The following is a 66,592-nucleotide window of genomic DNA, read 5'->3' on the forward strand; positions in this document are numbered from 1 at the left end:
ACATTAGGCTATAATATTGTCGCTTTCTTAAAATACTGGCCTAAATCATTTTTTGCCAAAAGTGATTGTTTTAATAGACACTTTTAGCCAAAAGCTAAAAATGGCCAAAAGGTTTTTCTTTTTGCTAAAAGCTAAACATGTTCTTCCTATTATTTTAGGAAAGTGATATATTTTGCATTGTTTTAACATAGATTTAACCCTCCAAAGGTCTTAAGGGATGTGGTCATTTAGACCCCACAAGCTTTTTACTTTGTGTGCTTTTACAAAGTTTTTCTTTTTTTGTGTGTGGTTTCAGGAATTGACGATCTGATTGGACAATCCCCTCGTTTCCCTGACCGTGACTTCCGCTGTGCTCTTCCTAAGCGTCACACTAAGACCACGGAGGATTAAAAAATATTTTTGTTCTGAAGGTGTTCTGTCATGTATCAATGCACCACATTCAATTCCGTGTAGAGGAATCCCTGGAAAGTATGTAGCTGCTGTGCAACTATCGCCTGATCGTTAGAGAGCACACAAAAAACCCAAACCATTTGATTGCTAACAAATGTAAATGTAACTACTTCCTGCCAGTGGATTTGTCTTGTGTCCGGCCTGAAGTGTCTCCATGTGTGCTGAGCTACCCATCTCCAGTCCAAACTCACCAGAAGCATGAGTGAAATGGACATTCACAGCTTGAGTAGTTCTGCAAATGAAATGCCTTTGGCTGTTGTCCGGCTGAGTAGAGTGATTGACTACAGACTTAATGGCAAATGTAGTTCAGGGGTTGGGGGGTAGACTCCAATGACCAGTGGCAGTTGGGCTAATGTCGGTGGCAGTCTGATAAATAATCCACACTGACAGTAAAACAGTCACTTTAGATGTGGCCTCCGGCGTCATATCTTTGAAAGCTGTGGCGGAAGGCAACTTTTATGTCATCAGAGCCTAACATGTAAAGACGTGCCCAAAAATTATAGTACATTTAATATAATAATTTGTGAGGGAAATGCTTAAATAGGATAATTTTTCCTTATGTACATATTGCAGAGTTTGATTCCAGAACCGATGACATGGTTTAGGGTTTTTGTGTCATTTTCGGTGCCATCAACAAGCTTCTGGCTAAATATCCGTCCACTCTTATTGGCAACATTGGTCAAGTTTATATCAACTGTTGGCACTTGAGATATGATTGTAGGAAAAACATTTTCAAAACTCAAGGTTGCAATAATTTATTAATTCTTAAAGAAAATGTCCTGCTTGCCCAATAAAATGTTTTAGTTTAATAATACACTATTCATATTTATATAAAATTCAAAGAGAAGAGAAAGTAATCTGTGTCTTTTATGATTTCATGAACTGTATTCACACATCATACAAGACAGTAGTTTTTTATTTTAAAGATTTTGTTGCCTTTTATCTGACAGTTGTGAGACAGAAAAGTGGGGTGAGAGAGAGGGAAGGCATGTGGCGAAGGTAACCAGGATGGGACTTGAACCTGTGACGGCCGCATCATGGACTAACTGAGAAAAAGTGTTTTTTCATCATTAGTGGAATATCAACTTGCGTTGATGTGTAATGGAAACGCAGCTGTTGTTCAGCTTGTGTCATGTAGTGATAGAACACTGTGGTTTAACTGCTAGCACTGCAATGGGTCAGTTGAAGTAACTGTGATGTTGATGAGTGAACTGTAGATACAAAGCATATTTGTAGGAAAGAACAGAGGAAGAAGTTGATATTTTTCAAAATAAAAGACTTTTCAAAATATAATACTCTACAAACTGCAGAGAAAAGTCACATGAGTGTGTGAGCTACTCCATTTTCTGACTTTTTCTGCTTTACCCATTACGCCACGCAATGGCACTAACTGAACTGAACTGAATTACTTTGATGCTGGATCCTGTCTTGATTTCATAAACTGCCACACAGTTCGGATTCTGTCATCTTTTTGCTGAGCAAATCTGCTCTGGCATATTTAGGCAACCAGTTTCTGTATACGGTAAGCCTAAAATGCCATGATAGAACATGTTGGAGGTGTGGGGGGGGGGAGAAAGAACAAAAGAGCAGTCTTGACAGTAAAATGCAGGATTCGATAGCTTTGACATCTAAAAACTAAACTATTCTATCTGTGAAATGTGGCACAAAGGAGCAGGCACTCTTTAGGAGCCGAGCGCATGCAGTGGCAGAGAGAGACTTCCTCTCTTTTGTGTTCATTTAGTTACAATTCACAGAGAAGATTTTATTCATTATGACTAAATGGTCTAATTTGTTCAGACACAACTCTCCACGCCTCTGCTTGTTGAAAACCTCATGCTTGTTTGTGTTCTCCTTTTGTAGATTGCTTTGAAACGATCTCGTCCGCTGACCAGACGTTAGCAGAACTCTTGGAGAGCAGCCGCCTCCATCTGCGCTGCTTCTGAACTGTGCGCTCACACCAACATGCTCAGCTCAGTTAGTCGGGCACCAGGTGTCCTTTTTAACGAGTCAGCGGAGGACACCAGAGCAAGATGATCAGAGCGGGTCCTGCCAATCACAACGCATCACAATATTGGGTCGCTAATCGGTCTGCAGACGGCTTGTCTTTTATCTCTGGTCCAACCAGCTGCCCCTCAACATTTCACCCACTGATTAAACGCTAATACAAGCAGGGGCCAAGGAAAATGCCACTTTGTTTCTCATTTTACTCACTAAATGAATATTCCTAAGAACGTTGGATGCTAGCTGAATTAGTCACATGCACAGCAATTTTGACCTCAATTGTCATTTGCAACAGTGATAAATTAAACTGGAATTTACAGCTGCATTGAGGCTTTATTAAACAAAAATATTTTTACATCATTAAAGAAACAGTAAAAAATACATAAATAAAAGTTTCTTTTATGCCTATTTGCTGTTTTTTTCTCCCCCCACAAAGCATATCTAAAACATTCTAAACAAAAATGCATCTTGGAAAGCTGAAATATTGAGTTGCACTGTTACTTGACAGGATATTGGCTGACATTTAAGGTTGAGGTTAGCGGGGCACCACGGCAGAGACTGGAAGACATTTATCTGTTTTAGGAGCAAATTGGTCATTTTTAACGATTAACAGGCTTCATACATTTTTATCTAAACATGTTTCTTTACTATAATTATGATTTTTCATTAGAGGTAGAGTACCAAGTTGCTCAGCCTCCCGTGGTAACTTGGTACCCTGCCCCCCAATGGCAGAAATAGAAAAAACTAGATGCTAGCTTCTATTGTTTCCTCTCTGAGTATTAATGCAAAATAAGGTAATATTTAGTTTTTAACTATTAAAATAGACAGATGCAAGAACTCTTAGAGAGGATCTTAAGTATTTGTAGATTTTAGATATAATAGCTAAAATCAATCTATAGTGATTTTAGCTATAGGAATTTTAGTAACAGCTATAGCTATAGTTATAAGTAGCTATAGTTATTTTAGTTATAGCTATAGTTATAGCTATTGTCATGGTGTGGTGGTTTGAGAGGTGGTGAGGATGAACGCCGAGACCCAGGTTGTGAAGAAAAATGATGAATTAAATGATGAAAAGCTCAACAGTCCGAATACAGGCGGCACCGCAGAGAAAATAGCACACAGCTAAATACCGGTAGGAACTGACGGATGACTCATCAAGGAGCAAGCTAACCAGGACTTAAACAGTTCTACTGGAGAGCCGACAGAGACGACAACTGACATAAGACACTGACAAAAACGAGGACCCGACAACAGACAACAGGTGGGTTTAAATACACTGGGAGGGTAATCAGGAAACGAGACACACCTTGGAAACAATTAGGGAGCAGACAGGACTCACAGGGAAACAGGACAAAACACAGAAAATCTCAAAATAACTACACAGAGAAACACAGATCACAACAGCTATAGCTATTTTAGCTATACAGTAACTGACTATAGCTACAGCCAGCTATAGCCATTTTAGCAATAACTATTTTAGCTATAGCTGGCTGTAGCTGTAACTAACTATAGTTACACAAACTATATAAAGATTTATAAACCTTTATTCTGTGTCTGCCAACTCATTTTTACCAGCCTAAATATTATAAATAGCTCACCCTGTTCTTGTGAACCCAATATCATGCATTGTCTCTTCTCATAATGCTGAATGCATCATTAGACTGTTATTTTAGAGGGAGTCTGACATGCTAATGTAGCTTCCATGTTCCTAGCCTAAACTTCTGTGTTTTACATCCAATGCAAGATTAAAAAAAAGGGGGGAAAAAAGCATTTACAGTGGAACTACGATGCAGTATTGATGACCCCTCCAGGTGGCACATGCTTTTCAACTCTGAGCATCTAATGCAGCTGATATGAACACACATCAGTGGTCGTCCCTGTGGTGCCAGCAAAGAGACCATGCTGCCCGAGGCTTCTGTCAACACACCTTCTGAGCAGCCTGGAGAGGCTTGGCTGACACAGAGCGCACTGACCAAAGTCTATTCTGCTAACAAACACACATAGGTTTGACTCCAGAGTTGTACTTGACTACCAAGTAATGTTTAATTATCCAAGAGAAAGTTTAACTGTGGCTGTGTTAGGAACTCTAGCCATAAGCCCACTTCGGAGTGATTGCAGTATGAGTTGTGTGTTTCTTTACTGCTGCAGTCTGGGCTCCTGCTGCTACTGCTCAGCGCCCAGAGAGTCAGATGAGACAGTGCGCTTCTCTCTGTGTGCTTAAGCTACAGTTCGTCTGTGTGCGGCCAAGCGTGCCTGATCCGTGTTAGCTGTCCTCCCTGGTTAAAGCGGGCCGGCTCGGAACCCGCTGGCAGCCTGATGTCTGACATGGAACAATGCATATTCATGCGTCACGGACAAACAGAGACTCCCTGCTGCTCTGCTGCCACCGCACCGTATGGACAATTAGTCAAGGCCACAACCTCCACCTTTAAAAGTGCTCCTCTGACTTTTCTTTGCCTTCTTTTGAAACTTTCTTTGCCTCCTTCCCTTTTTGCGTCCAATTTTCTGTCAGTCTTCTTCCTTTTAGTTTCAACTTATCCGTGGTAGTTTTTTTTTTGTTCCCCTCAGCAAGCCTCCCCTTCTCCTCTGTCAGAGTACAATATAGTTATTCAGTTATTTCATTTACTTGTCTATCCCTTAGTAGTCTTTGAGATTTTAGGTTTTTGTTGTTTACGTTCTGCTTGAACAAGGTTGGTTTTTTTCTGAATTGTTCTCTAGAGCTCTCTTTGTCCATTTAAGCAAAATTTACAACAAAAGGTTGAAATATGTTTCTTGTTCTGAGTCAAGAAGTCTCTATAGCTCTTTAAAAATGACTGAAATACTTCACTAGTAGACTTAGCCATCTGTAAATCCTTCAATACATGTTTAAATACAGCATTCAAGGAGTTGCTTTCTGTTTTTCTTCGGAGGTATACTTTTGCCTCATCTTATAGATAGAAATTTCCAGGATTAACCCTTTTAAAGTCTTTTTCAAAAAAAGGCTCTTTTTCTTCATTTAATAATTTGCCTTATGAAGATATACTTTCAACAGTAAGAAAACTCCCAGCCCAGTGCTTGCTTCATCAAGCATTGATTCATGGGTGTCAGTGGTTCAAGTGGGCGGTGCAGAGCTGTCAAGGAAATTCTATCAGAGGACACAAGAGCCACAAAGACTAGCAAGGAAGCTCGACCCAAACTGGAGAGGACACTTTGACAAAGACGTTTTAGACGTTTTCCAAAAGACTAGACACTGTGTGAATGACACTCAGTCCGTATGTGTTGAAATAGATCTGGTGAACAACCCAGAAGCAGCAGGGACTAAAAAAACGTCAACTGGAAGAGAGCTTGGAGACTTCAAAGTTTGCTGAAGGACTTACTTAAAGGACTTACTTGACCTCTAAGATATCCTTAGAGGTCAAAGGTACCCTTAGAGGTCAAAGAACCATCAAATAATTTATGAAGGGTGTTTCAAACACTGCAGGAACCGTAAATTATTTCACTGGGTCTTCCATTGGTCCTTCTTTCACTGGGTCTTCAAAAAGTTGCAGCACACCGTCGCTCGAGGTCTTGATTTGAGGACCCCTGGACTTGAGTATCTGCCTGGTTTCTTTAACCAACCTCCAGACTTAATTGGTTTGTTCATGTTGAGGCCATGGCAAAAAAAGTCAAGAAGGGCGGCCCAGGGGTTGCAGATATTGGAGAAGGAGGTATGAAAGGAAACCAAAATGAGTCAACCAGTAAACAAAACCAAGTCTGTTCAGGTGGAAGGTCAGGAATTATAGAAGGTGGAGAATCAGGCAGGTGATCACTGACACACTTGTTCAAATCAGAAACTGTAGTAATGTAGCCATCTTCTGCTCTGTCTTGAGTCTTGCTAACATGAAGATTTTGATTTTGAATCCTCTTCCTTGTTTCTCCAGTCTCATGTTTTTCCATGATGTCATAGAGCCAAGAAAACAAATATAAACATATTGAACATGAGGTTTTGCTCTAGCCTTTTAGCTGAGTTTTAAATTTGATATGTTTTTTTAAGTTCTTCTCTATGCTGTACAGTTCTCGGATGAATGAACTCCAGCTCTCCATTTGACAGTTTGTGACATACATTTCCTTTTTCATCACTACAAAAAACCAAGTATATTATTTTACATAACCTTCTGAGAAAATATATATGAAATATGTACCTTGACATTTGGTTGGAGAGTTTGAACTTAATTTGCCTACAGGGGATTTTCCACCACCACAGGTTTCTCAGCACTGTGTCTCTGATGAACTTTGACCTTACTGACAGAGTGATAACTACCACTGAGAGAAATTTGACTTTTCTGTGACATCTCCCCATTATTTCTGTTCTGTTCTGCCAGTGCTGGAACCTGGCTGACCCCACACAAGGAGAATGGAGAATTTCTACTTTGGACCGACACATAAATATGTCAAAACATTGTTTAGAAACTGGAAGATCTGTGCTTTCCATATACACTATAAAAAATAGCTCACTAAAATAGAAGAGGTACTTGTTTCCTTTTGTCTTAGCTGATTCTCTTCAGTCCTTCAGAGTTTTATCCTCTCTCTCTAGCTGTCCTTCATTTTATTCCACTCCTTCATTATTACTTTTCTCTTGACGTCACTAGCACCTTCTTTTTCATCGCTTTGCTCTGTTTTCTCTCTTTTCTGTTTCAACATTCGTGTCTAGTCAAACAGTCAGACATTATAAATAGATTCAGCATTGTTTTGTCCCCATAATCTGATTCTCAGAAGAAATCAGAATTATTTTTTTAAGTTTATGGCTGTATTTCTAGTCCTAATTTTACCTCCTGTAGGTTCGTATGTCTCTACTCATCCGTAACAGGGATCCATTTAATTTGTTTAACTGAAACATGTCTTCACAGGCAAAAGCAAAGCTTTATTTTGTACAACTGCGTGACAGTGAGTTGTCTGCCAGCTCCGCTTTCATTTCCTGCAGATTTTTCTTTTTGGAAGACAAAGGCCAAATTGCTTAGACTTGCGCATTCCCTGTAAATGCAGGCGTTCCTGTTCACAGCAGCTGAACGACAGCATTGTTAGCTCATCCAAATCCGCCACAACAGTGTTTCCAAAAGCAGATCTTTAATTGTTCAAAGTGTGTTTCTGCTAGACTTGAAGACACAGGAAAATCGGGCAAGTCAGGGAGTCACAGTTTATTTTAAAAACCAGTAAAATGTGAGAAAAGGTACACTGTGTACCCAAATTAGGCCTGAATAAATGCATCACATAGGAGTTTTTTTTTCAGACATTCAGAAACAGCGTTTCTTTTCTTTCTCTTTTTAGACTGAAAAATAAAAACCCAAGTTTAGATTGCCTGGTTTGATTCCAAGCGAGGTGTATGTAAACAGCTTGAAAATAATTAAACATTACTAGCAGATATTGGAGGCTAATGGGTGTAACATTTGGGGTCCATACAAGGTTGAGTGATGCTTTCAGACAATTACCTGATGTTGAATAGATTGTCACTGTAACAATGACACATTGTACAATGAAATTTGGGTGCAATTCTCCAGATAAAAAATAATGTCCCACTAAATAAAAATACCATAAATAATTAATTATATTGCATCTATCCCTTAAAAACTATTGACTGAAAACTAGACAAGGTCAAATTGACCACTGAGTGGCATTCAGCATGGTGATGACTGATGTCTGTTGGTTCTAGTAAAGCGAACATGAACACAACATATCATCCCATAATGTGTCTTACAATACACCTGCGATTATATATTTTTTATGTCCATGAAATGACAATAAAATCCATTGATTGATTGATGTGGGACCACAGCGACTGCTGTACACACCACATGGTCGGTGAGAGCTAACAGTGACCACCGGCTTCAGACTCAATCCTACTCATATTAGATTCCATGAAGTACTGCATTAGCACCAGATCGGGTTCAAATTTAACTGTATCTTCTGGGTGTGTAACTGTATCTCCCCCAATGGGATCAGGCACCCTGCCATCAGTAGGCAATTAGTAGGTAAATGTGCAAAATCATAATAGCCTCAGTGAGTTAAGTTGATGTTATCATGACAATCTTCTTAGATAAATAGTTTGTTTATTCAACAAGCTTTTATTGCCTCCATCTACCTGATGCTCCCGTATAACACGTTCGGTCTTCTGAACCGTCCGTCTTACTTTAATTAATGAACCAGCCGGTAAGTTCAGAGCTGTCAGAGTCAGTGTTTGCCCTAATCGAGTTTCATCTCCTGCTCTCTAGTTTCCCCATGTGGTCTGACTGTAGAGACAATCGCCCCCATCAATATTTAAAAATGCTTTCTGCTCGAACACTGGTTGCACGCTCTTAGCCTGAGATGAGCAAAGGAGTGAAACTAAAGCCCCCTGTTCCTCCCCCTTGTTACCTTCTGTTGCCCCAGTGACAGGGTACCTTGTCATTGGTCTTAAACCTTATAGCAAAAACAATCCGCTGTATAGAAGTGGCAGGATGTCGGTGTGAGGTGTCCGTGTGGTGAAAGATGGCGGGTCTAATGGGAGGTTAAAACATTGATGCCCTCTTTGATCCTCCAAATTAAGGTTCTAGATGAGGAATGGCTGCATGCTGGCTAAATTAACCCGGGACAAAGAATAACAGGGATAGTTTACGCTGCTGCACGATCGTGTTTCTGTGTTGACAGTCAGGGAAATGTCTCCATTATTTGATTGAAAGCAAGACAAGCAGAGGAGAGTCACAACAATGTGTGTGTGTGTATTTCTGAGACACTGAGATGTGGCAGGACATGTTTTTTACCAGGGATCAGCTGGATAGAAGATTACATACAGGCCTAAATATTAATTTTGGGGCCTGATTTTGATGTGTTTGAACCAGTCTTTTTATCTAACCTTTATTTTATCAGGATAAAAACCCATTGAGATTAAAACCCTCATCTTCAAAGGAGTCCTGGCCGAGATTCAGCAACAAATACAACTCAAAACATTACACAGTTAAAAGGTGATGTCAAGCTATAAAAAACAGGTACATGTCATTGAATCGACCTCAAGAACTTTTACTTTTGAATGCAAAAGCACTAAACGAGTTGAGTTCAGTCAGTCTGAAAGGTTTTTGTAGGAAATTCCAAGAAGAGAGAGACAATTCCTAGCCAATTGTCCGAGCAAAACACACAGAAATCAAATTGTGCGAGTGAAAAGTAGAAGAGTCAACATTTCTCAATGCAAATGCAGTACAAACATAGGCTGGCAGGAGTCCAACTAGTGCTTTGTAAATAAAAGTTAACCAATGGGAGTTCCTTTGGGTAGTCAGACCAGGCCATCCCATCCATGAATATAAATCACAGTGATGAGTTGACATGTTGCAGTTTATAATGAGCCTCAGAGAAGAGAAGTAGACGGACTCAGCCATCTTACGACATTGTGAAGAAGAAATCATGTACAAGAGATCTCCATAGTCCATGAATTGATACTAATGTAGTTCACAAGTGTCAATTCATTGGTGAATGAATTGACACTTCATTCATTCACCAATGAATGAAGTGTCATTCATTCACTGACTTACCAGTGATGAAAGATGAAACTGATACATGTTGATTAAGGATTATGCACGGCAACGAAGTCTGAATGAAAACACTTCCTTGCTGATGGTAATTTTGTCAACATCAGCAAGATACATAATTCTCAAAGGATGTTTGATCACTGTTCGTAGCAGAGACAGTAGAGCTAATTTAAGGAATTTTAACAAGATTTACACAAATGTCCAAACAATGATCACATAATGACATCAATTAATATCACACAGACACTTTGTCTGCATTGCTCAAGATTCACTTGTTATATTTCTAACAACTATCTGGCCACTGATTAGCACCTATTTATGCCACGGCAAACTGTTACTTCCTCTGTCCCTAGATTTTCTTTTTATAATATCAAATTAAATTATAATGGTCTGTTGCTATGGTTTTCATTGTACACTGTTTTTGTGTCCTACATCTACATACACAAGCAGACACACCCATTTGTGTGATCTCAGCCTTGCTGGTTTGTGCTGAAAAGACAAACCAGACAAGTTTTTTCAAAACTTCCTTAGTTAACACATACAGGGAGGGGCTTTGAAGGATGGTTACTTCCAAAGCATTTCAGACACACACACATACGTACTAATGAGGGTCTGATTGAAGCACTGGAGTTTCAGGAACGGTGGGCTCTCCAGTTTCAACCCATAAGAGTCTCAGCTCATCAGCAAACCCAATGACAGCTTGATAAGACACGCAGAGATGAAGGAGTGCATACTTTGAAGTGCAGACTCCTGAACACCTAACAGATATGTAAGGGAGGCCCTCCCTGATGATGATGGTGTGTGTGTGTGCGTGTGCGTGTATGACCTGTGCATTGGTGCAAATAAATCCTTAAAAATGCGATCTGCACAAATTTTTGAGGCTTTAATACACATCAGATTTCCAATGAAACATTTTTACATACATGAGATCTGCAAGTGGAACATGTTGACGTGAAACATGTTTCTGTCAGGCATCTCCCTCCCCTCTCCACTGCAGACCTGCTTACATGCACTGTCAAGAGACGATATATGAGTATATTTGCCTGAATCACTGCGGCACAGCAGAGCCTAACCCACCACTAATGGAAGAAGATGACATTGCAAACGGTATCAGAGAGCAGCTGAGACCAGCTGCCTTCACACAGGCCTCCGACTGATTTATCTCCCTGCGAAGAGGCCGATTGCCTGTGAGAACACAACAGCCAAGTGTTTCAGTGGTTTAATAATTGTGCTTCCACCACAGCCGATTGATTCCTTACTTCAGACTCGCCGGCCGTCATTTTTGCTGTTGAATACATGGAGCCTCTTTCAGTGCTCCGTTTGGTCTTAAGGGAATCTTAAAAACATTAATTGGACAGAATGTACAGTGGTAGGCACATTTTGGCTAACTCACTAATAGCAGAACTATTTTTTGATTAACATTTTATCAGTTTTGCTAACATTGAAAACATTTAGCCAACTTAGCTAGCTCCGAAATAATTTTTCCAGATAAATTGTAAAGTATAAAATTACCGGTCTTCTTTGTAAACGTTCAGCTAAATTTAGCTTTAAAAAAAAAAAGACAAGACAAGAAGTTATTAGTCAAAGCAATGGCTAGCTCAAGGGATGCTATTGGCCAAATATAACATTGTATTTCTCTGAGCTCTTTTCAGCTTTAGCTCGCTAGCATTAGCTTATGCTAAACACCATGTTGCTTTAGTGTTTTAGCATTAGCAGAACTAGTGATTATTGTTTTATGGTTAGCAGAATTAACTTTTTAATTTGCAGTGCCCACTACTGCTGTAAATATCTGATAATTGTAGCAAGCATAATTTATTAACCCAACTTATCAAGGAGGGAAATCAGTGCTTATTTTTTTTATATATATGGTAACATTTAGAAGGTAAGTGTACTGACCTGTCTTCAGCAAGAAAATAAACCTTTTATTAGATTAAAATTTTGAAAGTGAGGTTAGAGTTAGAGGAAGTTAATATCTTTCTTCCATATCTTTCTTTATTTAATGTAGATTCAATCCAGAGTCAGTCCCGGAAAATAAACTTTGACAATAATGATGTAATTAGCAGAGTAATGGGGTTGTGTTGGTTTCACTGACAGGTCATTGAAGTGAGTATTAAACATGTTCTCAGCATGAAGTGATTGTCTTTTCTCTGCTGAACTGACCATGGAGAAGAATCAGCTGACTTGCATCTTCCTTACTTACATGATTAAGCAATGTTTTTATATCTTAAAATGTCTAAAAACACCTCCAATTTATAAATTATGTCCTACTTAGAACTAAATGTATTTTTGTCAGCACTGGCCAAAGCAGTAAAAGCAAAATAATACATATCATATTGGTGGGTCCATTTTGAAACCACAAAACAATTTGAGTTTTACAAGGTGTTTTTCTATGAGAATTAAACAGAATGCAAATCATGTTTGATTCTAGGAAAAACAAGGTTTTTTAAAGCCAGTACATAGTTATTTTCAAAAGCCAGTACTTTTTTATTTTTACTTAAGTAAAATGTTAATGTGGAACTTTGACTTTTACTTGAGTACATTTTTGTCTGTGTATTTGTAATTTTACTTAAGTACATTTTTTGAGTACTTTCTCCACCACTGCTCTTAGATGTAATTGTGCTTCAAAACGGTTTGAATTTTTAACTGCTGTTGTCACCCAACACCAGCTTGTAGTTTGGTGTTGTTGTGGACCCGTTTGTGGGGCTTTTCTGGTTTCCATTGTGCATTCAGAAGATGAAACGTTTGAGGAATGATTCATATTCTCCTATCCCACTCCCAAATCCCAGGCAGGTCTTGCTGGATTATTTACCATTTCTAAAGGAGGCATTTTTCAGATATTGTTTACTTGCTTCAGGCTTGTGACTTCGTTCTTCTTCCTCTTGTTCAGATGTCTATACATTTTTAAGGACACCCTGCACACCGTTCGAGGACATGCCAGGGTTTTTTGCAAAAAGTGTGCGATGGGAGTCACCCTGTTGATAACCATTCTTGTTTATCTCCGTCATTCTATGGTATCACTGGATTTGTTTCTGTTGGTGCTCAGTAGCCCATGAAGGTGTTCAAACTCTTTAAAGGTAAAAGTAAAACAAAGAAGAAAAAAAAAAACAACTGACCTGACATGTTCCAGATGTGTGTGACCTGGTTTAAACTCACATTGGGACTGCTCCGATAAAATCAGGGATATTAATTTTGTTGGAGTTTCTTGGCCAGATATGATCACAAATGAGAACATAAGGAAACATTCTGATTTTATATTCTCTCTTCCAGCAAAACTGACCAGCTTTAGATAATAAAGTCAACCTTTGTGTAGTTTATTATCTGTATAAAATTAAATAGTGGTAGTTTCAGAGAGTTGGAAGGTGACTGGAGGTAAATATGAAGCAATTCTGGAAGAAAAAAGAAACCTGTTAGAAAATATGAAAGACTTGATACTGAAGCAGAGAGTCACAGTCCTGACAACCTGGAATGGATCAAAATGTATTTACTGTATTTCCACTACAAATGTGCACAAATCTTTGTCAATATTCTGTCAAGAAATGTTTGCGGTGTTTCCAATAAATAATAATAAAAAAATAAATAAAATCACATGCAAAACGAAATTCAACCATGGCACCCTATCATCCATCAGCTATAGGAGACGTCAGCATCTTTTTCAGGCATTGTGGATTCAATGCGTTTGAATGACACAAAGTTTTATGAACTGTGTGATGCTGTGAGCTCTGCTGCAGCCAGCTCATTGTCCGAAAACCCCCCAAAACAAACCATCATCCTCCTGCCATTCCTGTCGTCGTCTTTGTCGTTCTGCCAGCAGTAACAAAAAGCTGTTGATGACGTGATTCATGTGATGCCAAAAAAGCATTCCCGTTGCAATTTTGCAATGTATATGTCATGAGATGGTTTGTAGATGAGGACTGAGGTGATGATCAGACTCAGGATGAAGTGGAATAGGTGAATTTAATAATGTCTCACAAACAACACAAACCAGGAAGCTCTGGCAGCAACGAGCACTGGACACAGACAACAAGCTATGACAAGGATCCAGCAGGGAAACTAAGACACAGGTGAGTATAAATGCACAGAGGGAAATAATCAAGGAAACAAGAAACAGCTGGGACCAATAAGGGGACAGACAAGATAACAAAGGGACTACATTAACCAATAATCACACACAATAACCCAGATCCTTATAGTGCATGTTTTAAAAAAAACTTTTAAAGACTAAAATGTGAGTTTTTTCCAAATCGGTGTGTTTCCATAAGGCAAATTCATTTAGGTAATTTCAATTTGCACAGTTTTATGATTAATGGAAATGCAGCTAGGGTTATGGTAAAACTAATCGAGACAAAACTCATTCTGACACTTTTCATGAAATCTTCCTCAGCTTGAGTATTTTTCCCCAAAGAGGAGCAGGAACTGGTGGAGACCTACTGTACATCACAGGACTTTCAGCTCACATCACTGTTCTACCCCATGAGTCAGTCAAAGCACTGACTCATGGGGGCCCAATGAGTCATGGGGGTCCAATGAGTCAGTGCCCCTGCCTACTTTCACGTGCAGGGGTGAAAGTAGGCGGTACGGTCGGGTACTCCGTATCCCTTAAAGATTAGTCTCTTGCAGTACCTGCAAGAGATGGGAGCGGCTGTCTGCTGTAAGAAATCAACGGGTTCACTGAGCAACCGTGACTGATTAATTTTTCAAGAACAATCTAAAACACGACTTAATCAGTTAATTAATACCTTTTTTCCCATTTCATATTGTTTCTGAACTGTTCGTGCTTTACTAGAGCAGCGGTGCAATATGTCGATCGTGGAAGGTTTTGAGTCGATCTCGGCATTAGATGACAAACTGAACGCAGCCAGGAGGCTGAGAGCAGCACATCCTCCTCTGATTGGCTTATCAAAATGTTCGTAACTTACCTGTATATATATATATATATATATATATATATATATATATATATATATATATATATATATATTTGTTTTTTTTATATATGTCGGATATATATTTATTCTTTTGTTTACATATTTATTTTTTATTTCTTATGTTGGTTTTGGTCCTATGCGTCTAGTTGTAGTTATCTATCTATCTATCTATCTATCTATCTATCTATCTATCTATCTATCTATACACACACACATATACATATATATATATATATATAGAGAGAGAGAGAGAGAGAGAGAGAGAGAGAGACATTGTCTCCCGCTGCTCCTCCGCCTCCCTGTTCTCTGTCCGAGGCTCCGCTTCCCAGTGCTAACCCCATCGCTCCCCCAGCAGGAGGCTGGGAGTCTGGGCACCACGTTGTCCACGAACATGCAGGAGGCTGGCCCAGCAGGAGACTTTTTGTGTGTGTGTGTGTGCAAGTAAAAAGTAAAATGCTTGCTACCTTTCTGTGCACAATAACATGCATTATCATTTGTGATAAGAATTGTATTCATTTATTTTTTTGTCATAGTACCCCCAAGAATTTAAAACTACTTTCACCCCTGTTTACGTGTAAAGCGGGTTGAAAACCTCCTTCCCCCTCCGTCGTCCCCTGCTTTGTGTTGGTCTATCACATCCAATCCAAATAATGTACATCAAGTTTGTCTCTGAATGGCTCCTCTGAAGTCTCCTTGGAGATTCCGCTTTTAGTAAATTTCCAATTAACATCCAACTAGTGTCATGTCCGCTTTTCTTCTGCCAGTGTCTTTTACAATATTTCCCATTATTGCCGTCCCGAACGTCTACGCGGTAAAAGCCTCTCCCTGCCAAGCTAACTGAAACGCACGGCCCGCCGCTGAAAGGGAAGACGCATTAACAGGCTTAACACAGAAATCAATTATTGTTATTGTCATGACAAGCATTGGGGGAAGGGGAGGGAGCGATCACATAAAAAATTCAGACTACCTATGCACTGGGGTAATGGCTGCTGACAGAGCTGTCCTCTAGGTTTGCCTTGCTGCCATTGTTGAGCTGTCACGGCGGGTCTGCCGATGTGCAGAGACACGCCGAGACCGGCTGGAGTGACAAGACGGGAGCCTCGGCAGCGCGCAACGAAGACCCACGAGAAATTACCACACGCCTTGCTTCTGGCGTTCGGAACAAAGTGTCAAACTGTGAACACAGGACAGTCGCGTCCAAAATAGATGTTAGCTGGAGCGCAGGGATAAAGGCCGGGTCCTCCGTCGCCAGAGCCTGTCACGTTTCCTCTTTGTCTTTGTTATATCCGCCAGCCTGCTCAAGAGACGCTGGGATTTAGAGGAAATCTATTAAAGTGCGGAGCCGCGAAAACTCATGAAGTCTCTCTGGAACCGTTCTTGTTTAACTCCTGTGAAATACAGCCTCCTTAACGACATAATTGCTGAATCTCATAAAATTCTATTGGAAGTGCCCTTCATGATTACTGGTACTGCTGGTTAATAAAAGCAACAACAAAAAGAGATTAATTAATTCCAATAAATGTGTCTTCTGTTGCAGTGGCTTCATCAAAAGGCCAAGCTTTGGTTTGACTAGACTCATGTAAAATATGTTTACATGGAGACTTTTCAGTTCCTACAGGATGTGAGGAACTGAAGTAGAAGTAGAGCTTATTTTAAGACAATTCCTTAAAAGTACTTTAAGGACAAGTAACTTAGAACATTTTCCCAGGTTATAATTGGAATAATCTGGAAATGGAACTGGTACTTTTGTAAATCAATATTAAGGAAATATTGACAAGCTCCTAAATTTGCTGAAAAGTTACTTACAAGGTAATTTTGTCTTATTTAAGGTATATATATATATATATATATATATATATATATATATATATATTAGAGGTGTGCCGATCATAATGCCGATCGGTCACCGATCATAATTGGGCCGATTTTCGTGAAAAAGTGCATGATCGGTGATCATTGGCTCTTGTTGCCGATACCGATCACCTGCATCTCATTTCACAGCCTGCCTGTGCAGCTGGTCTCCTCTTTCCTTCACACTGCGCAAACGCGCAGCAACAAATCCTAAGCAATGTGGAACTATAACGCACTGAGTGAATGGGGAAGTTTGCGTGTTGCGGCGGAAAATTGAAGCACGTCAAAAAGCATCAACACAACGAAGCTAATACGACATAAAAACAATGGCATACTTGACGAAGTTTGGCTACATCGAGGCTCACTGCAGTAAGAAAGACATGTGGAGGATCAGATAGCAGGTAAAGCAGCACACAGCTACAAACACTCACCCGGATTAGCATGACGGTCAGAAAGCTAAACAAATAACCCGCAAAATTATTTAAGTCTTCGAGCTGCGATGTAAGACGCTGGTTCTGCTCTCGCTGTTGAACCGCTACTACGTGCTACAGGTAGTAATATTTCACAGACGGAGCGCCGCTTCTGCTCCACCTGGTAGTGACTCTCACACCGAACCTCTGTTTAAAGCTGCAGCATCTAACTTAAAAAAAGACATTTTACATACGTATTAAAATTTTCGCTGTCCTAACATGAGACAGATAATCTCTAAAAAAATAATTGATCTCCTTCCTGCTCTGCATAATTACTCTTCTCAGTCAGAAACAGCCACTCAGAACTAGCAGTAATCAGCTAGCCGCCATGCTATCAGGAAGTTTTCATTCAGTAACTCAGGATTGTTTATTGTAATGGATCCTGTATTTGCCTTTAAATGTTAAGTTTTATACTTTAATTTTTTTGGCAATGTTGAGAGGTTTTATTTTGGCTCTTTACATTATTTAGCCTCTTCAGAGCCTTCATATGTTATCAGTCTGCTGAAGATAGTATTACCGATAGCAGTACAATTTGCACAATGCCTGTTTTGTTTAGTTTTCTTCTTGGAAAAAGTTATTAAAAACATGTTTTTGTCTAAATTAAGGTGAATTCATGGTTCCTTTTTCCACATAATGTAACTGGTAGTGTTTGTGATAAAAAAATAATAATTATGGGATCGGTATCGGTGATCGGTATCGGTGATCGGCCCTCATGGGTGATCAGTATCGGCAGGAAAAAACCTGATCGGCACATCTCCAATATATATATATATATATATATATATATATATATATATATATATGTGTGTGTGTGTGTGTTTTACACATTTTAAAATTTTGTGTGAACCTATAATAACTTGACATCCTGTTACACCTGAGTCTCCCCATTGTTGGACAAGCTAAAGTCTATTTCTAGTCTGTTCTATTCTACAACTGACAGGAATAAATGACCATATAAGGTAAAATATGTCATTGTCACTAAATATATTGGGGCATATATGTCATAAATTAGATTTTTTTTGTTGGCATAATCTGTAAAACAAAAACGTTTTTTTTTGTTTGTTTGTTTAAATCATAAAATAATATGCTACAAAGCCCATAGTAATTTTTTAACTTAGTTTTTATTTATTTTTAACAATTGTAACATTTTTCCAGTTACATTCTTCTGTCTCTCATTGATATACAACTTCTGCATTATAAGTTGACAAAAGAAAATGAGACAGCAGTAATACTTCATCATTATAACAATGAATACAATACAACAAAAACAGAGTGATGACAAAAGAGACATAAATGCAAAATAAAATGAATAAAAAACACACAACTAAAACCTCCTCTGAGGTAAGACGGTCCACACATTGTGAAGAACAAAGGTATTTTATACCAGTCCTATCGTTACCAGTCCGCAAAAGGACAGACCTCTAAATATGTCACTGAATTAATAAGGGCATGGTTGGGCTCCACCTTATACTAAAAGTAGTGTTTTGACGCCCTAAAGAGTATGTGATTTCTTCCATCAAATAAATGTCCCAGACTTTTTGGATCCATGTGTTATACGTAGGATATGTATATGTTGGAACATCTCTTCTGAAAATGACCTTGAGCTTCAAATATCTCCTCTCAGAACTCACACTTATTTTAGGACAAGACCTAAAGATGTGAACACATAGTCAGTTTTTTATCTTTGTTGGCCTTAGTCCCAATACTCATTAAAGAACTCAGAAAGAAAGAAATACAGATTCCTTCTGTTTTTTATGTTCCTGAAAACATAGTTCCTTTTTTTTAATTTTTTTTATTTATGACATGCTGAGATACGAGGCTCTGTTCCACAGCACCGTTTTTAGCCTGCGTTTGTGCAAAGAAGGTGAACATCAGTAGACAGTCAGAGCCCAGTGTTACTCATTGTTCTGGAAGGAGAGAAGTTTCCTTCTCACTATTAAAGTGACATGTTGGGGCACCAGGGCCAGCCCAGGGGTTTGGGAAATATCCAAGCGTATGAGGTTCTGTGTGTGTGTGTGGGTGTGTGCGTGTGCGTGCGTGCGTGTGTGCGTGCGTGTCGAGTTGTGTCTATTAGTCACTGGAAGACCAAGGAGGGAATATGTATGGGAAAGTAATTGGGAGCGCTACAGAGAGGTCAGCTTCACCGGATGAACTTTTCCCTAAATCTGAAAAGATCTTCAGACAAACACAGGGAACCACAGAAAGTTTAGCAGCCACTGAGGTTAGTTGATGGTAACCATGACAAGACTGTCTAAATAACATTAAACCACAGGTGGAAGTTATTGCTTCTGTGTTTCAAACTTAAGAAATTCTTCACAAAAGCAGGTTCAGCTTAATTGTGAGCAGTCACAAGACTGTGCAGCCATCGGCAGGAAATGGTCAACTTTTGTCACATTTAGTGGAGAAACTCACTAGTGATTGAAAAGTATACTGATGTTCAACAGTTCAAGTAAATGCAAACCACTTACCATTTATTACTTTGACATTTTCCACCCACTCCACACCTTCAACCACCAGATGACTTTTAAAGGATTGAGTGACAGAGAGCGACTAACTTTTCCTTCAGTGCCACTCTCACTGCCACGTCTTATGAAACTTTGAAATGTGCTGGAAAACCAAATGAAAGTCCATTTAACTTCTAGAGTTCACTTTCTTGGAGATGTCATTAGAACCTCAGTGGATTTCCAGTGAAACTACTGAAGTTAGAGTCACTTCCTTCCTGCTTCGACAGCTGAATTTTGTCCTTAAAATAATGTGTTAGAACCAGAACAATTATTGTGTGAGGAGTTTGACAAAGGCTGAATTGTTTTACTAAGATGACTGGGATCACTTAGCTGTCGTGTAGCTCTTCTCAGTCTGGGTTAGGATGACTGTTTATCAAAAGTGGGTCAAGAAAGACAGAGTAATGAACTGGTGACAGTTGTTCCATTTAAATGCAACAATGTGCAAAAACGTTGTCAACATTCTGCTAAAAAAAAAACAATTTCACAATCGCGGTTAAATAAGAAACACAAATAAAATCCCATATGAATAAGTTGGTTCAGGCAAAAAGTCATTAAAAAACGTCTTACAGCTATTTCCTGTCATCTTCTTCTTCTTGGTTTGTGCCACCGGCAACATCCAGTTGTTGGTCATGTGACTCATGTGACACAAGAATAACTACTGGACTATTAGGAGTGAAAACAGACTTACCTTGGTACTCCAGTCCAGTGAAGCCTCTACAGGATGTCCTTCCGACATCTTCCTAAATCCAGCCTGGCCAACCAGCTCTGACGTTACTCATCATCAGTTAGGGATGGATTTGGAAATCAGATGGGTCCAAAAACAGAATTAGTTTCCCAGCATGTTGTTGTAGCCAGTGAAACTGAAATCAGCTCATGCTTTTCTTGTTGGAGGATCTAGAAATCCTCAAAATGCTCCCTGAACTCGCCGGCCCTGATCTGAGCATTTGATTCGTTCCAAACTTTGAAAGTTTTTCGCTCACAGTGTGAAATTTCCAGTGTCAGTTAAATGTGTTGCTTTTGAACTACAAAATGGAAAATAACTCCCCCCCCCAAAAAATAGTTTCAGTTCAACAGAAGTCAGCGTCTGTGTTATTTGTCAAAGCCTGCTTCCCCTCTGGCGTTCCGAGGCTCCCGGTTTTATGCTTCACTCGCTGTTTCCATCACCTTTTGGAAAACAGCCAGCATGGCTGGAGAGCCGTCCTCTGGTTCCTGTCAGAAAAATTAAAGGGACACGACCTCTTCCTGAGCAGAACCATAACCGTGTCGTTTTTAAATCTCACAGCAGCGAGTGCCGCATTTCCACACCCAAGCGAGACGCACTTTAGAATGAGATATTAGGAGTTTTGGAGCCTAAACCAACATTTTACACTTTGAAATTCGCTCTGCATGAAAGGCTGATTCAATCGTATCCTTCCTCGGGCGCCGAGACGACAAAATAAAACAATTCAGCTGAATAAAGGTCGCTAGTTAAGTGCTACAAGCATCAGCAGCCACCATTAAAAACCTCTGACTAACAATTGTTTGCTTCTAATGAATCTAATAGTCTGCAGAGTTCAGCACCCGCTCCCTCATTTGAATGTCACTTCTGTTTATTTATCCAATAAACTCTTTAGGTTGACATTCTCATTTTTCACTAATAACGGTTCCAAACTGTTGCCGCGCAATAGACTGTACTAACAGTACACTTCATCAATTTAAATAAAGTACATAGTGTCTAATTCCAGGCAATTAAGGGGAATACACACAAGCGTGCACACGCACGCACGCACACACACACGCGCACGCACGCACACACACACACCACCCCCCCACGCCCACACACACACACGCACCCCCCCCCCCCCCCCCCCCCACACACACACACACACACACACACACAGCTACACAGAGAGGTACACACTTCTGGGCAGCGTCCTGGTCCAGAAACAATCTTCTCTAATGATTCCCAATGTGATTGGATTTTTCTTCCTGGCCACTGGGTTGGGCGTCCAATTTGACCTGCTGCTGATTTGGTCTCCAATAAAGAGCCAATGATAATGTTTACATTGTGGGTGGCAAATCCTCCACCGGCGCTGAAACCCAATCTTCCCCCTCCCGTCTTCCCAGACATTCTTTTTTCCCCCCGTTGTTCGGAACTCCACTGTTTCTTTTGGCGTCTTGTTTCTCCTTCTATGTTATTGTTGTTCTCCTTTTCAGATTTCTACATCGTCTCTAATCTGTGATTTTCATCTTATTTGATTTCTTCCTTTTTATTATCCCCCTTTGCTCACTGGTTTCCTTATTCTCTTCACAATCATTTCTTTCCGTTTGTGTGATTCAGCCGTTGTCGCCGCTTTTATTCTAGCTGCGGCATGACGCTTCAAGGTAAAGCGGCAAACTGGATTTTCCTGCAAAGTAGCGATCTGTATCTCTTCTATCACAAGAGGCTTGTTTTTTTTCCCTCTATGTAAACATAAAATCTTGCTATTTTGAAGGAAAAGATAAACTCAGACAAACAGGTTTAACTATACAGATGAGCTTCTGACAAAAATACCTCAAACTTTAACACAGCCGTTTTCCAACAGTAGTAGACGTTACATTAGCATTAGCACCAATTAGCATCCTGCTCTTGTATCACTGTGCCTTTTTTATCGCCATAACTGTTTTCTCTGATTGTCTCGTTGCTATGCATTAAATCTGTATGTAAATGTTTGGTGACCGTTATGTCAGTAGGTAAGACAAAGGACTAGTGAAGACGTGCAGCAGCAGTTTTTGCTTACTTCTTCTGATGCCATGTTTTGTTTATTTGTTGGTGAATTAAAAAAATAAATAAAACTATGTTTAAAAAAAATAAACATAAACTTGGGACTTTGAGAAACTCAAAAATAGAAACTGGGTAGAAGTTGTCTCTATGTGGATGACGGTGTTAAACATTAGCATGTTTTCAACTTCCTAACATAATGGCTTACGTCATTTTATGCCAAAAGGTGATTTAGGCAAAAAAAAAAAAAAACTTTTGGCAAAAAATAACTTGGGCCATTATTTTTAGAAAGGTGACGACATCCGTCTTGTATTTCGGCGATGCATGAAGATCAGCAGCTTTAAAAATAGCTGAATAAAAAACCTGAATAAAACTCCATGACAGCCGAGTTTAAAGCTGGATTTGGGAACCTGCTGTAGCTGGTGAGTCTCCAGAACGTCGTCACTGAAACAGCTGCCGAAAGCTTAATTTTTTTTCTTTTTCATTGTTGAGAGATAAAAGCAGTTGGTTGGCTGGAAGTCAAAGGGAGCAACAGTGGTTGAGATTTTTAGTGGTGTTGCTATAACCCTGTTTAATTGGCTCATTAGGAACCTATAAGCTCTTAAACCACCAAGTTCCACGTTTCTTGTGATTTGGGGAGCACAGCAAACGTCCTGAGAGCCTTTGGTTGGTCTGCGTCTTTAATTTTAATAGAACCTCATTAACATGAAAAGAAGTAACAGTTCAAAATAATTGGTAGGTTTTGCAAAAAATAAAAAATAAAAAAATAATAATAATGTAGGACTCCATAAATGGAGGACTTTCTTTCCTTTAAAGCATAATAAAAAAGTCACAATTTAACATTATGATAAAATAATCAGGACAAAAATATTTCCAAACGGCAGTAATCAGAAACCTTTTCTCACATTTCAGACACTGACATCAATTCTTTTTTTCTGTAGAAACTCTATATATGAACTTAATGCTAAATGGTCCAGAGTGAGGCTGCTCTTTTCATACTGACAAGTTAAATTGCATTTACAGCAGAACTCACAATTACCAGAACACACACGTAGTGTGTAGTGTAGTTTTATATTATTTGGGCAGAATTGAGGAGAAATATCAAATTATAAAATATAAAATTGGTTTGACTTTCTTAAACAAGAAAATATTTCATATTTTAACATCAATTATTATAAGTTTCAGGACTTTGACACGACTATGCTCTACAACTGAATCTACTTTAGAAGGAATCACGGACTGGACAGATTTTGTTAACTATATCAAAGCTTTACTCATGAAAATGACTTTGATCAAGTAATTTGACGTCTTTCTTCTGGTGATATTGCATCTTTCTTCAACTAAAATTCTGACTTTTTTCCTCATAATTTAAAAAAGTTTGGGAGATTTGAGTTTTGAGATGAAACACAATGCTGTTCAAGAGTCTGGCTCACAACACAGTAGATCCCTGAATGGAGTGGTCAGGGACTGTGGCTCTCTGGGTATAGTTGTCGTCTTGCGATCGGAAAGTTGTAGGTTCAATTCTCCTCCTGCCACATGTCAATGTTCCCCATGGCAAGGCACTTAACCCTAAATTGCCTACCGAGCTGCGTATCGGTGTATAAATGTGCGAATGGGTGAATGTGACTCTAGTGTAAAATGATCAGATAAAGCGCTATATAAGTTCAGCCCATTTACCATCCTGGTGAATTATGGGTAGCCATTTTGTCTCTGATTATGAGGAGGGCTGGATAAAATGTGTGGACAGTCAGCCAGGATGGATGGATGAATTGGTAATATTTCTCCCTTTTGCTTTGCTTTGTTTTCTCTCTCTCACCACAAAGATCCTCTGTTTCCTACAGGAGTCTCTCTCTGTGTTAAAGTCACAAACCCATAAAAAGAAACAAAGTTTGCATCATTAGTTACAGCAAAATGTTTCCCTAACCTCAGTGGAAATGTTGCCAATATAAAATGTATTAATGCACCATCTGTGATTCTTTATTGAATATAAGCTCACATACATTTGGAAGCTGCTGAGGAAACCAGTGGAGCACAGACTGTTATCTACCATGACAAAGTGGAAATGTTGAGATTAATCTCAGAATTTTTTGAGAAACTCTTGTAAATTTCTGAGTTTCAAAAGTCAGACATTTGCGAGAAAAAACTCAGAAATTTTCAAGAAAAAAACTTTAAAATTTACAGGGTTTTTTTCTAGAATATTTCTGAGATCCATCGCAAAGTTTGAGGGGTTTTTTTTCAAGGCAAATTTCCACTGTTCAAACTCAGAAAAAAAGAGGAGTACATTTCTGCCCAAACAATCAAAAATTTTGAAATTCGTCTTATTTTTCTAGAAAAAAAAACATGGAAAGTTCTGAGTTTGGAAAGTGGAAAATTGTCTAGAAACACCTCTGAAAATTTCAAATCTATCTCAGAAATATTTAAAGTTTTTTCCTGAAAATTTCTGAGATAAATCTAAAATCTTCTGAGTTATTTGGCAGAAATGTACTCCTTCTTTTCTTTCTGTGTGCGGTGGCCCTTGTATCTCTGTTAATGTGCAGGACTTACTTTTTCAAGGCTGCGTCTCTTTAGATGTCACTGCTTCTCAGAAAAGTCTTCCAGACTCAAAACTTCCTATAGACTCAAAGAAAATGTCATACTGGGCTCCAACCTGTCACAGAGCTTGAGTTAATGTAAAAGCTGTGAGGAACAAAAGTTATACATTTAAATTCCAAGCTTTTGTCCGTAAACGCTTTAAGCTTGTTTGACGGCAACAAAGAAGTTGGAGTTCACCTTGTTTGCTCTGCTAACGGAGGAACATGGCAGCTGCTGTAGATTCTGCTCAACATTTACCGTTAATGTCAAAGTAAAAGCATTTTTATTGCATAATTCATAAAATAGAATGCAGCTCTGAAGGTGATGTGGACATTATATACTACAGAAACTAAAGTTATGGTGTTTTCACACCTGATAGTCTGGCAGACTGAGACAGAGTCGGGACCAAAACTGTTGTTACTTTTGTTACATTTTCAGTTCCTGCTGTTCAATTTCACTTTCTTAACTAAAAGAACCCTTAAAGCTGCAGTGGGGAACTTTTATGAAAATATTTGTTTTGTTTGTTTTGTTTTTTAAATATCTGTTTAAACTGTCTCTATAGCTGCATTTGCCTTGATCATATAATTGCACAATTTCACATTTTGAAAACAAATTTGCTTAATGAAAACACTGCAGTTTTGAAAAACCTTTGATTTTCAATACAAAGTTTTGGTGCTAGGTTGAGCTGTTTTTGTTGGTTTTTTTTCTTGACTGTATCGAAATTGGTTTTTCACAAAACCTCAATAGAAAATTTTTTTTCACGACTCACGTGACCAAACCTCGAAGAAGACAGGAAGTGGATGGAGGATGGAGGATGGTGGCACAGAGTGTTTTTTAAAGACTTATTGCGTGACCAAACCTATTTTTGTTATTTTAATGGTGTTTCTTATTTAATGGGAACACCGCAATTGTAAAATTTGTGGAGGTTTTTTCAACAGCGCAAAAAAAGTTGTGTGCCTTTTTGGTGAGGGAATAACATCGCACCATGATGTAAAGCTCAAAACAGTCGATCTTAGACGATACCGTCTCTTTAACAGAAAATATCTCACCGACCCGTGTAAAACCTAATCACATTGTGACATTTTGTAACATTTCCGTATGATTGAGAACTAAAAATGCCGTCACGCTTAAAGAAGAGCAACAGGTTGGCTCTCCTCTCACATTCAGCATCAGGGCAGGTGAAGTTATGCAGCCGAGTCGCTCTGACGCCTGTGGAGCCAAAGACAGAGAACCAAACCAACCGCATCTAACACGGAGCACTGACTCCAGGAAACGAACACTTCCCTAATCTGCCGTATGCTTCAGAAGAGCTCAGAAAGTGGACCCCAGATAGTAGTGTTCATTAGTGAGATGGAGGTCACCGCATGGTGTCAGCAGGCAGGAAGAGGGGAGGAGGAAGTTACAGGAGAGAAGGGAGGAATAGACGAAGCCAGTTAAAATGACAGAGGGGTGGAGAAAGAAAGGAAAGACGAAAAAAGAGAGTTATGTCATAAGAGAGAGACCGTGGGAACGGGGGAAGAAAGAAATGAAAGATGAGAGGGAGGAGAGAGACAACTGGACTAATGGAGGAGGACGTATGGGGGGAATAAAGAAAAATATGATGGAACAATGGAATGACATTGTTCCATCATATTTTCCATTCCATTCTGTTAATTTTATCATTAACAGAATGATAAAGAACGGCAAGAATAAAACAAAGAAACTAAGGGATGAATGTAGGGACAGAGAGAAAAAAGAAACTAAGAAAGGATGGAATAAGAAAGAAGGAAAGAAGTCAAGATAAGGAAAAAAAGGAAAGGAGGAGAAGCTGAGGAGAAAAGTAGAAGGAAGGAATGAAAAGACAGAATGACAGACAGGAAGAAAGAATGGAAGGAAGGTAAAAACAATAGGACAGAGGAAGGAAGAGAGTTTGGTATGAGATTGTATGAAAGGATAAAGAAATAAAGTGAAATACAGTAAGAAATAATGAAGGAATGAGCATCACTCCTGCCAATGTGGAGAGATCAGAACTGTAAAAATCCAGTCAGCTCCATCGATTTACTCCACCTTCACTGACCAGCAAAAAACCCAAACAAGTCATTCAAAAATGTTCCACACATTTTTGAATGACTTGGATCAAATCCGCTCTTCTTCTCTGTAGGGCTTCAGTATAAGCTACAGCGTTCAGTTCTGAATATCACGACTCTGTGGCGCCCCCTCTGGCCCCCCGCCGCTACCACAGCACTCTGTCAAACTTTGAAAGTACCTAGAAGACAATGATTATACAGCAGAGGTTTGGGCTGGGGGAGAATGAAGGAGCCGCAGCGCTGTCACAGGAGAGAAGTGTGAGGGGCTCCAGCTGTGTGACAGGAAGTGGAGACACCCACTCAGGAGTGGGACCTTTTGACAACTGGGGAGCCAGGAAGAGTCTGACAGGGGAGGGGAAATGAAAGGAAACAGAAGAAGAAGAAGGAAAGGGGGAATGGTGCGGCTGTGAATCTTCCTACTCAGCCCTGGTGTATTCATCAAATGTAAGTCAGGAAGCCGTGGGAATAAAGCAACAGAGTGACGTTTTATTTTTCTTTGTCATGATCACATGGAGTCCTCTGTGCTGATCTGTGATTCTCCAGCAGGTGGGAAAGAAACTATTCCTGCAGCAACTGCAGGAAGTCCTTCTGACTGCTGGTCACTGCCAGCTCCACGAACCGCATCGTCCACGCAATACGTACACCTGTTGTTCTGTTGGAGAAGCAGTCGGTCAGTTTTATTTATTTGATCATTTCAGACCACAATTGTAATCAGTAGAAGACCAGCAGCAAATCTTTGTCTATGTTCTGCTAATGTCAAAGAAAAACACACTTTTGCAAATGCTGTGTTTGCATTAAGAAAATAAATTAAAATAACGTGTAAATGAGCTTATTCACGTAATAAGTCATTAAAAATCTTTGCAGCAGCCGATGTAAACAGGAACATAAAATGTATTCATAATTCAGATGTCTTATTCAGGCATTGAAGTGACTGGCTGCTTATTTTGGGGGCGGCTATGTTTGCAGCATTTGGGGGAAATTGTTCAACACGTTGATGCAGAACTTTTTCTGAACTGTCCGATGCTCAATGTTCAGCTGCAAACCCCCCAAAGATAAACCGTCATCCCTCTGCTGTTTCTTGTTTCCTTCTCGGTCATCTTCAATATGATGTTTCAACATGGCTGAAGAACAGCCTCGTCCTGGTGCAGAAACATTTTCAAATTTGCTATGTTTCTGATTGGCAGATTTATGTAGGTCATTTCAATTTGCATTTTTGTGGTTAATTGAAACTCATCTAGTTAGAGTGATGAGTGCCTAGATTTTAATGTGTTAGTTCCAATTAACTAATTACATAAATTTTGATGCCTTACAAATTTTAGCGCAATTGTTTATTTTATAATTTTTTTCTGCAAACAAAAGTTCCGGGCAGAACTTTAATTTCTGATTCGTCCGTAAATCTGTTGCACAAGCCACATCCGCTAACAACAGTGATGGACAAAGTAGCTTCTTTTGAACACCAGGGGCTAATTTTTGCTTTAAATGATCTGATTGGACGCTGGAAGAGACTATTGTTGTGTTCAAGTTGTGCTAAAAGGAGTTAGCACAACTATCAGCGAAGCTATTCAAGCCTAAAATAGCATTTCAATGCTAACATGTAGCAGCAGCACAGACTCCAATGCTAATGCTAATGTCAGCATCCACATTTCTAGAAAAGTTCCATGAATGATCAGGGCTTCCTGAAACATTTGGAAGTAGAATCTTTAGAATAGCACTTTGCACCTTTCTGATGGTTGATAAAGCAACAAATATATTTACTGTTAATTAAGCTCAAATGTCTGTTTATGTTTAATGATTCAGCACCAAAAAGATATATTTTAATTGAAAATGTTGCTTTTTTTGAAATGTCAGTAGCAGGCAGTCACTGAAATAGCAAATGTTTTACATCGAAGTGAATTCAGTCAAGTTACGAAAAAAAAGAATACAGTTAAAAATGCTGCTTTGCCCCAAAATCATTAGAAATTGAGGAGCCTGGCTTTGGGTGTTGAAAGGTTTAAGAGAAGTTTGTCTTTTTCTTTTTTTTGTGAGCTTGACACAACTTTTAACTCAGACTATCAAAGTTTCATCGCACATATTTTCATTTCTGAAAAGGCAAAATGACACGCCCGTGATTGATGAGATCACTAATAGTCTCAGTGATGTGCCTCTTACCGTCGTTTCTCATCATTTTCAACAACTATCTGCATCTCCCTCCACGTCTCTCCGCCAGAGCGATAAGTCAAACTCGAGGAGGGGGAGTTGACGGAAAGCAGCTCGAAGGCTCTTCACTATTAATTTTACATTTCAGATACTGTCTTCGTCTGTGAGGGCGACGGGCGGGAGAGGAAGTCGTGCGCTTGACTCTCTCTCCGCCTCTCCATCACTGTCACCGTGTTTTCTGAAGCGCCGTTCTCAATTCAGCAAATAATCAAATTGTAGAAGTTCGGGGAAAAGCACATTGAAGACAGTTTCCTAACACTTGGTGCACTGTCACTGCAGTCTCCCCTCCACTTCCTGTATTTTATTTATTAATCTGCTGTAGATAATGGCCGGCAGGCATGCTGATGCTCAAATACAGAAAGTCTGAACATCTTGTTCAAGGACAGGATTCTCTGGAAACAACCGCAGAAAACGTCAGAAAGTTGAAGGTCTAAGAGAGAAATGTTGACTTTTAATTCATCTCGACTCACAATGGCCTGTATGTTAGAGTAAATCTGTGGTCATGGAAAGTGAAATTTCTGCAATACTTGCATTACATAGTGGCTTATTACAGCCATGTCGGCTTTTCTTTCACTTTCCGAAGGTCGTAGTCGTAATTGTGCTATTTTGATGTTATTTGGAAATGAATAAGTATCAAGTTACACACAAAACACACAAACTTTTAACTTGGGTTTTCAAAACTCGACAACGATGTGTGCTTTCATGAAGGAAGCTGCTGTCGCTTTACACCTTCTTGACAGTTCAGACGTGTAACATTGTTGGGTTAAAGTGAACATAGCTGTCTGTATCAGCAGTTCCGCAACACGTAGCAAACAAAGCCTGCAGAGCACGTCTGGATTCAAGCTTTGGAAATGAGCATTGAAATATTTAAAGACAATACTAAAAACAATAAGTAAAACAAGATTGGACTCTGGACTCTGGTTTTCTTCACAATCTTAAAAGAAGAAAATAGCTTTTGAAGAATTTGTGAATAAATGAAATCAGAGATTAAATGTAAAATTGTTGGTAAGTAAATTCGATCTTGGTAGAGACTGAAAAGATGGCAATGTCTTTGCATCTGTAAAGCAAAGGTCAGGATAGTGAACAACACACAAACTCATTAATCAAGTAACTAAACATATTTATGTTTTCAGGTTAAAACTATTACGATACTGTAGAACAGAGCTGCTAATTGGCACTCCGTATCGAGTCAGCTATGGTAAATATAATATATATATATATATATATAAAAAGGTCAGGTAATCCTCGTTTTTCATTTTCATCACTGTTGCCCTAGGTGTCTCTCCAGAATACTTGAATACTTTCTCTGCACTTTTACAGTTGAACTGATTTCTGCCTCCCATGCTTCCAGGGATTTCCATTTTAATTGGCATGTAGCATGAATACACCGCGGTGTTTGAGTTGCTGTGAGTGGGAGCAACGTGTAAATAATGAACACATCGACACTACATGCTTTCATGCATGCTTGATGTGCCTTCACCCTGAGCCAGCTGATGAGAGAGAAGCGGAAAGGATACGCTTCCTGTTTGTACACATATGTTTATGAGATTTGCATTTGCATACATATCTTTAAACTGAATCCATTCAGTGTTTAAATTGGACGCATTCGTGGCATTGATTGTCCATGCTTGATGTAAAGAGTAGGTGAAGTGCTATAATTTAGGTTCCTATGGCTGATAGTATTCGTTTTTTAGGCATCTTGGTGACCGGTATATATATATATATATATATATATATATATATGTATTAGCATGTTCGCATTGCTGACTGTATCAAACCTTTTGCCTTTTGTTTAAGTTCCTCTTTCAAGTCTAGTTCCAAAATGTTCCTTGATGGATTAAAACAGGCGGAACTTTGTGAAAACAGGCACTTAGGCGTTCAGGTTGAACTGATATTTGTCGGTTCAACTAATGACGATGGGCGATATATTCGCCAACTGATGTTTTGACTTTATTTTTTGGGCGCTGTACGTGATGGCTCTATGGGGGCAAATAAAGTCGTTGCTTACAGCAGGCAGGAGTTTGCATGTGCAATTAAAAATGGCATTAGATATTTTTTTTATGTGCGCTGTCTTTTGGCTTCAATCAAGCATTGTTATTACCATGATTAAGAGAGTAGCACATTCGCCCAAAAAACATAACAAAAAACAACCCAAAAACTTGCTTTTAAAAAACAATTGTTGCTAGTTGATATATTCGTCCAATTGCCCAGCCTTACTAGACTACTCCAAACGATACCCACAGGATATTCATGGATTCCTCAAACATGCTTGACTGAGTCAAAGCAACACTCCGGGTATGTTTTTGATGATGGAATAACATCAAAAAATGATGTAAACCTCAGAAAAGTGAATTTCATGTAATAGCCCTCCGCTAAAACTTTGTAAATTACACTTAGAGTCAAGTTTTGGAACAAGTTGAAACCTGTGGAAAGCCATCTGTTTAACATCATTTGGTTGGGGTTTAGTAAAGGACGAAGTGTTCTATATTTAAAATCCAGCGCTGGAATGCAGATTAAACGACATAAAAAAAAAAAACCCTAAACATCGCCGTAAGCCTGTAGCTCTTTGTAATTCCTCCCCAGCATATCTCAACCTGATGAAGTCAGACGCTGATTACAATTCCAACAGAAAACATCAGCCCTTCCAACTCAATTTCCTCACTCACGTTATCAAGTTGCAACTGCCCAGCAGGCGCGTTGTTAATATTTGATGTGATGCGCTGCTTCGCACTAATAAAACCAACAGCGCTATTGTTTCGACTGACGTTGCGTCTCTAAGGTTGTTTGGATTGAGAAGTGTGGGGCGCTGATTAGGAAAGGGGGACAGGCGCGTTTAAGGAAGACATTCTGGGAGATAGAAATTTGATTCATGCATAATGTGAGATCTTCAAAGGAAAAGAGGAAGAAGAAGAAAAAGAAGAGAGAGGGGGGCTGGGGGGAGCTGTAGCTTGATTAGGAATGTGCCTTAAATGAGACAGTTATGGAAGTAGGATTTATGGTGATTAATACACATTTCATTTCTGTTACATTGTGGCTGGACAAAAGACTGACAAGAAGAAGAGAGAGGGAGAGGCTGATGGGAACACGAGACACAATACTTGAGAGAGGAATATTGGTTTTAAGCACCCAGATGACATATTTGGGACATTGTTGCATAGCAATAAGGGATGAAGAGCCAAAGAGAGTGAGAGAGGAAGAGAGAGAGTGGTGAAGGTACTTAATGAAGACATTGATGGTAATTTGATTTTCATGACTATAATTAACCATATTTTTGACAAAAATTTCAACAGAGATGGAAAGGCAAGCGCCAGCCTTCAAACCGAGCCGTGGAGTGTTTATCAAACAACGAGCTAACACTTTAACATGATTAAAGCTTGATGAAACCCAGATGAAATTCACGTCCCACGAGCCATTTATAGCAAATCAGATGCAACAGCATAGATTAAGATAGAAGCAATGACTTGGAAAACACAAAGATAATAGAAAGCAAAATATGGACAGCCATTGGACCGAGTTCTTCTAAATGTAAACAAGTCAAACTTTATTTTTAAAACAGTTGCTGGTGATGCGTAGAGCTTCAAGGTTATCTTCTGGATTTTGTTGAACGTGACAAACTTCCTATCAGCTGTGAGATTAACTCTTCGTCTGCTTTGTGGATTTCCTGTTCAATGTAAACAACCATTCTCCACTGCGAAGAAAGAAACACTGAGCCGAATGACGCGGTTGTTAATGTTAATATTTGGACTGAACGACTTTGTTCACTTCCTCTGCTGCCATCGCTTAAACTACAGGCTGACTACAATTGTAAAACAGAACAGAAAATCGACATCATCGTTCCCAACTTCTCCTTCTGTTCACTGACTGGATGGGATGGGAAAAATCCCACTCACTTTAATTAGAAGCAAGAGTAGGATAAGCACAGGAAGGCAATGGCCAGGCTAAGGAAGACTGAGCTGGACATGAGATTCGAAGGTTCGCAAAATGAAGATTGAGCACTTTGGGAACACCAGAAGTATGCACAACCAAGGGAAGCCATACCCCCTGGTAGAGAAGGTACGGCGTACTTCCAAAGACGTCCTGAGGAACCTCTATGTGAGGCAATGAGGAATTGTGTACATTTGTTAAGATTCTAGCCCAAGTGGCTAAAAACTCCAGAATGGAAATTGCAATGTTGTTGTTGTCCACGGAGGAGATTGTCTGCAGAAAGGTGTGGTGCTCTCTCAAAAAAGCAAAATGGAGGATGTAGGGAAGGAATGAAAGAGTTAAATGTGCAGAGAAAGTCTAGATGGTTGTGTGAGATTTAGTTTTACTTGCAGCTAAAGTGAAAGAACTGCAAGTCTGGAGGAACAGAGGAAATCCTATCGTTATATATATAATATCTGCATCTTTTCCAGACATGCCAAAGACACAGAAGAGAACCTTAGAAGAACATGTTCTCTACACTAATCTGTAATCCTACTAACTGTTTATGTTTATATCAGATTTCACTCTGGATTCCATTAATGTCATTATTTCTACTATTTCTGCAACCTGCACTATTTTTGTCTATTCAGTCTGAGTGTGTAGCGTAGCTCCTGTCACACATAGGCACCAGATAATCTCTTCAGACCATCAAACCCAGTCAAACCTCAGATCTGGATTTTCCTTTCAAACATCAAGATATATACGGCCCGATAATCTTATAGAGAGTCTCAAAGCCCCGAGAAAGAGATGAGTTGGCCTCTGGGTCAGATACATGTTGCCGTTATAAGAAAGGTTGGAAGAACTCCAACTGCTCAGAGGATGCCAAAGCCTCGGCTTAAAATATGTATATCTAAAGACAAGAAGGAATATGAGCAGAGATAAAGTAAATGTGCACCATAAATCACGAGTCTCTGGACAAAACCACATATTGGTGTATGCTCCTGCCTGGTTTGACGTTGATGTAAATGTTACACGGATGCAGCTTCATCATTTAAATTAGATGATTAGTTGAAATTGTGTCTTTGAAACCCCAAAATTATTTTGGTCAAATGAGAGAAAATGTGATTTGAGTGTAAGGTTTTGTGGCGATACTAGACGGAAACTCAGATTTGGTGAACTTTTAGTTTTAATAGGTTGCACAACAACGCCACCCTGGGAATTTCACCCAGAGAATATTTCTTTTGGTATAAGGCACACAGGTTCAGTTATGCATGAATTTAGCACATCTGAGACAGTTTCAAATTTATAAAACAACCATTTATTAAGCTCTTTTTAAAACACTTTTTAAAACCAGTTTCTTTTTTAAGAATGGGACACAAAGGAAAACAAAGAAAATCAAAGTAAGTGCAGTAGCTGAAGTTACCGGCCAGAGGGGGCGCTATAGGGACGGAATCCACCAAACACAGCTAACAAACAAAAAAAAAACCTTTGACACACCAGACGCAGTGAGACAACCCAAACTCAAGAATCACAGCACGCAGAAGAGGAAGACACCGTCACCACACCAACACCGCCACCGGACCTCAGCAACTGCAAAACAACAAAAGAAAAACAGTTAACCAAGATAACAATCTTAAACCTAATTAGAAAAAAACAATATCAGCCCAACTAAATAAAAGACAAAAAGGGCCGTAAGCAAAATAAGTAAAGTAATAGAAATTAACAATAGCCAATGCAAGTTAAAACATCAGGACCATGCGTGGCCCGCTTGTCATGCCACAACAGGAGGTGAAAGGGGTGCGCCGATGCCACACCCCAAACATGGATGGAGGCGGATAATACCGCCGCAGTCCAACTTTAAAAACGACTGAGATGGAAGTCCAGGAAAACGAACACCGACAGAGTAGATTGGAGCAGAACAGAGCAGCAATGGTCCAACTGTGGGGGGACCTAGGAAAAATTAATTAGCCACCATTTTAAATAAAACTAACAAACTATTGCTTAGATGAGCGTTAGTTTCCTACCTGCCGATCCAAACACGCGCACACACACACACTCGCAGAAGGAGGAAGAGAAGGAGCGCAGCGCAGTGGCGCTTTACCTATAATCACAATTCAATTTAGATTTTCTGGCCAAGATCAGCTGAAGTGCAGGGAGAGAGAACACCTACCACCAGGATCTTAGTGTAGCACGCACCAGCCAGCCAGAGATTCCGTTACTTTCCGCTGCCAGAGTCCACAGGATGCAAGCCACACAGTGGAAGAGCAAAGACGACACATCCTGAATGAACGCCGCAGCTCCTTATATACCACGCCCACCTTAACAACCGGAACTTCTCACCTGACAACCACCTGTGTGGAATTAGGTGCATTTCTATACCACTACAGTTTGTTAGACAGTTTAAGACAAAGACAGGAAGGTGAATAGTTTCTATTGTTGCACCTTTATTTTTTACTTTTACACTTTGGGAACCACTGCTTTAGCGAAACATAGACAAAGATTTGCACACATTAGTAATGGAAACGCAGCAAATAAAGCCTTTTCAGGCCCTCTGGAACTTGGGGTTGATAGAGATTTTTTGGTATTATCATTTTGTTGTTACTTTAGTTCATATTCAGTCTAATGTTAGTCAGTTTAAAGTGTTCTCTTCTTTAGTGTGTGTATGAACTAACCTGGGGGTCACAACTGCCTGTTCATCTTCATGTGAAACAGTTTGACCGAGATTTGAACCTGGGCTCAGACCGTAGATCAGATGTTAAATTGTTTTACGACCTTTGCTGTGTTTAGGTAAAATGTTTTACGACCTCTGCTGTTTTTCCTCTGCTGTCTATCCTCCCTCTTTCAAGTTTGATAATAAAAGACAAGCTGTACCCAAAGATTTTCAGAACGCTCTGTGAACGGCTCGGAGGAGCAGTTGATAGAGTCTTCTCTTTTGCAAAAGCTTTAAGATTCATATACGTTGTCTGTGGTTCTTTTATGTAGGTTCTAAGAAAATACCCATCAGGGGTCATAGCTCATATGTTGTTTGAGATGCTAACAAGCTCCTCCCAGTTGCAATAGCAACCCCATGTTGCCACAGTATGTGCCAACCTCACGAATATGTGCTTGTTCTGTCACACGTTGAACCCCCAATGAAATACGCTGATTTTTGAGGTTGTAACATTACGAAGTTTAAAAGAATATTAATTCTTTGCCAAGTACTCTTAGTTTGATTTAGGCATTTAAAATAACACAATAAGAAGGTTAGCAATAAATAAAAGTTTTCTGCAGTAAAACCTAATACATGGTCAATTTAATTTGCGCCAAAGCTTCTGTGTTTGATGTCTTTTCATGTCAAAAGAAATCATGTTATAATGAGATTAACATCAGAGCAAATAACTGATCCAAAATCAATGGCTCCTCCTGTTAAAAACAAACAAAATGTGTTATTTTTTTTCCTGTCAAATAGATACTCTTTAATCGAGGATGGAATCATGGCAATCAAAAGAACATTTGGACATATTATGCACACAGAAGAAGGTGTTTCTTTTTAAGGGTCTTCAAACACAAGAATGTCTGGAAAGCACCAATTTAAAAGAGTGCTTATCGGTGCCTGGCTGGGCAAGCGGCCCAAGGAGTGGGCTGAGGAAGATTAAACCGAATCCTTGATTTTCTTTCCAGCAACAGTTGATGGGTTTTAACCAGCGAAAGCCTAATTTAGTCCAGAGCTACGGGCGACGGAGCTCTGCCAAAAACACTTGATGTCCCCGCTACGCGAGATAAAGAATAGAAAGCGGAGAAAGCCACGAGGCTGGTGTGCTTCTCAAATGGATCTCTTAACAGCTTAATTAGTCCGTCGCCTTTATCTGTTTTTGAAAAAGCAAAAGAATGGGATGGGTTGATCTTAATGGATCAGAGGGATTTAAGAAAAAAATGTTTTAAACCCAAAAGAATGTAGGCTGATATATTACACAGTACGTAGCAGAATGTCCCCATCATACATGAGTCTTTCTGGTGTAATCGGACTCTTGCGGAATTAATCCGTACCAATCGCTACTTTTGTTCATGATGAAACTGAAACATTTACAGAGGAAGAGTTGGAATACAAGCTTCACCCTTTATGGGTCAGTCAACCGACTTTTTGTCTCCGTGCTGAGGCAGTTGAAAGATGAAATCCAGGAGCTGTGCAGACAGAACAAGCTGACAGAAAATGATCTCTCTGTCAGAGCCGCTCAGGCAACACCTGTCTCCAGACGTGTCAACTTTGAACTCGGCAAAAAAGATTGATGGTCCCAGACACTGCGACCGCTCTTCCCTGACTGGCTCGTGATGGAAAATGGCGCTCTACCAATTTGCCCGATAGTGCTGCTGGTTCTCCGAGTGTGTGACCTGGACGAGGATTCGGGGATTGTCACTACGCGCCACAAACCCACTTGTAGTCATTTCCCATAGACTCCGGTGATCCAGCGCCTTGGCACTGGAGCTTGGCTGAAGGTTTTAGTTCAGCATGAGCCAATCCTGGGCCCCAGCCACCCTTGGAGAGAAGTTGTGCCCAGGATGGCAATGGAGAGAGACTGGCTTGGGAATTTCTCCACAACCTGTTCTGACATTTTATTTGTTGTACTGTTGTTGTTTCACATCTACATCCTGCACAACACTTTGTTGAGGAGAATTAAAAACCTGTTGATTTTCAGTTGTATTGGTAACATGCCGTGTTTGGGTTTCAACAAAGTGGCAAAATGGAATAAAAAAGTTCAATTACTAAAGCTGAATTTCATTTGAACACACAAATGAAAATTTTTAAAGATAAATCCAGATTTATCAGGTTTTTTGATTGTCAGTTACTTTTGGTTAGAATAAGACCTTGAACTAATTAAAAAGCTAAAATGAGAGTATGGACTGTTACCAACTTGGGATTGTGGAAAAACTGCTGTCTTAAGTTTTTTTTCCATAAGGCTCCTACCTAACATGTCACAATTTGTTATTTTCTTCTAAATATTTTGTATTTATTTTCCCTTATATGTGTTACCTGATACCAATAATGTTGGGGGAAAAATATATACATACATTTTTATATATATTTTTCTGCCCAAAAAAGCATTATTTCTATGAGTTTTTGCAATATCTGTTAAAATAGTACCAGAAATGTGGACAAAGGCCAACTCATCTATCTTGTAACAGCTTAATGATTGTATTTTTCCCTCATTGCTTTGAGAAGAACATGAATTGAACAGGGCTGCACAGTAGCGCAGTTGGTAGCACTGTTGCCTTGTAGCAAGAAGGTTCTGGGTTCAATTCCCAGCCTGAGGTCTTTCTGCATGGAGTTTGCATGTTCTCCCTGTGCATGTGTGGGTTCTCGCTGGGTAGTCTGGCTTCCTCCACAGTCTAAAAACATGACTGTCAGGTTAATTGGCCTCCCTAGGTGTGTGTGTGCATTGTGGTTTGTCCTGTGTTGCCCTGTGAAAGACTGGCAACCAGGGTGTACCCCACCTCCTGCCCAGAACGTTAGCAACCCTCCTGACCCCACTAGGGACAAAGGTGTATAGAAAATGGATGGATGGAATTGTTCAGTTTGATGAAAAGTCTGGTTATTTTTGGGACCTTTCATAACAGCATCTCTCACAAAAATGGACATTTGGCAAATTCTGTGTTTTGACTTCAAAGTAAAGTCGAGAATTAATCATCAATATTCTATATTTAAGCATTTAGCATCCTTCATAGCATAAGTCATTGCAAGATTAATTTATTGTGAAAACACACATTGCCAACATCCACATTTCAGTCCGTACGGAAATTAAATTTGTGTGCGCACGCGTGTGTGTACCTGTTTTACTTCCATTTAGGACAATTTCTGGCATATTTACTAACCTTCTGAAGACCAATGGGTGTTATGGGGACCAAAGCCTGGTCCTAATAGGGTAAACCCCCTTATATAGGGTTTGGCATAATTGCGGTTACTAAAATGAATGGAAATCAATGCAAAGTCCTAATGTGGGTAGAAATACAAACTTGCGTGTGTGTGTGTGGGAAACTGCATTTTCTACCTGGCAGTACAAACTGTGATGCTGTGATGTGGCAGGTGCCAAATGTTGCTGTGAATAAATGGATATTGGCACATTACGCTGAATGTTCATTTTATAATGTAGCGTTCTGTCACAATCCTCCCCCTAGATAGACATACAGATCAGTCTAAACACACATGTATGTGTATATATATATCAGGATCAAATTGGAGTGTATTCTATCAACTTGAATTGAATTTTGCCATTTCCATCAACCGTAACTTAAAAATAAGCGTAAAAAAACTTTGATCCAAAGGTCAGTGGCCAGGTCAAAAACAATGTGGGACGATGGGGTGGAACAAATCCAGAATCTTTGGACACAAGCGGGAGTCTCTATAGGTAATCAGACGGCCAGCAGGAGCAGGAGAGCCAGAGGGTTTGATCAACATGAAACATGGCAGGAACAGGGAAATCATGACAGCCCTAATTCATGTGAGTTTCAACCCAAGCGAAAAGAGTTGATGTTTTACAACATCCAGTAGTGAGACTCATCATCATCGGTTCCAACACAAAATCAATGGTGTGTTGAAAGCGAGTTAAGAAAACCTCTGTTGTGCAGCTCCACCTTCTCTGCTGTGAGAACAGGTTGGTAGGCTGCAGAATCAGACCTGGCTCCTTGCCCACCCACCCACTCTCTCTGACTCACAGCCTTGCCGCACAATGGATCCTTTCTTTGCACCTATCACCGATAATACTCTTACGTCTTCTGTCATTATCGCCGCGTACCAGGGGACCACAGCGATACGTGACTCTATTCATGCTGAGCGACGCGATTTGCAGAAATCATCATAGCAGGCTGTTGCCCCTCTCGTTGCCCAAACCCTCTCTCGTTTCTTTTCATCCTTCTCTTCTCTCCCCCACCCCACCCCAACAGACGTGGGGCATTCATTATTTGTCCCCTAACCCACTATGTTTTCCTTTACGATGATTTATAAATAGGGTGCAGATTAGCATATCAAAAGACACCATGGCAGGGAGACGGGGAGAAGCAGAAGAGAGAGACAGAGAGACAAAAAGATGCTGAAAGACGAAGGAAGAGCAAGGCAGAAGAGTTTATGGATGGAGCTCAGGTGTCATTCAACCTGCATTGCTATAAGAGATCACTGCAGTACACTGCATTGTAGTGCAAGTTTTAACTTCTAATTATTAGCATGTGAGTGTGACATGTAGTTCCTTAATGGGGTTTAGAAAGCACAGCAACTGAAGGCGTTGGACTTGTAAAAACAAGTTTTATTCCGTTGCTGTAGACCTAACTCAATACCTTTCTATTGATCGATAGCAGAATGTCAGATAACCTTCGGAAGGCATCTCTAATCAAGCAAACCTTGAAAAGCTTTTATCTAGGTCAGAAAATCGTATCCGTGTTGATTAAAGGACAGATATAATGCTGTTTGGTCAACCAAATGACCAGCATGGGTTTGGAACAGTCAGACATGGCACACCAAATTTGTACAACACTATAAAATTTAGTCTTGAATATGTAAGTTTATACCTAACCAGTCTGCCTTAAAAGCTATATTTCTATTCCACAAAAGCAGCTGGAATTTGGTGATCAAGTTGAGTTTCTTTCAAACTGGAAAAATGCATGGAAAAGTCTTATGCCTAGTTCACATGACAATCTTAAGGACACCTCGATTGTTGGGTGACTCTTAAGATAATCTTAAGAAATATGCCCAATATCTATGGCGTGCTAAAAGTAATCTGGTCCGCTCAGTCAGGAATGTTGGGACTGCTTCGATCTAAACTCTGTGATATTCAACATGTTGAATATCCCATGTCTAGGCCCAATATCACAACAAGCAAACGAGATCACAGCCTGATGCGCAGCAAATCAGAAAGCGAGGTGTCAAAAACACGGAGGGGAATAGAGGATTAACAGAAGGCAAAACAACCATCACCAGAAATTCCAGTGGGCATTGAAAGTGTCTTTGATTTGCCATCGCTTCTTCCCAGTCGGCCCTTTTTGTTTTCTCCGAACTAACATTTGGTCTTGAGAGATTTTGCGAGGCTTCCCATCTGACATCTTAATATTGGTGAGTGAAATCAGTTTTTGTTGTAGTGCTCCTGCCATGTGGCTCACTACACAATCAAACCCGTCAAACCGAAGATTTCTTATCGCCATATGTGGAGTCTCATGATTTTGAAAATCAGCCAACAATTTTAAAATCTTGCCCTGTGAACCAGGCACTATTCTATTTTTTGTCTATTCTCTTCAGGCTGTTTTTGCTGCCATTGTATAAAAAAAACAGTTCAAGTTTGTTTAAAGGTAAAAAAAAAAAAAAAGAGAGAGAGAACAATGATCAGCATGAAGAATATTTGTATTGTGCTGACTAGGGATGTCCTGATCATGATGCTGAGTATGAGTCCAATGGAACTGAATTGCACTGAATTTATTTGGTGAAGGGATGAACAAGAGCACTTCATGACTACAGTCAAGTATCATCACCGAGGATAAAAACACAAGAATGCCAAGAGCTCCCTTCCATTGTGGTCCTTCAGTAAGACAGATCAACAAGAAGAGGCAGAATGAAACCCCAAAACATGTCAAAGAAAGAGGAAGATTAACTAAATAAAAATGGTGAGATAGAAAAGGGTTCAGTATTACCTTGAGAATGGGTCACAGGATGAACCCCAAACTCCTGGGCATCTTTGAACTACATGTACAATACTGCCACGACATTTTAAGGATATTAAAAAAGTTGCTTATCTTTATTTACTTTGAGAATTTATTCCACTGCACAGCAACAGTAACTATCCATCCATCCGTCCATCCAGCCAGCCAGCCAGAGGCGGGGTCACACTGAACAGGTTGCCAGTCCATTGCACGGCTGCTGTAACTATAAAGCTTTTATATTTGTAAGGAAGATAAGTCTATTAAACTTCTCTGAGTGGAGTACTGGTGAATGTATCCTTCAAATGAAAGTCCTTTATAAAATATTTTGAGACCTTATCTGTGACAATTTGATGATACTTCAAAAGGTAATAAAAGCAATGCCGTATACATGCCTGAAAACTAAAAATGAAAATCATTTCATTTGATTTAAATTTTTACAAAAATTGTCACCTTGTCATATATACTCTGTACAACTAACATGAGAAACTTTCAATTTCATCACACCAATCAAACCGCTCCCACAGCTATTCAAAAACTTTGTGTATGTTTTCACAATTTGTGTTACTTTCCATTTGTTTGTGATGAGCTCCAAGAGGGAACGCCTCCTTCCCAAATTAGTCTGATACTGACCAACTAAAATGACGACTGGGCTCCAGCCTGATATCTGTGTTTGGACTGGGACATCCCTAACACTGACAGGAAGAAGAAGCACAGTTTTGACAATTGGAACAGAGGTCTGTAGAGGCTGGGCAACAAGAACTAAATGCCTCCAACACATCATGAGCAATGAAGTTGATTTTGGAAAGCAAAGACTGCAGCTGTTTCCCATTTCCAATCAGAGACGGCATCTAATTACACTCATACATTGATAATGACAGATTCCACTTGCAGTAAATTAACTGAGATACAAATAGTGATTTTAAGAAAGAAGTGACTCCATTAACAAGATGCTCAATACGGTATGACACATGCCAGAGTTGGATTTGGAAACGCCAACAGTTCAGGTACGACCAAGAGTTCAATATTGACTATCTGCAACTACGAAATCACAGTGAGGCGCCGTGACGGACGTTAAGAAGTGAAGGACGGGAGTTTAGAACGGAGCGACTGAGAAGTCAACTTTGCCAGTATAGCCATGGATCTCCTTTCAGCCCAACACTTTTCTAGCTCTCTTCATAGCAGCTGGCGTTTGTACTCTGGTTCTAACCAACAATATGTGTGAGGTGCTCACACTGGCAGGCTGTTTAAAAGAGAGCCCCTGTAACCAGACTGTGACCCTTTATCACTGTACAGAACACGTGTGAGCAGAGGCCGTGTGTCTCGAAGCGGAAACTGGGGTTTGTTTTGCCGAGCGGCAGGCTGGGCCCACTGGGACACCAAGGTGCTTCTGAGTCTGATTAACATCTGCCTTTATCCGCCTGTCTCTCCACGGACACAGTGCATGATTTGCAGCCCTGAACCCTCGACAGGCTCACACTACTCCGGCATCCTGAAATGACATCGAATACAGCTCTACGTATCCAAAAAAAAAAAAAAAAAAACACAGCATAAGCTCTTCTTCTTGTTCTACTTTATTATTTAGGCCAGTTGTACTCCCTCTTTCTGACATTAAACTCTCCTTCCCACTCCCGATATTTCGGTGTGCTCTCCACACCTCAGCTGTTTGTAATAAATGAGAGTTGTACCTCACGCCACGATGCCTCCTGTTAAATAAATAAATAGCTATCAAGTAGTGCAGATTTATGGCAAACTTGCTGGCTTCGGAAGCATTTGTTTTCCTTTCATCGCTGGTTCAGAGAGTAATGGGCTGCATGCTGCAAGAAGTGGCTGTCATCAGTGTTGACGATGTCCCAAATAATGCTGATAACGTGGAAAATTCTGTTTTACTACATACAGTGCATCACATAACACACCATGTTCATTATTACAATCATTACAGCACAACAGAATGAAGTTCTATTTTTTATGCTAAAGCAATATTTAGTCACTAGGACTAAATATGCTGCGAGCTAGAGTCTCAATGTGGCAGAGGTTCACACTGGACACAATGTGAACTTTAGCATTTTTGGTTAAGTTATTTGAGTAGGAAGCACAGATTAGAAAGAGAGGGAAAAGAAAACTTTCATATATTGGACTGGACATTGTTGTATTATTATTGCAAGATTTTCAAATATTGTGGAAGCCTGAGGCATATTCCACACGCACTGTCCAAAGATTTCATACTCAAGCGTATTGACTGCCTACATTTTGCATGACAGATTGACTCATTTCCCACAACCTGTATTGATACCAGCATGTTTGTTGAGCCAGCTGGGCTCCTAGACCCATTTTTACTCTATGCTATGCATCCTTACGTCTGGCTGTGTTTACTCTTAACCTTATTAGCTCCTTGTCGCAGACAATATATTTCAATGTGAACATCATTTCCTATCAAACAGTTTGCTGTGTGACAGCAAATGCCCATAAGCAGTCGTAAAATTCAAATTTCTCACCAATGTCCGCTTTGAAGATTCGCGGACCTCCATGGAACGAAGTACGGTTAAGGATGTGGAACTGTTAGTTTGTTGAATAAAATCCTAATGTTGTAAGGTAAAAAATGTAAGATATTTAGCAGGGCACTATATTTGGCTGCATATAGACCTGACTCAACATTCATTTTAAACAGCTGAATTATTTCAAAATCTTTATAACATGAATGTATACATGCATACATAAAACTAAATGTACTGCACACAAGAAACTGAGTAGTTATGGTGTTATTAGTGCTACCTTAAGGGTTATGCGAACATTAGGAACTCAGACAGAATAATCATTAGACTTTGATCTAAAATGCCCAGGGATCAGTGGAGCTTAAGTTAATTTATCTGTTTAATTTGTTTCAAGAACAGTGCACTAAATTTTTCAGATGATTTATTGAAAATCTGGTGTGGAAAGCTGGAAGGGATGTGTCTCAACCGCCCTGACGTAGTCTGTTCTGAGGAACACCTCATTACATTATCTCTCATTAGAATCAATGAAGACGAGAGAATTTTCAAGGCAAGGTAATATTATTTAAAGTTCTGTTGTTAAACTTTAGTTAAACTTCTAAATTCTCAGATTTGACTTCATTTTCTCAGCTCAGTTTACTCTTCTTAGAGTGCATCGCAAGTGTTCACACATCTTGGAATGTTTTCACATTTTGTCACGTTACAACCTCTGAGGCCTTCACAGAACAGCTGTTTTTAAGCTTCAAATTACACACATTTAATATAAATGTGACTTATTAGTAGGATAGACTTGCTAGTAGTGTCAGATTAAAAGGGAGGCTGAATGCAAAATGCATGCCATGGATTTTCAGTAATGGAGCCACTCATGTGTTATTCCATTAGTGAGAATGAAAACACATACACACACCCACACCTACATATATTTGACATCTTATATATTGACAGCCCTTTAATGTGTTCATCTAATGCTATTACCTGTTCTGACATAAAAGCTTTTCTCGTGTGTAAAGTTACGTAGTTCACAGTATAATGTTACACAGTCTTCTACTGCGGCCAACAATGCAGAGTCGCAAATGTGAGTGAAAAACTATGTGAGGAGAGTCAGACTCACCTTTAGAAACACTGCAATGGAAGTTTTGATAAATGCAATTTTGAATTATGCAACCAGGTTATTATTAACATTTCTAAAGTAACATTTGAAACAAAATGGCTTGTTTTAAACCTTCCTGAATATGAAAACCTGAAAAACTTTAGATGTTTGGTTTGAGACAATAAAACATTTTCTTAGATGTCAAGCTTACGAAGTTAAGCGTAGCGCTTAATTGTGATTAATCACAGTGCTAGAGTGTGATTAATGTGATTAAATATTCCGTCTCTGAACTTTTGTATTTAAAAAAAAAACAAAACATTGTATTAAAAAGTTTTAATGCAATGTTTAATCTGTATCTAATTGAAATGAACTTGTTAAGTTCCCGGCCCTAGTTGTATTTAATCATCATGCTGTCAGCTTCCTAAAAAAGAATAAATAAATAAAATAAAGTAAAAAACGATGATTCAGGCAACAAAAAAAAAAATCACTTTTGGGAAAAAAAATTGCTTATACTATTATTAAGCTGACCATTTTTGCTCCATTTCAAACAAAGGAAGACCTATAAAAAACATGATCAGCTAATCTTTAATGTTTAAACTTCTGATTCAGACATCAGCTTACACCATCAAATGTGCCACTTTTTAATCATGTGTAGTCTTTGCGTTTGTGATCACGTGGGTCAGCTCAGAATGGTGACCTGCCATGAAACAGCGGCCACGAAGCCAGCCGCGCATGCTAATCAATCCAAAGTGAGCACTGAGGAGTCAGTGTGAGCGCCTTCCTGTGCGTGTAGTGCTGACCTAAACACTGAATATCTTCAGCGGGCACTCCTCCGCCCTCATGACTCAGAGCCCCGCTGTTTGTCTTTAAAGCCTCACAAACAGACATTGATTTACATTTCCCGCGGCATCTGGCGAAACCAGCTAGCTCCGAGTTGCCCGTAATGAGTCAGGAAACATCCGGCAATTACCGCCAGTGTATTCAGACGAACACGGGACGCTTCGTCTTCGTGGGTCTCTTGCAGAGAGCGGACCACAGGCGACGCTGCCCTTCACGTTTCACGTGCTAAACGTTTCACAGCGGGCTCTTTGCCCGGCGTGCACGTGCCTTCTTTCCGTCACGCCTCGGAGCTTTCCCTCCGCAGCACCGACATCTTCCCTCATTAACACGACCCTACGCTGTTCTTTTTATTTTCTCTCAGTCCCACACACTCTGCAGCTTGAAATTCTCCCCAGATCAGTGGGATTTTCTCTGGCACAAGTAATGAGGCAGCTTGTTTTATAAGTTCCTCCACACCACCCTTCAGCGGCTCGGCTAGAAATAACCAATCGATATAATAATCCGCAGCAGAAAGAAAAAAAAAAAAGCAGGCCAGAACAAACGCTCCGTGGTTATTGTTTGCTTGGTGTCAGTCTGAGAGAACATCAAGACCACCGCTGTGAGGAAATTGAAATGAAACGATACATGTGAGGGTTATTTTTGCTTATTTTGGAAAGGCTTGGTAATTTGCTCTTTGCTGTGTAAGCACAATTCCACCCTATGCTATTCAATTTATGCTTTATGTGCCTCTATAAACTGAATCCAAAACAGAGGAAATGCAGAAATACAAACATGTTTCATGTACAGTAGACATACGGTAACAAATGTGAAAAAATGATATTTATGTTGCCTTAAACCAGTGGTTCTTAACCTTTTTTGAAGTACAGAACCCCCGAGTTTCATATGCGCATTCACCAAGCCCTTCTCACCCCACCCCTACCCCCGCCGACACAGAATACTTTGCAGTATTCTGATTTAGTAATTATTTGCTGTGTTACCACCCCCACACCACTAGAGGCAGTACCAACCCCGAAAAGATGCGACTAAGGAGCAGATTTAGACTATAAAATTTGGTAAAAACTTTGAGCTTTGCTGCAGTAATTGAAGACGCAAGTTCAAATCCATGCTGAGAGTGGAACTCCTTCAATCAGGGCTCCTCCGCAGCACTGATTGGTTAAGCAATGTAACGTGATCCTCTGCAGCAAGTGATGGCAAAGCCCGGCGTCATCACAAGTTTACGCAAGTGTGTTTTTATCTCCGCGGCAGAGGCTCCGCCGAACCCCTGAGACCGACTCACCGAACCCCTGGGGTTCGCTGGAACCCAGGTTAAGAACCACTGCCTTAAACATTTGTTTGCCAAAATGTGGTGTAGATTTATGATATAATATTTATACTCACTATAATGTTTATCATGAATCCCCCAAAATATCGGTTAAGTTGTGGATAAACTGGAGTATATTTGCCCTGAAAAGTAAAAAGAAATATTTTCTTTTGATTACTTCTGAATGCGTCATTATCCTCCCATCACTTTCTGTCGTCGTCTTTGTCTACATCAGTGGTTCTTAACCTTTTTTGAGGTACCGAACCCACCAGTTTCATATACGCATTCACCGAACCCTTCTGTAGTGATAAATATTATTTTTCCCCCAAATTCAAGACATAGGGGTGACCCAACTTGAGTCTAGTTGGGCCACTGCAAGATCATTAATTCTTCTTAAACGGTAGAGACTCTGAGAACAGTTCTTCAAAAAGTAATTATATTAGCTGTGTTGCCACCCCCACGCCACTAGAGGCAGTAGCAACCCCAAAAAGATGCGACTAAGGAGCAGATTTAGAAGTACACGGAAAGCTACAGAATTTGGTAAAAACTGAGTTTTGCTGAAGTAATTAAAGACAAAAGTTCAAATCCATGCTGAGAGTGGAGCTCCTTCAATCAGGGCTCCTCCGCAGCATTGATTGGTGAAGCAATGTAACATGATCCTCTGCAGCAAGTGATGGCAAAGCGGGGCGTCATCACAACTTTACACAAGTGTGTCTTTACCTCTGCGGCAGAGGCTCCGCTGAACCCCTGAGACCGACTCATCGAACCCAGGTTAAGAACCACTGGTCTATATAGTAACATCTGGTTGTTTATCATGACTTATGTGATGTGAAAAGCGTCTAGATTGAATTACACTAATTTTGATTCATCTGAAAAATCACCTCATCATAGCACAAAAACGTTTTATCAAAAAAATTACATAATTACATATTTTTGCAATTGCCTTGTTCTTAAACAAGGTAATTCTAATTTGCACAATATTATGGTTAATGTAAACACAGCTGGTGTCATCACTGACTAAACCTTTCCTCTTGTGATGACTAGTTATCTGTATTTGCTAAAAGGCAGAAAGTTAGGAGAGCATTTTTTAAATTCTTCTAATTCACTTTTAACACTCTTCACAGCAGTTGTAGAGTTGTAGTCTTTAGAGAAGATGTAATTTGAATTGAAGTTAGCGCTTTAGCATTAGCTTCCACTACATACCACATTTGCATAGTACTTTAGCAGAACTATTTTTGTTTAGCGCTGTAGGGTTAGCATAACAAAACGTTTAGCTAGCAGTGCCAAATGCTGATGAAATCCTAAAAAAAGTAAAGGCAAACTGAAAACGTTGATGTTGAAGCATTTTTGTAGTGGACGTCACTGATAAACTCTGTCTTTTACATCTCTGTATTCATTTCAATCCACTTTGTTGATCTTTCAGATAAAATTCTGATGTTTGTGATTCTAACATGAAAAAAATGAAGAAGGGCACAGGAATGTGAATACTTTTGAAGTAAAATCTGGGGAACCTGTGTATTCTCTCTGCCACTGAAGGGAAAATCAGAGCAGCTTCATACTCAGACTTGTTTTAACTGCTTATATTAGACTGTCAAACTGCAGACAGAACCTAGAGTGAGAGACTGCAGACCTCACTGCGTTTGCCAGACATGTTTTGGACCGAGACTGGACTCAGAGCAGCTTGACAGATTTCAGAGGAAGTTTCTTTTTTCCAGTGTGACCCTTGTTATTGCGTTTTCTTCCATGACTATGTTGCACATCAATACTCTACAGGATGTTAAAACCTGACCATTCCTAGTTTGGATTTCCTTCCTTTGGGAAAAAAAAAAAAAAGTTTAAAGATGTTGGATTACTTTGTTTAATTGTAAGGGGACATCAGTTATAAGCATAACTTATAACTTATAACTTCATTCTAGCCATAACTGCATATTAAGCACTTGTTTTCATTCTACATTTTAATTATTGTTTATTTATTGCTTGATGTGTCATTTTTTTCGCTTTCTCATTTTCTTTGTGTGTATTGTGGTCTCCTATGTCTATGTGTGTCGTGTATGTCAAAATTAAAAATTTTGAAATAAAGTTTAAGCACTTGCATTTGAAAGACATGTTTAATGGAAATTGTATATCAGTTTTGGGTCAGCATTTATTTATTTATTTATTTTACTTTTAACCAGATAAAGCCCCACTGAGATCAAGACCTCTTTAACAAGGGTTACCTGGCCAAGAAAGGCAGCAACACACATCATAATGTATAAAACAAGAAGACAGCAAGAAGAAAAATAGACATTAAAAATATTTTTGAAAAAATAAATAATCTGCAGCTGAGAAACAGATTAATCTGTCTAGAAAATACAAATCAAAGCCCTCAACCAAGAGGGTCAAGAGGGCCTAAACTTCTATCCTCCCATCCTCTGTAAGGAGCGTAGTTACTTTTCTGCCCACATGAGGGCAACACATCACCCACTAAAATCTGTAGCACAGGAAACACTCCCAAATATTACAACATTTTTTTGTTCCAAAAGAGAACAAACAAGGGATGAAATGCGTGGTTCGGTATAAAACACACATTAGGTCTCTTTAGGTTAATCCATCAAGCAGGATTGGAGCAGGCAAGAGCTTAAGGTCTATGCTTGGATGGAGGAAGCGTCGACTCATCCTCACCGCCAGACTACCAATGGCAGCTGAGACGGAAACGGATGGTGGTGGTGGCGGTTGGGGGAGAAGGGGCTTTGCCAACTCTCTGGCTCCGTCTCTCAAAGCCCTGCCTCCCTCAGGCCACTCACAGCCAGCGTAGGAAAGTGGCCAAACGCTGTCAAATATCAGCACACACTCACTGTAGCAATCTGTACTCACACACACACACACATGCTCCAGGACTGTTTTTCTCCTCCCTCTCTCTATGTGCAGGTGGCTACTTTAGGAGCTGTGATGAAGAGCTCAGACACACCCCAGTTTGCATAAATTAACTAATCATCGCAGAGAGTGTTTCTTCTGAACAATTTAAATGTTTTATCAAAACACTTCTGGCTTGAAGGAGCCGTGATTACCCGGCTCTGTGAACGACTCCAGTTAACTGTTGAGGGATCGTTGCAGCCTTCTAAAACAGGCCTCCTGTTTGCTATAACAGGTCATATGCATGCAATAAATAGCGGAGCGGTTCAAGGTGAATTTCCCTTGAGAATTAAGCAATTACACTTTCCTGGAATGACAGGGGCCCCATTTCATTTGAAACAGAGTGCTCTTCATTAGGATGTGGCATTGGGGATTAGCATGTGGGGATTTTTGCAGTCTGTCATCCATCATTGGGTGTCCATTTAGTTCAGAGGGGTCATGTCTTCATAGCTTGAGTGTGTTAGCACACTAATGATTGACTTCTGGTCAGTTTGCCAAATTCACTTGTTCCTATCTCTGACTTGTAGCCAAGTGTTACAATTTCATCCCTAGACAATTTTGTGTATCTACTTAATATGGTGTGTATCATTTTTTTGTAATTCGTTTTTTTCATAAGCTGTAGCTGGGTCGACTATTGACTGGGTTGACTATTTTCTTTCTGAAAGAAGGTTCTGATCCAGGTTTCTCCATGAAGTTTGCATGTTCTCTCCATGTGTTGGTTGTCTTTGGTTGGATGGTTTCTAAACTAACCGGTTTTAGTTTTCAGTTCTGTCTTTCTTTCTGCCTGGTGACCTGTGCAGTGTCTGCACCTGTGCCAATGGCAGCTAGAGAAAGGTCTTGCATATAGACTTCCATATGGATGGATAGTGAGTTGAAGAGATAACAGTCATGAAAATGCTCAGATCTATTATATAAATTAGTTCTGTTTTATACTATCCTTTATAAAAGTTTGTATTACACCCCTTTTTCTAGTTTCTTATATCAAGGTATCCCAACGTTTCAAAAAGTTGCGACTTCAAAATTGCTAAAATTCTCCATCGCAGCATTTCTGTTATGACAGGAAAAGTGCTAGCCTGGCTATCCAATTCCGCTCTATTCTCCTTCTGCTCCAATCAGCGAACAGAAGCAGAAGTTGTGAATGATGATATCAATTTTCTGCGCTGTTTCAGAAGTGTGGTCTACCTATGATTATAGTTTGACAACGGCAGCAGAGAAAGTGAATGAAGCCGTTGAATCTGTTTTGGGCACACTTCAAAATATTTAACAATTAAAAGTAGGATCAAGAGAAAAGTTTAAGATGTTTTATTGTTGGCAAAGATTTTGTTCAGCTCGGCACTTCTCTCTTCTCACTAGAGGATGGTTGGTAACACAGTTTCCAGAAATTCTTTAACCAACAATTTTAGAAATCTCCATCGATCGAACAGGCGCATTACTTGTGTCACTAACAAGTAATGCGATAGGGTAAAATCAGATCCAATCATTTAAAACTTCAATAGAATTTGAAACTGAGTTTGCATGCGACTCTGTCAAACATTTCATGTGGTAATGTGGTAAAACTACTGGTCAACTCGAGATCCACTCATGCCACCTCCTTTCAACACTAATTTTCTGCCACACTTATCTCAAGTCTGCATGTACAACAGTCAGAACCAGTAAGAGTTAAACCACTAAAGGTCACAGTTATCATCTGCAACCTTTTGAAATTTCAAATAGCAACTGCCTAGAAAGTGTTGCGGTGTGACCTACTCCCCTCCACCCTCAGTGCTTCTCCATCGTCATAGGCAGCGCTGTTAAGCAAATCTACAACCACGCCAGTCAGTAAAATCTCTACCTCTCTCCTGACCCGCCGTCCCTGCCTTTCTGCCTCCCTGCCTGGCTCCTGTCTGTGCGTCATTTGGCTCCGCCACCTGTTGCAAAAGGAAACCAGAGGTAAGGAGCTTCCACTGAGGCTGTTGGGTTTCAGGTACGCTCCCGCTGAGAGAGGGTTTTTGGTGTCGACACTTCGCCGGGGCAGCGTCTTTTACTCATCATGGGGAGGGGAGGACAGGTGGAAACCCCACCTGAAAGGAAGTCATCTCCTCTATCTTTCTTTACTCTGTCACACCTGTCTTCCCTCTAAAAGAACACACAAAAATGAGTGAGGGAATAAAAAAGAGCAGTGAAGACTGACTGAATCCCACCACTTCCTCCTCAGTTTTCTCCGACTGCAGCACTCCACAATACCGTCCCCTTTCCTCCTCCTCCTCCTCCTCCTCCTCCTCCTCCTCCTCCTCCTCCTCCTCCTCCTCCTCCTCCTCCTCCTCCTCCTCCTCCTCCTCCTCCTCCTCCTCCTCCTCTTCCTCCTCCTCCTCCTCCAGTTGGTTCCTTTCTCTCTCTGCTCGTCTGTTTAAAATGCAGCTCATGCACATGCACGCACGCGCGTACACATCACCCCCCCCTTTGTGGTCGCAGTCGGAGCTGTGACCGTGTTTCAGTTTTTCTCTCTCTCCTAACCCAACACCAAGTCCATCCAAGCCGACGCATACTCGCGCACCCTCTTTCCTAGTTGCTGCTTGTAGTAGGCTAGAGAAAACTAAATAATACTAATAAGATTAATGCAGAGAAAGAAACTGAAGAGCAACAACTGAGATCTAAATGCACAAGGATGAAGAAATGTAGCCATTAGAAGTGTGCGGTTGACATAATGAATCTGTTTCAAGGTCTGAGGGTTTTTTTCTCCAGTTTCTAAGAGAGACCCCCCTCCCCTCCCTTTGCTTCCCTCTTTCCCTCCTCTCTCTCTCTCTGTCGCTCTCTCCACATCTCTGCACTCTCCTCTGTCAGTCGTGTGGGAAGCTCCATGAATGCGGCTGCACACTAGCAGACTTCTGCACCTGATCCCGTTGCGCCTCTATAGGACGAGGTAATGCAAGCCTCCTCTCCTCCTGCACTATCTCCGATCTCTTTTTCTGGATACAAATATATATTTTTTCCTTTTTAATCTAAGAGGAACGCTTTACCAGTCCTCCAATTTCCTCCCATCCTCTGTGCTCTCTGACTGGGGGGGGAGGGATGGAAGAAACGGTGAGAGCGCGGACTTTCCTGCTCCTGTTTTGCACCGGAGCGGACTGAAGGCTCAGTGACAAGTAATTTCTTTTTGAAACATGTCTTATATGTAGTATTGATCTCTCTTTATTTGAACCCCTGACTGAAACACCAAGAACAACGTTGGAAATATGTTGCCAGGATGGAAAATAACCCACAGTCTGACTGGAGCGTATTGGCTGCTCCTTACCCCTTTGCGCAACTTCAGCTCGTTACGACCCAGTATTTATTATTCCATGGATCGCTGAAGGTTGCGGTGCAGATCTGAAACCAGGCGCACAGTGTTGGAACCTCCTTTCTCCCCTGTATTGCGTTGGGGAAACAAACCTTTGAGAATGAGAGGTTTATCTGGCTGCATCCACCTTGCACCCTTTTCCTTGCTTCGGAGTCTCTGGACGCACCGTCAACATCTCTAAAGGTAAAAAAAGACAAAAGGAAAGAGGGGGAAGATCTCTACTTCACCATACTTCTATGCTCTTCTCACCTTTTCTACCTCCTCTGTAAGCAAATGAGCCCTCTCCCATGGAGGTAGTACAGCCGCTCTGGGGGCCCAATGACCAGCGGGGAGATTTTTCCAAGCAAAAGGAGCCCGTCAGCAAGAGGCGCATCGGATGAAATCAGACCCCCACACCCTCCCTATTCACCCACCCCACTTCCTTTTCCTCCTCTGTTACTCCCCACCCTACCCCCTTCCCTATTCCTCCTTCTAGTTTAGCTTGAATCGTGTTAAAGCTGCACAGGGGCATAAAGGGGCTGGAGAAACCTTGTTGCACCCCCTCAAATCCATCTGCGCTCTTACACTCGAGCTGGAAGGACTGTTTTGCGCACGTCTCCATCAATGCTGCCCCAAGTCTCCAGAGGGAGCCGCGCTCATTGCCACCGCAGCTTTTGGTAAGTCACATTTTTTTTCTTTAAATTCCATGATTTGAAGATAACCCAGACCCGTCTTTTCCTTTGGTCACTCTTAAAGGTTCTAAATTATCTCAATAGATTCTGACTAAAAGACTGGAGGACGGTCGCATCCCAGCATCTCAAAATTTCAGCAATGGGCACAGTCCCAGTTCTTCCTCCCTTAGCTTTACATTGCCAAATAAGCCGTGTGCTCCTGGCTTTAGATGACACTTCATACAAAATGAGAGCCTTTTGACTTTGATCATGTTGAATGAGCCAAACAGTCACGCTGCTGCCTTTGACATTTTTAAGGCGACGCATCACGCTTTGGGTGCCAGAATAAGACGGGAGGATCTGCAGCATTCATTATGTTTAAGTAATCAAGGTAGTTTTAGTCAGCCAATGAAAAGTAAGGCAATGCAGAACAGTGAGAAATGCTACACAGCAGTGTTTTTTTTCTTATGGAATATGAAGAAACTGTCTTTTAATGAATGAGATGCCAGAATTGTTTTATAATGAGTCTCAAATGGCTTGCATTTTGTGAGTGTGTGCTTCCACACATATCTACACCTGAGTGATTGAATGTTTTTTGCATGCCTCTCTTTCTATCTCTCTCCAAAGGTTACTAAATGGTTTACTGGGGGAGGTTTTCTAACCGGCGAGATGCTGCTCGTACCCCTGCTGGCAGCCTTTTTTTCCTCCATCTCGGGCTCCCTCTCCTCATCCCTCTCCTCCATGTCAGACGGACCTCCGATAACGGACCCCACTGCCTCGGACCTGATGGCCGAGACCTGCATCGCCTGCTCTTGCATGTCAGTGGAGAACGTGCTGTACGTCAACTGTGAGAAGATCACCGTCTATCGGCCCACGCAGCTCATCCCTCCGGCCTCCTCCCTGTACCACCTGAACTTCCAGAACAATTTTCTGATTGTGCTGTACCCTAACTCATTCCTCAACTTCACCCACGCTGTGTCACTGCAGCTGGGGAACAATAAACTGCAGAACATCGAAGGCGGAGCGTTCATGGGGATGAGCGCGTTGAAGCAGCTGCACCTTAACAATAACGAGTTGAAGGTGCTGCGAGCTGACACTTTCCAAGGCATTGAAAACCTGGAATACCTTCAGGCTGACTACAACTTAATAAAATACATTGAAAGGGGAGCATTTAATAAACTACACAAACTCAAAGTGCTGATTCTGAATGATAATCTCATACAGGCACTTCCTGAGAACATTTTCCGCTTTGCCTCTCTCACACACTTGGATATAAGAGGAAACAGGATTCAGAACCTTCCTTATTTAGGAGTCCTTGAGCATATCGGCCGGATCGTAGAGCTGCAGCTTGACGACAACCCCTGGAACTGTACCTGTGATTTAGCACCTCTGAAGGCATGGCTTGAAAACATGCCCTACAATATTTTTATTGGCGAGGCCATATGTGAAACCCCAAGTGACTTATATGGGAGGCTCCTGAAAGAAACCAACAGACAGGAGCTTTGTCCCATGGGAACGGGAAGCGAATTTGATATTAAGATGCCACCTGCACAGCCTGAAAATGGGCAGGTGCCATCCAAAATGACGCCAACCACAGCTGCTCCAAAATCGCCAAAATCAACTGACTCATCTAAGTTTTATGGAAACGGCATTGTGGCTGGTTTACCCCCTTTTGGCAAAAACAGAGAAACTGTTCCACGGACTCCCCTAATGCTGTGTCCACTCCCTTGCAGCTGTAAGGCCCATCCCTCTGACTTTGGTGTTAGTGTAAGCTGTCAGGAAAGGAGTATAAGAAATCTTGCTGATCTTAATTCCAAACCCCCAAATGCCAAGAAACTTCACCTAAGTGGGAATTACATCCGTGATATCAGTCCAACTGATTTCCAAGGCTTTGAGGGCTTAGATTTGCTTCATCTTGGCAGTAATCAAATTGCAGTGGTACAAAAAGGTGTGTTTGCTAACCTTACTAATCTAAGGAGACTGTATTTGAATGGAAACCAACTTGAACAGCTACACCCAGAGATGTTTTTGGGCCTCACAAACCTCCAGTACCTTTATTTGGAATACAATGCCATTAAAGAGATCCTTGCAAGCACATTTGACTCGATGCCCAATCTACAACTCCTGTATCTCAACAACAATGTCCTTCGGAGTCTCCCAGCCTATATCTTTGCTGGTGTCCCTCTAGCCAGACTCAACTTGAAAAACAACCACTTCATGACATTGCCAGTGAGTGGTGTCCTGGACAATCTGCGGTCGCTGACCCAGATAGATCTAGAGGGCAACCCATGGGAGTGCTCCTGCGATTTGGTCGCACTCAAGCTTTGGCTGCAGAGGCTCAGTGATGGAGTGGCTGCAAAAGAGGTGAAATGTGCCTCCCCTGTGCAGTTTGCCAACATTGAGCTGCGTCTGATTAAAAATGAGATTCTCTGTCCTAAACTCACGACACCTCCACCTATCTCAAGCTCCACCCCAATTGTGACCTCGGTATCACCCGCAGGAGTCGGCAAGGCACCTCCAGGAGGACCTGTGCCTCTCTCCATTATGATCCTCAGCATACTTGTGGTGCTTATCCTAACTGTGTTTGTGGCCTTCTGCCTTCTAGTCTTTGTCCTAAGGCGGAATAAAAAGCCCGTGGGCCGACAAGAGGGGCTGGGGAACCAGGAGTGTGGCTCGTTGTCTCTACAGCTTCGTCGCCATGGCCACAAGTCCGGCAAGAAAGGGTCCATCCCTGGGGATGACTTGGGAGGTGAAACATTCATTCCCCAGACCATTGAGCACATTGGCAAGAGCCACACCTGCGGCATTGGACGGTCCTCAGACATGGACGCCGGCTTCAAGTTTGCTGACTCGCAGAGACAGAAGATCATCCTGCGAAACTGTCCCGACAAGGACAAGGACCTACTCTCCACCCTGGAGCGCAACAAACGTCTCAGCACCATCGATGAACTCGAGGAGTTTCTCCCCAACCGAGAGCCCAGCCTGTTCATCCACAACTTCTTGGACAGTAAAAGAGATTTTAACAGTATAGGGATGGGCGGGTATGAAATCCGCTATCCTGAAAAGACACTGGATAAAAAGATGAAGAAATCATCACTGATAGGTGGAAACCACAGTAAGATCGTGGTGGAGCAGAGGAAAAGTGAGTATTACGAGTTGAAAGCCAAGCTCCAAGGGACGCCTGATTACCTGCAGGTGCTCGAGGAGCAGACTGCCCTGAGTAAAATGTAGGAACTGTTTTGTTTGATGGTCAGCACTGATTACACACACATCAAGCCAATAGACAGGCAAACTCTATCTTATTTCTGTTCTCTCTTCAAGTCTCACATACACACACCCTATTCAAACCCCCTCATCTCTGGCTTTCTGTCTTCATCTCTACATCGACACACACACACACACCTACACACAGAACAAAAAAGTGCCTTCTGGAAATCCTTAATGACCAATGCAGAGATAGACAAAATGGCTCCACACTACAAAGCTATTATTAGAATCAGAGCGGATGTATTTCAGAGTAAGAGACCTTTTGGATTTTTCATGTCACTACCTGTATGAATCCCGCAAACTTACAACAGGACCCCCCAAAAAACAAAGAAATCAAAATTACAGTCGTAGTATTTTTGCTGCTATTGAAATGGATACTTATTTTTTTTGTTCTCTTTTTGTTCTTTTCCTCCTCCTTTTGTTGTTTCAACCAAATCAAAGGGTCTTGAAAACAGTGCTTGAGAATATACCTCGCTGCCATCAGGCCGTGTTTAACAAAAGGAAAAGGCAGGGGGAGCGTCGGGTGTTGATCGCTTGGAGAGAATCAAGGGATTGTTGAATCTGGAATGAGGTTTTGAACACTTAATGACTTTTATGGATGCTACCTTTTCCCTTTCTGTTTTTTTTTGTTATTATTATTATTTTTTATCGTGAGGGTGTCCACATCTGGGGATCCTCTCTGAAGTCAACAGCAGACTCTCTGCCATCTTGTCTGGATTACCCACCAGCAGCAGTACACCTGCTCTTTGCTGGGAAGATAAATGGCTCCTGTTTTGCATTAATGGCAACTGACGGCACTGTAAAACTCTTTTATTTTTTTTATTTTTTTTGGGAATGATTTAATGACTTGCTTTCTTGTGTAAAGAGCCATGTTAAATATAGTGTCTTCTGACTGGAGTTGTGTTTCTCTTTGAAGTTGCTACTTACAGTAAACGTATGTTTTTTTTTTTTTTTTTCTGGGTGAAATCTAACGGCACATACACTGTCAGAGACGTTATTTCTTGAAACAAAAAGAAAAAGAAAAAAAAAAGAAAAATAAACCCGAAGGAAAAAAAAAAAGTTACAAAGCTGCTTGCCATGTAAGCGTAACCTGGAATTTATTTTGTAAGTCTTACATTGTTTGTATCTGTGGGACTGATTTGTAAATTACAAGGACAGACTAATATCTACACACTGATACTGTGCGACGGAGCATCTTCGAGAGACTATGAGTCAGAGTGTTAAAACCAACCCATAATATATTTCAATCAGCGATCCTGCACCCCTCGCCTGCTCTCAATTCTTAGTTAAAAGAATTAACAACATAGTTCATTTATTTTTCTATGCAGGATTATTTAAGAGGTATTGGTTTTATTTAAAAGGGGCAAGAAAAGAGCGGAGAGGACTTGACAAAACACTTCAGAGCTATTTCAGGCTGCAAAGAGGGACTGTTCAGTTGTTCTAAGTGGGTCTTTGCTTCTTTCCATTTTGCTGAGCAGCCTGAACCTGCAAAAACAAAAAGAGTGTGAAATGTAATCTTTGGCGTTTCTGCTCGAAAGATGACAGAACGAGGCCTGGTAGTCCATAAAACTCCTGAGCAGTTTTCCCGATTCTTCTATCTCCCACAGTATGTTGTGAAAAAAGAACAAAAAAACAAAAAAAACAAAGGTTTCTTATCAACATTATGCAACCAAAATAAATGTGCATTAAACTTGATGTGCTTCTGGCATTGTTGGGCTTTGGGAGAGGAGGCGTTCTGAGGCGAACAAATCGAGGCTCTAAATTATTAGACTTGGACAGAATCATATCGTAAAACACCATGTGCAATATTAGTAAAAAAAGAAAAAAAAAAAAACGACAAGAAAAAAAAACTCAGACATGACGGCTTCAAATAATTTTATTTAGTTTGGGGTTATGTTGTCAGGACAAGTTCTATTTTAAAATTCTTTTATCAGCTTAACTCTATTTGGTCCTTATTTAAAAAGCATTATTAAGTTAAATTTCTGAGTGTTTTTGACATTACAACTGAGTAGAATGTATCATGAAAAGTATAATAAATACAATTTTCTATTGGTCAGAAATCTCCTGTATATTGGTTCATTTTCTCTTGTATAATCATGTTGAAATCAAGGTATTAAAATGAGCACCTATTTGCACTGTGTCCCCCTTTTTTCTTGAAGTTAAAATCCTCGTTACCTTTTGATGGTGCTTGATGAAAACGGTCTTTGTGGTCCTTTCAGACTGAATAACGCTGTTGATGCTAATGTGCTGCTGCTTGTTACATCTGGAACATTTTCAAGTGTGTGCTCAGCTGGAAGCATTATTTAGAACTACTTGTCACGCAGATTTCTTTAAAATGCTATTCAACTGATCATTTAGACTCTGTAAAGCTTGTTCTGAGAAGTTATTAGCAGTAATCTGTGGTGAAAAGTGGTTATCTCTCTACGTTTTTATGGCTCAGACACAGACTAATTTGATTTAAATGTATTGGTGTTTTCTCACTTTTCAAGTCAAGAGTTATTATTCTTTAGCTTTATGTTAGCTAAAGCTACTGGTACTTTCAGTTGACCTTGTCAGCTGTGTTAGCTTGTAAGCTGTGACTCGCTGGCCTCCTCCGACTCCACCAGGTGTTCCGTAAACATTATCATATTTATGTAAAAAGTAATTTCATGTGATTTTTCAAGCGTCATAGTTCTGAGAAAATGACCCTAACTAGCTTCAGATAAACAAACTGGGAAAATTATGCAGCTTCAGTCTCTCCTGATGTAGCTTTAGCATAATAATACAGAAGGTGTAAGTCTGAGAAAATAGCAACAAACCTCATGGTAACTTGTGAATGTATTCCAAGTACTGTGTCCCACTAAAATGAGAAAATATTAATATTTTCAGTTTAGGTTATTTTAAAAATGGCTTAAAAAGAGACTTTGAAAGGGAGCTAACACTATCCAACCTGTTCATTCAAGGTTTTTTTGATGGGAACTTCTGAGGTTATGAACAATTTATAACTTTGCAGCAATATAATTATTGTATTCAGAAGAAACAGATTTTATTTTCCCAAAGACTGAAGCTGTTGGGTCAGTTAATCAGACAAGACATAATGTAGTGAGTTTTTATTTTTATTTTTTTTACATTTTTTAAACTAATCAAATTTCAAAAATGTCAAAGCAGGTGGCACAAAATGTTATTTTTGCCATCTACCCCACTGAATTGTTATTTACATAGACCCTAATGGTGGTACAAGATCCCTGGTTCTTATTAGCTTCCTGCTAATAAGGTAAACCGTGTACAAATAGTTTTAGTAAATCCTATCTCATCAGTTTTTATATCATCTCAAATAAATCCCCCTATAGAAAATATGGAAAATATAGATTTAATAAACTTTTTACATATTTTGTTTGAAACTTGCATTTAATGCTTGAAACAATGAAACAATATAAAATATTCTTAGTAAATTAGCAAAAGATTTGGGCCATTTCCATTTTGTGTGTTTGTAGAGTTTGATGTTTTTGTGCCCGACTTCTTTGGGTACGACATGTGGCCCTGAAATTTTATATATTTATATTTTACAGTAAGAAAAAACTCCATTTTTGTCCAAACATAAAGGATGGGAAATAGACTACAATGAAACACTTTCAGAAGTTATCTTGGGTGAGATTCACAAATATTTATTTCTGTAATTTATTCAAAAACTTACCTTTCAAGAAAATGGATGCAGGAAAGAATCAAATTGTATTGCATTTGTCCCAAATGGGCACTAAAAGGACAAAACTGTGAACTGACCAATTGGATCTTTTGTTTAAATAAATGTTGACTGATTTCATACAGTTCTGTAAAGCAGAGTTGACATAAACTTTCAGATGACTTGTGCGATCAAAAGTTGCTGCGTTGAGACGGTTTAATCTACTTTGTTCAGTTTCTTTTGGCGAATCTGCTTTCCACCAAGCGAAAAGATTAAAATGATACTGACAAACTCACAGGATTCCAACAAAACACCTGCTCCAAAAATCCTATTTAGCCATTAAAAATTATATTAAAAAATTGCAGTGTAGTAATCAACTTTGACCTGTTTCATACTGAGATTTCTTCTGTCCTCTTTTTGGAGCCACTTCCTCCTCCCAGGCAGCTGCCCTCCTGAGCGCCGGACGTTTTTAGACACTTCTATCAAACTTTCATGCCTTTTTAGGGTTAAAAATTCCCTTCTTCTCCTTTTCTGTGGTGATCCAACCTTTCGGGCTCGAGTAAGACCCAGCAGCAGAAAGCATGACTCATCCCACACGCCAGAGAATTGTCCTCGTTAATAATTAAAACCCTTGGCAGTTATGAACTAAAAACGGCATGTGGGGAGTTGGGTGAGGGAATCTGATATGTCCAAACTTTTTTGTCTCATCTTTTTCCTTCCCGTCCTGTCAAACCCTTGGTCATGCTGCACTCGTCAGAGACGAGATAAATCATCATCCAGAAAAGGCAAAACAATAAAAAAAAAAGAAATAAAGTAAAGATAGGCCTGGCTTGCAAAAAAAAAGGGCCTGTTTTGAGTCCAGCGTTTTTACCGCAGTGACTTTGTGTCTGTGTGAGGCCTCTTGTGTGATCAAGAGGTACTTGCAGGGTGGAGAAATGATTTTCTTCTTAATTTAACTCATTACGCAGGAGTAGAAACAGAAAACATAGAGAAAAGCCTTGTGGCTTTTTTTTTTTCCATTTATTTGTGTTTGCTTCTCTCTCTTTTCTCTGCTCTTATCATCCCACCTGCTGCAGAGGCAGTTATGTAATCCTGTACTGAATGCTTACTGTAAAAAAATATCCCTGTTTCAGACCAGAACATGTTAGTTTACTATAGAGTCATTTTTTTACAGGCATCATGACTGATTGGAGGGTTTTAAATGTGGAGCAACTGATGGAGAACTGCTAGAGGCAGAGATATGGAATCCGCCACTAGGGGCGCTGTGCACTTTGGATATAGAAGCCGAGCAGCTGAGCTGAAGAAGTTTCAGCCAAAGTATGACGAGCAAATGTATGTTGTTTTTGTGACTTTATCTCTCTTTTAAACAGTTTTAATGGTTTTTATTCATGTATTTTCTATAAAGCTCCTTTTAATTTCTAGGTATTAATGTAAAAAGTAAATACAGCTGATTACTGCCTTCACATAAAGTCCCAAAGAAAAGACGCAAAACTTTACATATTTACGGCAAGCTGTTTTATTTATTTTTTCTTCACTTTGTGACCTGTGGTTTTGTTATTGTGTTAATAATTTGCCAAACATCTAAACTGGATCCAGTTTAGGAACCGCCGGGTTCAGATCAGTTTTGAAACCTGATCTAAACAAACCTGGAGGCCCAGAAAGCATTGAAATGATTATTTTCTTTTTTGTAAGTCTTTTTTTGTCTGTTGACCTTTTGTGACTAAATTAAATAACACAAAACAATCAAGATCTTGATCAAAACATTTCAGAGTATAGAAAATGATAAATGAAATAAATTAGAAAGATGTATACTTTACTTTCCAAATGGCAAACATGCTCGAGCCTTTTTCAGGTTTTCAGATTCCTTTTCTAAAGAAAATACTATTTTTTTCTCTTTTACTATAATGCTGCCTCTGAGCTCATTTAAAAAAAAATTAATTTGAAGAAAAGAAAATCATGAGATAATTATGTTGGGGCCTTTGACCCACACTGCAAAAAATCTTTGGACAACGGAACAAGTCTGGAAAATAAAACCAATTTCTGTAGTTTTTCAGACATAAAAAACAGCAAAATCAAATGTGTTTCTTTCCCAGACTTTCCAGCACTACACAGGAACTCTGAGTGTAGATTGTTTGAACCGTCATAGTGGGGGCAAACAAACATGCAAACCAAATTAAAATCATTTTAACCAACAGGTAAATTTCATTATGTTAGTGTAAAAAGCTGCTGTTTACTTTCATCCTTGGTTAAAATGTGTTAAAAAGACATTGTTCTGAAAATAATGAACCATAATGAGAAAAGAAGCAGCAAATTTGAAGTACAGCTAGTTTCTTTACGTCTTTTTGTCGTGGTGAAAATGATCCGAATTACGGTTCCAGTCAGAAGTTTACATACGCTCATCGTTGATGTTAGATTCATGTACTTATTAGGTCTTTTAATGAATATTTTTAACATGGTTTTCCACTTTGTGTGTTTCTATAAGAGGCAACTACACTGACATGTTATGGACTCTATCTAAGCCATTTGGTGTGAAAATGTGCAAAACGTTTCAAATAAACACAAATACCTCAACAACACACTGTTTACATCCACCAACAAGGTTCTGGTTTAATTCTGTGTGGATAATTGACCGGTGTGTTCGTTTAGCATGTACATTAAGATGTATATTTCTGGTTTTAATTTCTACGTCGAGACTCTTTTTATGCTTCTGTTGACAATAATAATCGCAACACCTGACCCTTGAACTCCTGCTGTGCTCTAATCCAAGCCCACCTCTGTCTCCATGACGACATGCTGGTGACAGATCCTATATGTAGCATCAACAACTTCAAATGCAAGAAGTTTTAGTCATATATGTGCATATATGGACCCAATTTGAAAATAATTTTTTTCCAATAAATATTTGAATAATTTGGGAATATTTTTATGATTCTGGTTTCCTGAAATATTGTTACTATTTAAATGATCTCCATGAAGTCAGTACCAACTGGACATTTGTATAAATTTCCTTCCATTTAGCTGGTGTAAGTCTCCCTTCTCGGTTTCATATCTAGAGTATTAATATTAGTTATGGAGATAAAAATGCCTCAAAAATGTTTCACTGTCGACGAATGTGTAGGGATATATTTAACCATGGATTCCATAACTTTATTTTTCCAATCATCATTTTTGAAAACATTCTGTCCAGAAAGTCAGTCAGAAATTAATTTTTGTTGCTTTTATTTGTGCTTCCACAATTATTCATTCACAGTATTGTGTGATTGGACTTATATATATATATATATATATATATATATATATATATATATATATATATATATATATATATATATATATATATATATATATATATATATATTATTATTTTTTTTATCTCTGTCCAAATAACTCTACTCATCCCGACACACATCTTTTTATTTTTTTTGCCAGTGCCTATACATTTTATTTTTACATCTGTCCTAAAGTTTCAATGCTTTATTTTTCTGAATATTTTTTAATAACTCAATCTTCTGCTTCCTGTTAATTGAGGAAACCATCCTCAATGTATCTAATAACCTGCAAACTGGTTTTATTTGTGTGAAAAGCATCTTTGAATACATGTTATCAAAATGAAATAACGAAAAGATTAGGGAAATTCCTGAAAGTATACAGTGAATACAATAGTATTCATATCTGTTTGGTTTTAATATTACAGTTTATTTTAATGGGATTTTACATCACAGCTGAACAGAGTGTTGCATATTTGTGGAAAGCAATAATTTATAGTTTTTAATGTTTTACGCAAAAGAAAAGCTAAAAAAAAGACTTTGCACCTGAAGATGAAGGAAATTTTACGTTTTGTACCTGTAACCTGCTTTGCCTCTTCAAAATTGCTCAAGCTCAACCAGATGTGTTGGATATAGTCTGTAAACATACATTTCAAGTCTGGACTTTGACTAGGCCAACAATAACACATGTGTTATTTGAACTCTTCCATTGCAGGAACATTTGCACTTGATTAGATTTTTATTTGCACCCAGTATTTAAAACAGTCTATTGTTTTCCTCCACTTTAAAATATGCTGGACTTTGCAACAAATTAGATCTTTTTTTTTTATTCTCTCTTTTTTTGTAATCTGTGATTGTAATGTGACAAAATGTAAAAAAAAAAAAGAAAATGTCAAGGTGTGTGAAAGCAAACTGTTTTACTTGGCTGATCATAGAGAGTAAGTATTCTAAAGGAAATTTAAATGACTTATTTTCATAGAACAAATATTGAAAAATGCACTAATAACCAGTAATCTGATGCCAATATTGTTGCATTGAAGGGGCTGGACTGGACAGGATTGTGAGTTACTTAAAGAACAGACAACAGTTTCTACTAGCTGATGAATATGAGTCGACTTACATGGACATAAATTGTGGAGTTCCACAAAGGTGTGTTTTAAGTCCCATGTTTATACATACATGACATGTACATTCTCATCAATACTGAAATTTCCATTCTTTGCAGAAAATATTTTTTTTGCTCTGTGGACAGCTTACAGCAGCTTTTACAATCAATAGATTCAGAAATTAGTCGTTTGAAAAAAATTTAAATTGTCAACAAATTTAGGTAAGAAAACAATTTTATGGTTTGGAAAATGAATAAGTAAATAAGTGACCTCTTAGGGGAAATATAAAAACAAAACTAGCAAACAGCACTGGTGTCAAAATTAACTGTTTAACATTTTCCCCATATTTAAATTTACTTACCCAATTCATCATCATCAACATAGCCGGAGTTAATCATAAAAATAATTAACGTTAGCATATAGATCGTTTCATTGAATCTAAATATTATTGAAAACTTCTTTTTTTTTTTAGGAAGTTTATCATCAGGTCAGGCACATTGTATAGATTAAATACACACAAATAGAAGTTTGAAAACCTTTATTTCCATTAATTATGACATGACATGACTTAAAATTTGAATATTACATGAGACCATTAAAAAAACATTTTTAATACAGAAATGAAGCCTTAATAACACGTCTGTAGAATACCTGGGTAAAAGTTATTTTCCACCTGACAAATGAGCCTCATTGGAACATACATGTTATAATATATTGAATATGACTGTGTATGTGTCGTCATGCTGCCACTAGAAAGTCATTTGAAGTGCTTCTGTTGCCGACTGAATCCCAATGACGACATTGAGACTCCAAACTGGGGTTCCATTTAATGCCAGCGATGGTATCTCCCCGGGTCCTGCAAATTACTGTGTGTCCAT

The 66,592-nt window shown here is 39.6% G+C and overlaps 1 protein-coding gene and 1 long non-coding RNA gene across 3 annotated transcripts; one reads left to right on the plus strand and one right to left on the minus strand.

Moving 5' to 3' along the window:
- Positions 1 to 34,483: 34,483 nt before the first annotated feature.
- LOC145553263 (uncharacterized) lies at positions 34,484 to 36,311 on the minus strand. Its single transcript, XR_014089562.1, has 2 exons — positions 35,213 to 36,311; positions 34,484 to 34,778 (listed from the first exon to the last, which is right to left on the minus strand). It is a non-coding gene; the product is annotated as an uncharacterized LOC145553263 (long non-coding RNA).
- Positions 36,312 to 52,966: 16,655 nt separating this feature from the next.
- Positions 52,967 to 59,819, plus strand: slitrk4 (SLIT and NTRK-like family, member 4). 2 transcript variants are annotated; one of them, XM_017307173.2, is made up of 3 exons: positions 52,967 to 54,423; positions 55,045 to 57,559; positions 58,126 to 59,819. In XM_017307173.2, exons 2-3 carry the CDS (start codon positions 55,087 to 55,089, stop codon positions 58,131 to 58,133), a joined length of 2,481 nt encoding a protein of 826 aa, XP_017162662.1. In that variant the 5' UTR covers positions 52,967 to 54,423; positions 55,045 to 55,086; the 3' UTR covers positions 58,134 to 59,819. The 2 variants fall into 2 exon arrangements, with proteins under 2 accessions (XP_017162662.1, XP_008417750.1); XM_008419528.3 differs by having other exon boundaries at positions 52,968 to 54,423; positions 55,045 to 59,819.
- Positions 59,820 to 66,592: the final 6,773 nt, after the last annotated feature.

Source organism: Poecilia reticulata, chromosome 10 (assembly GCF_904066995.2).
Source record: "Poecilia reticulata chromosome 10, P_reticulata-male-v2, whole genome shotgun sequence".
Taxonomy (NCBI): domain Eukaryota; kingdom Metazoa; phylum Chordata; class Actinopteri; order Cyprinodontiformes; family Poeciliidae; genus Poecilia; species Poecilia reticulata.

Bases quoted from the DNA above. Each gene is read 5' to 3' on its own strand.
- slitrk4 (XM_008419528.3), top strand. From the start codon at position 55,087: ATGCTGCTCGTACCCCTGCTGGCAGCCTTTTTTTCCTCCATCTCGGGC.